Source organism: Prionailurus viverrinus, chromosome D4 (assembly GCF_022837055.1).
Source record: "Prionailurus viverrinus isolate Anna chromosome D4, UM_Priviv_1.0, whole genome shotgun sequence".
In the NCBI taxonomy this organism is placed as follows: Eukaryota; Metazoa; Chordata; class Mammalia; order Carnivora; family Felidae; genus Prionailurus; species Prionailurus viverrinus.
The window spans coordinates 49,876,938-49,949,026 of NC_062573.1; the positions used below are offsets into that span (position 1 = coordinate 49,876,938).

General features: G+C 37.7%; 1 protein-coding gene across 3 annotated transcripts; it reads right to left on the reverse strand.

Annotated features, from left to right (window-relative positions):
- Positions 1 to 18,887: 18,887 nt before the first annotated feature.
- On the reverse strand, positions 18,888 to 37,508 carry TYRP1 (tyrosinase related protein 1). 3 transcript variants are annotated; one of them, XM_047830742.1, is made up of 7 exons: positions 37,093 to 37,508; positions 35,666 to 35,988; positions 32,403 to 32,607; positions 28,379 to 28,546; positions 25,341 to 25,520; positions 20,456 to 20,602; positions 18,888 to 19,357 (listed from the first exon to the last, which is right to left on the reverse strand). In XM_047830742.1, exons 1-7 carry the CDS (start codon positions 37,475 to 37,477, stop codon positions 19,152 to 19,154), a joined length of 1,614 nt encoding a protein of 537 aa, XP_047686698.1. In that variant the 5' UTR covers positions 37,478 to 37,508; the 3' UTR covers positions 18,888 to 19,151. The 3 variants fall into 3 exon arrangements, with proteins under 3 accessions (XP_047686698.1, XP_047686697.1, XP_047686696.1); XM_047830741.1 differs by having other exon boundaries at positions 19,124 to 19,357; positions 25,290 to 25,520; positions 37,093 to 37,477; XM_047830740.1 differs by having other exon boundaries at positions 19,124 to 19,357; positions 25,287 to 25,520; positions 37,093 to 37,477.
- Between the last annotated feature and the right edge of the window lie 34,581 nt (positions 37,509 to 72,089).

The following is a 72,089-nucleotide window of genomic DNA, read 5'->3' on the forward strand; positions in this document are numbered from 1 at the left end:
GAGAGAGGGAGACACAGGATCGGAAACAGGCTCGAGGCTCCCAGCCATCAGCCCAGAGCCTGACTCGGGGCTCGAACTCACGGACCGCGAGATCGTGACCTGGCTGAAGTCGGACGCTTAACCGACTGCGCCACCCAGGCGCCCCTGGATGCCCTCTTTTGATCAAATTCATCAAGCTGATACTTGATAGAGGAAAAAAAAAAACTACAAATATCTTAAATGCCCATCAATTGAGAACTGATTCAATAAATAATCACAGATTTATTTATTTATACAATAGAATAGTAAGCAGGACTAAAGATGACACTGTAGAAGATGACATAGAACAATATTCATAATATTTTTGTGTATAAATGACTTAGAAAACAGTATACATATGATCAGTCTTGGCTTAACATCTATATTTTCATAGAAAATGAGTGAGGACTTAAAGAGTGCTCAGTACAGTGCTTACAGTACAGCAAATATACAGAAAATGCTACCTACTATTATTTTATTTAACACAATGTTAATAGTCATATTTAGGTGATACAATATGGAAGACATCATTTTCCTATCTTGGCTTGTCTGTACTTTCTAACTTTAACATATTTCATTTTGTAACAGTAAGAAAAAAACACCTCTTTCAAAACGGTTTAGATCTTAGATGCTACTATATTATCATCATCATCTACTTTAAAAAAATTTTTTTAAACATTTATTTTTTTGACAGACAGAGCATGAGCGGGGGAGGGGCAGAGAGAGAGGGAGACACAGAATCTGAAGCGGGCTCCAGGCTCCCAGCTGTCAGCACAGAGCCCGATGTGGGGCTCCAACCCAGGAACCATGAGATCATGACCTGAGACGAAGTCGGATGCTTAACCGACCGAGCCACCCAGGGGCCCCATCATCATCTACTTTTCAAAGATCAATACATCACTGTGACATAAAGAATTCTGATAAAACCCCTGCCTATCTGCTTCTTAAAAGCATTTTCCAGCTGACTTCTCATTCTTCAAGCATTCGCTTCCATTTGAATACTTATTTTCCCTATTCTCTTTTGAAACATTTATTTCCTTTTCAAGACACAACTAAAATACTGCCTTTTGCACATATAGCCTTTCCAGGCCATGCTGATCAGATGTGGTTCCCTGCTCTTCTGAAAACTATATGAATAGAATTGGCAAGCTGATTTTTTTTTCTTTTGTGTTTTGTGTATATATGTACTTTTTTAACTTGTATAGTTTTCTTTTTTTTAATATGTAGGCAATACCAATTAAATATTGGGAGATTTCCTCATAAGATAAGCATTCTGGATTTTCTTTTGAAAAATAGTGAGACCTGATAGTCTCACACCTGCAGGATGACTACGACAGTCAGCTGAGATGGGACAGCAGCTGCCCTTTGCAAGTTCAAATGCTTCCTGAAGCACCCTTTCCTTTGAGTGACCTCCTGACCCTAACATAGATTGTGGGACTACAGCACCTGCAAGGTTATTTTGGTACTTACTTGCATATCCTAAGCTACTTTGCATGGTTGTTTTTCATACGTAGATATCCTAAGCTGTAAATTTCTTGGGGCCCAAAACCCATGCCTTGCACATATTTGTAAACTTAGTGCTCTATGCCCAGTGGGCTTGTAATTCATTACTTGTTGAACGAACCAGTGAACAAATAAATGAAACCTTTGCCACATCTTACAAATTCTTTAACTGAAAAAGCTTTTTTGCAGTTACTTTGATTAGTCAACTGGAGAAAGCATATAAGAAAGCCACGTTCGTACACAAATAGGAAAATTGCATCATGGATCGTGATTCCTGAACATGCCTCTTGTATCGTTGAATTTCAACCAAGTGGTTGGTTTTTAAAGGTGATACATGGGATCTGATCTACCATTGAACTAACAAATATTATTTGCTTACAAAGGTTTGGATGAATTCACTTTTGTTCCTTTGCTGGTAGAAATGTGTTTACCTCCTGGAAAACAAGACAGTGACAGAAATGTAGAAAACTCCAGGATAGCACCATCACTTTTGGAAAATGCCATTAGTTCTGTCAAGCTGGGTTCACAGTGGTGAACTTGGGGAAACAATATTAACAGTAGTCAGTTTCAACTTCTATATTTAATTTTGTGAAGGAAGGCAGTGTAGTATCATATTAGGTTCCCTTACAACATCTCTTATAATTATAGTTGCTTTAAGTTGGGGAGGAAAAGGGTGGCGAGCAAGTGACATAATGTTTGGTTGCGGGGAAAAGTTCATAAAGTAACTCCTGGTTATGATATTTTCTGTGAACACTCAGCTTCCAAAAGCCTAGAATTTGAAACCTATTCTTGAAGATCCTTACATATACGAAATCAAGCTTATTAACCTGTGTGGAAGGACAAGGGAGAAAGATCTAGACGTATGGGTAAGAGCTATAAAGTTCAGGTTGCCATTTTAACAAACGGTTCCTTGTTTAGAGTTCTTTTTCTCTGAACTGTCCATAACCTGGCAGCTTTCTGGCCATATGATATGGGACAGGCAGTACATCTTACACTGGACTGTGACATTGATAAAGTCAGTCTTGTCTTGGTCTTATAGTCTGAACTTTAGAGATTATATATATATATGTGTGTGTGTATATATATATATATATGTATATGTGTGTGTGTATATATATACATATATATACACACACATATATACATATAGAGAGATACAGATATTATATATATATAATATATATATTAGAGATACAGATTTTCATCTGAATACCAGCTCTGCTACTTGATGTTTAATGGCCTCTCTGAGCTTCATTTTATCTGTAAGATGTCAATAAATATCTTAAAAATATGAACTTCATAACAAGGCTGGGAATACTTAAAATCATGGCGTTAGTGTACCGCAAACAGTCTCCCCATTGTCCTGCAGGTTTTGGAACCTTTTTGCTTTCTTTACCTTCGTGTTTTCAAAGTGTGCTCAGTGGGGGAAGGGATCTGATAAGATCACTCATCTTTAGATGCAAATATTTGATAAGGCCTCAAGAGTCATCTGCCCTTGGATGTGTTTACCAGGGGTCAAAGGTTTTAAGTCAAAAGAATGAATCTTAACTGTGGAATTTTAGGAATTAACTACTGATTGAGGGAGATATTCATTGCTCACATGTTCACTTCCCCATGCTTTTGTGTTCCAATCATGCAAACGGTAGGCAGTCTGCATGCTTCCAGTAGCCATTACCCAAATAATGGGTATGGGACATAAAAAGATATTATATATAAAAAAATACAAAATTAGGGGCACCTGGGTTGAGCATCCAGCTGTGGCTCAGGTCACGATTTCAAGTTTTGGTTGGTGAGTCTGAGCCCCGCATCGGGCTCACTGCTGTCAGCTTGTCAGCCTAGAGCCTGCTTCGGATCCTCTGTCCCCCTCTCTCTGTCCCTCCCTCGTTTGCACTCTCTCAAAAATAAATTTAAAAAAACATAAAAAAAATTTTAAAAAATAAAATAAAAAATTAAAATATTATTGAAAATAATAGTAGCTATTAGTATTAAATATTAAAATATTTTAAAGTATTAAAATGATTTCCTATGTTTCTATTTTAAAGACACCGGGTTTCTTCTGTTCCTTCTATGGTTGCCTGATACTTAAGAAATAAGTGTCTAATCTCTGTTGAAGAAAGGCAGAACTCCAAAATAAAATACTATTGGTAACAATGACATTGTTATCAAACATTTTTTTCACTCAACTAGGGGAAGCACCAGAACAGACATTAAGGCAGCATCTGTAGGATGGAATTTGCCAGGTAAATAAATATACAGAGTAAGCCAAGGGCTTTGTCTCCTTAAAGGGAAAGAACACCTTGAAGGTGGGAGAGATTACTGAATATACAATAAGCTTTATTTTTAAAGCCCATTGAAAGATACTAAACATTATTTTTTTGAATCCAGAATCAGTGGGATCACCATTTTTTTATTGAAGATTTTTTTAAGTTTTTTTTTTTTATTATTTGAGAGAAACTGAGACAGTGTGAGTGGGGGAGGGGTAGAGAGAGGGAGAGAGGGAGAGCGACAGAATCCCAAGCAGATTCCGCCCTTCCAGTGCAGAGCCCATGCGGAGCTTGAACTCACGAACCCAACCATGAAATCATGACGTGACCAAAACCAAGAGTTGGAAGCTCAACCTACTGAGCCACCCAGGCGCCCCGGAATCAGCCTTCTGAACTGAAAGGTGAGGTTTGGACTATGGGGACTAACAGATAGAGCTTTGGGCAAATAGAGCTTTTGCCACATCCTGTATTTCTAGCACTCCTGCTCCACCATTACCATTAGACTTGTAGCTAATTTTGAAGTCAACCCCCCTAACAAGCAAATGAGGCAGAGATTTCCTTAAGATCCATTTTATAGCCGATAAAAATGAGGCCGACATGACTTGTTACACATCAAAAAAAGTGGCTAAAATAGATTCCAGCCTAGGCAACCTGCCAAGATGAAAAAGCACTTCGATTCTTTAAACTTGTTAAATTAAAGAAACAAGGAGGCTTCATGTAGCTCAGTAGAGCTATGTGATCTAGATACCCACATTGGTCTAAGCCTGTAAACGCCTGAAGGTTGTGAAATCAAAACACTAAGGACAACCAATCATTAACAGCCAAAGAGGCTTTAAGCTGTAACCAATCAAATAATTTCCTTTCTTTGCTTCCGTACTTTCTTCACTCAGGTCTTTACCCTGGTTCCTGCAGGCAGGGTGCCCCTTGCCACTTTCAGTTTGGCACTCCCTGCTTGCAAATAGATTTTCGGTCAAACTCTTAAAAAATGTTTAATATGTATCAGTTTATCAATTAACGAACATCAAGGCCGCATGAATTTTGTAAATCTCCTCATCTATCTAATTTCCTAAAATAATAATCATCGTATCCTCTGTTTCTTCGCTGTGCCAATACTTTCAGTGTCTTATAGGTTGTGCAATGTTTAATGTTTCCCATCAGAATTTAAAGTTAAGCATTACTGTCCAGTGTTTGTACTTGAGACTGTGAATGTCAGGGAGGTAAAGTTGTACCCAGCAAAGGCTCTTTGCTCATAAGCCCCCTGCAGTCTTTCCATTCTGTTTCTCTAGTTGGGAATACCTTGAATTATCGCAAGAGTGGCCATTCACTGTCATAACTACTCTGAAAACCTTTGGGGGCTAACGCTATCAAAGAAAAAAATATACCAGGTCCTTTCTGTTTAGGTAGATTGGCTATGATAACTGCCCAGTAATTTAATATTTTTTAAAACTCTGCGTTTGTAAAGATCAAAAAGGAGACACCAAAACTGACGGTCCATATTTTGCTTTGATGTAAGCGGGTATCAGTGAGGAGAGTTCCACTCTGCACATGCACAGACACGTGCGGGATCTATACAAATACACTGAACACGGCCCTTGTACTTCCGGGTGTTGGGATTTTTTTTTTTTGGTCTCTGTTGAAAATAGAATAGTGCCACCCCGTGGAAGTTAGGAGATGTGCGAGCAGCTCCTTTAAGTTCACTCTGCTCAATTGTGTTCAGTTTAGTATGTATCTACTTGCTTCTACCCTGCGCTAGGTAATCTGCGGAGTACCCGGTCACAAAAAACAAGTAAGACATAGTTTCTGTTCTCAAAGAATATGTAGGATCGCAAGGCTGCTAGCATGGAAACTGCCAAGGATAAGCCTTGGTCAAATTGCGGTGCAGAGTAAGACTGGTCAGGTGCAGAAAAGGTGGAGCAAAGAGAAGAGCATGAACCATAGCCAGAAGCAAGAAAAAACATGCTTTTTTTGAGAAAAGCCAGTGGTTGGTGGTCCTAGAATTTAACCTATGAGAAGAGGGCGAGACAGCTTGCAAAGCTGTCCCAGACTGGTTGCAGAAGGCACCAAAAGGCATGCTAAGGAGATCGCACTTTTACTGACTCTTTTAGGTGGGGCAGGGCATAGTTAAGATTTAGCAGAACAGTTTTGTAGTAAGAGGAAGAAGTGAGAGGGGGAAGGAAACAGTGGTTGATTAAATTTCAGGTCCTATCAATGAGGGAGAGGCAGGGCAGAGGGAAGTTCTAGGAAGGAGGTGTCATATCGGACCCACATTCACAAAGAACCTCAAACATAGATTAATATCATCTCCAAGTAAAATTATGCATTCAGGTTCAGGTAAACACTGCCAGGTTTGAAAGAATATGTTATGAAGCAGTTTTAAACTGTGTTCCAATATTAGACATATTTCTTATAATAGAGTCTCAATTTTCAGTAAGTCCTATAATTTTCCCACAAATAGCACAGTGTTACTTGCCCTGAAAGCATTACTCAACCTATGTATTTAATAAATGCTTTATGGTTTGTAACTGATTTGGCTTGTTAACATTCTGAAAGTCTCACTAAATGAAAATATCCAAGTCCCGGAAAAATTCAGCTAGGCAGTGGTAAAAGGATTAAAGAAAGGGCAATGAAAACTATTTTGGGGGACAAATGAGCAGATATGGTGTGGATTAGCTATAAAGATGATTGGTGGCTGGCTAGCAGATGAAGGAGAAAGGAGGAATCCAAAATGGCTCCCAAGATTCCAAGTGACTTGTAGATGGCAGCACTTTTATGAAGCATTTTTTAGCCCGCAGCTACATATATGAAACTGAAGCTCATGGCAGGGGCTAAGGTTAAATATAGGGATGTGGGCATTAGCCACATTGAGAGGGAAATGAAAAGTAGAAGGGTTGAGACCCCTTGGAGAGTTTGTAGTCTGTAAAGAGCAATGGAATGACGATGCCCCTTCGGACACTTTTTAAGTCTGAAATATATTTTTACAAGGGCAAGTGACTTACCTTTCTTGTGAAACTTGTAATTTATAAAGCCATCTTGATTGCATGGAAGTTTAAAGAAAAGGGGGACAAAAAAAAAACCCAAGAAACAACTAGGATTAAGAGGAAGAATGTGAACATTTCTGCTATAGGGTTAAACCAAAATGTGTATTCTGGAAGTATTAGAAAAGAAACATAGCAGGAAATGAGGAATCCAGGTAGAGAGGAGGGAAAATAATTGGAGAGCAGGAAGCTTCGTGGAAGATTTATGAGGATATAGCAGAAATCCTCAGTCAGTTTTCCAGTCTTGATTCAGTGTCCTCTATCATTGCTGAAAGAGAGGCTAAGGATAAAATTTTCATGGCAGTTTAATGAAGAAAAATGTAGAATTTGGAACTGGCTAAATTTTTCTCTATTGGTAACCAGCAAGCCAATTTCTCAAAATGGGCACACAAAGAAAGTATTTATGGTCAGCTGGAAAATGGCCCTCAAAGATATCCAGGTCCTAATCCCTGGAAACTGTGAATGTTACCTCACATGACAAAATGGGTTTCGCAGTCTTGATGAAATTAAGTGTCTCAAGATGGTGACATTATCCTAGGTTATCTAGGTGGTCCTTAAATGCAATCACAGGTATCCCAAGTGGAAGATTTGACAAATAGAAGAGAAGAAGGCCATATAACCAGAGAGAACCCTGCTGGCTTTGGAGACGGAAGAAGGGGCCATAAACTGAGGAATGCAAGGAATAATATTCTCTAGAAGCTCGGGAAGGCCAGGAAAAGGATTCTCCCCTAAAGCCTTGTGAAGGAGCACAATTCTCCCCACACCTTGATTTCAACCCAGTGAAGCTGATTTTGGACATCTGGCCTCCAGAAGCGTAGGAAAATAAATTTGTGTTACTGTAAACCGTCAAGTTTATGGTAATTTGTTACAGTGGCAAGCAGGAAACTGAAACAGTATTTTAAACTTATAAAATAGCTTCTCTAGAGATCTCCCGAAATATTCTTCAATAAGAAAAAATCCTTTACTTAAGCAAATATAGAAATATTTTTAAAAGTGTTTTGGCACAGTACAAAATAAAGCCTCAAAAAAAGTGGGCATAGTTCCAATTTAATTCTCTGAAGAACTTTTGTAAATGAACTTTAACCTTCAGCTATAAGAATGACATGATCAGTAGAGTTGGCCAAAGGGCTATGGAAGCAAATTGAATAACTGAAGATTTGGTGTCCAGGATAGGGTAATAATTTTTCAGCCATTCAAACAGACAAATTAATAAATATATATTAATTTCTTTAGTAGACAGTGTCACTTCCATCACTTTCATTTATTTCCTCCCTCTCTCCCTTCCTTTCCTTCCTTCTTCCTTCCTTCCTTCCTTCCTTCCTTCCCTCCCTCCCTTCCTCCCTCCCTCTTTCCTTCCTTCCTTCCTTCCTTCCTTCCTTCCTTCCTTCCTTTCTTCTTTCCTTCTCTTCTTCCTCTTTTTCTTCCTCTTCTCCTTCCTCTTCTCTTCCTCCTCCCTTCCATCTCCTTCCCCTCCTCTTTTCCTTCTTTATTTTTTTCCTGAAATTTCTGTCACTGGGGCGCCTGGGTGACTCAGTGGGTTAAACGTCCACCTTCAGTTCAGGGCATGATCTCACGGTCCGTGAGTTTGAGGCCTGCTTCGGGCTCTGGGCTGACAACTCAGAGCCTGGAGCATACTTCAGATTCTGGGTCTCCCTCTCTCTCTGCCCTTCCCCCCACTCACACTCTGTCTCTCTGTCTAATGAATATATGTTAAAAAAAATTTTTTTTTGAAATTTTTGTTACATTTGATCAGAGAGGGAACACTTTACATTTTGCTGTAGATGAAAGGAGTTGTCTGTGATGTCATTAGAACCACCTTTCTAAATTTTCCAGTGATGTCTTCCAGACCCTTATAGTTCGGTAACCCAGGCCATCTAGCTTTCTCCGTAATTGTGTCCCTCCTCAGATGATAGGATAATGTTAGTGATGTAAGACATGAAGTGCCCTGGCTGTTTGGAGGAGACCGTGGTTGTGCGAACTCTGGAAGAGATCATGTCATCTTCTTGTTTCCTGACTGCTTTGTGTGTCATTATCTGCCTGATTCAGATCTTCAGCTATTTTTTTGGGGGGGAGGGAGGCAGCTACAAATCATACCACTGCAATTGGACACATACATCATACATGCAGACTTCCTGTGTCATGTGGTCTCAGAAATGGGCTGAAGATGAAATGTGCGTCAGTAGCCATGGTTTTGCTTTTCCAATCATCTGAGGACTTGATGTTTTTTCAAATAAAGTTTGGAGAAAAATTAAGAGGTAAGCTCTAGTGGATTTCTGAAATGCACTAGATCTGTAAGTTTAGAGATGTCACTCTTACTTCTCTGGTTTGATCCTTGGGAGGCATCCAGAGGACAGATACAGCCGACCGAGAAACTTAATTTGGAGAGAAGAGGAAACAAAAAATGACCTGACTAAAGGAATGGGAGCTTTCATAGAGAGCATGCTTTGATACGTATCAAATACATACTCTTCCGAATCACTGTATGTGGTTGTATTACTTTTTTTGAATGTAAAATATTTTTATTTACTTTTTTTATGTTAATTCCAGCAGAGTTACCACACAAGCGCTATGTTAGTTTCTGGGGTAGAGCTTAGTGATTCAAAAGTTCCCCGTATTACTTGATGCTCATCAAGATAAGGGTACTCTTAATCCCCTTCACCTTGCATTACGTTTTAAACTCTGTGTTAGTCTCATTAAACAAATCTGTGCTGTTGGTGAGAAAGATGTAATTTAAGACTCCTTGCTGATGGGCTTGTTGAATTGAGTCCGATTACTGTAATAGATAGCAATAATGACCTCAGATAAGGTTTAGTGAGTTTCTAAAACATTATGTGTCTGGAAAGGAGAAGATAATTTATGATGCCTAAGAATGAATGATAGGGCCTTACAATGCCAAAAAAGGTATGGAAAATAATGTGTGTTTGCAAAAATGTATCATTGCCACATTTTGTTCCTTCTAGTACAAAATCCATTCTGTCATCTGCAGATGAACATTCACGGTTGCAATTTTAGCTCAGTTTTCAAAAGAAAAATCCTTCAAATGTATAAATAGTATAGACTGGCATAAACATATTTATTTTACTGTGCTCTTTTTCCATTAGCACTAAAGTTTGCAAGTTCTGGGACTATACTGACACCTAGAGGAAGTCAGTCTTAAGCAACACTGGCAGTGGCTTTCACAGTCCCTTGTAGGTAAATTTCCCACCCTTGGGGCTCATGTTTAATGATTTATGTTTTTCCTTCTTTTCTAAGAAAACTTTGAGTTTGGTTTCTGTAGAAGCATCTCATATCATAAAGTACAGTATAAGACAGCGAGAAGAGAGGGGCAAAATGAAGAAACCTGATCTATTTATTAATGGCATAAAAATTTATACCAAAATTAAACCGCATTCTTGTTACTTAGTAACGCACTATTGCAGATTCCACAGTGCTTTGGGAAGTTAGTAATTTGAAGATAATTTAAAAAATTCGAATCAAGTTAGTTTTACTTTTTAAGTATCTGTTATGCAGCATAGTTAGAAGCATAAAGTTTGTAATAGAACAAAATTATAGTATTATACATGTATGCCTAACAGTTTAGGATTTTGTGTCGACACGTGCTTTAAGCATTTATTTATGTATTTTATTTTATTTTATTTTTCAACGTTTTTTATTTATTTTTGGGACAGAGAGAGACAGAGCATGAACGGGGGAGGGGCAGAGAGAGAGGGAGACACAGAATCGGAAACAGGCTCCAGGCTCTGAGCCATCAGCCCAGAGCCCGATGCGGGGCTCGAACTCACAGACCGCGAGATCGTGACCTGGCTGAAGTCGGACGCCTAACCGACTGCGCCACCCAGGCGCCCCAATTTATGTATTTTAAAACTCAATGGGGGAGTCAGTTAAGGAAATGCGTTTCCCCTTAGTTTGGTATGTGTAGTCTGATTCTGTCTTAAATAGATGTTCTTTTGGAGTTTCCACTGTACAGGGTGTATTAAATGTACTGAGAAGAGTTTCAGCTTTTCCGTGGCAAAGGGACATAAATACAACAAGAGTAGGGGAAAGATCTATTTTGAGGTTGCCTCACAAAGCTGTGAAGGCACAAAAGAGGCAGACGGTGCCGCCACAAATGAGGCTTCTGAAAGGAAATGTTGCCAAACCCAGGAGCTCCCATAGCTATTTGCATAAGTGCTAGCAAAGTTCCTCAGCCGATCTGGTCCTGCACCCCAGACGCAGGAAAGCAGATGAGGCAGCAGATGACCGTTTACATTGCCAGGGTGTGTGAACCGGCGAACATCCCCCACATTACTCACTAAGTAATGAGGAGGGGCCTCAGATATGTTCCACAATTCAGATGGGCCTGCCAGTTGGCCCCTGGGCTTCATTCTGTGTGATCCATACACAGCAGAGACACTCAGGAGGCAATGCAAATGAATCAACAGACAGCACGGAGGTCCCAGCAGCAGCAGGCAAGGTACCGCCTATGCAACAGGGCGCGATGACAGATAATTAGCTGTGACATGCCCCTCGATGGCAGTGGGATGAGAGCGTTCATTTGGAAACCAGTGTGCAGCATGGCATCGTGAATCACGAGATTTAAGTTTCGGGTGTAAATTCCTTTTTTTTTTGGCCAGGCCTTTTTTTATGGAAGTTGTTGGAAAAAGTGAAGTTTTCATGATTCTAGGGAGGGAAGTGAAAATTTATTAAGCACATACTACTTTCCAGGCATCAGGAGATGTACTTGCCATGCACTGCGCTTTTAGTGTTCTAAAAACCCCTGTTTTGTAAGAACTGCTCTTCTTTTACCGACAAGACAACTGAGGCTTCTAGAAGCAATTGGACTTGTTCAATGACATATTGCTAATAAAGAGACATGAAACCAACCCAGGACTGTTTGGGTGCAAACTTGGTTGGTTCTCTCATGTTGCCCGTCACATACAGATGTTGACTACCTCTTCTTCTTCTTCTCCTTCTCCTTCTTCAAGAGAATTCCATAGAAAGTCCTCATCTTTCTCTTTTACCCACCTCTTTGGATTTTATTGGCTTTATCCAACTCGAGTGATATGTTTTTCTTTCTTATGTTTTTGATATTTTTATGTCATGCTATTTTTATTTCTTCTTGAAAAAGTTGAAGCAGTTATGTTTTTTTTTAAAAAAATCACTGTAGAGGACTCTATTGGAACTATCGGACCAACTTAATAGGGACTATATATTAGAAAATTGTACTGTACCATGTTAATTTTCCTGAATTTGACAGCTTGTTGCAGTTGACAATTTGTTGCGGTTATTTAAGAGAATGCCATTATTCTTAAGAGATACATGGAAATACAGGACAAGGGGTCCTGATAACTGCTACTTTCAATTTGTTCAGAAAAAAGAAAAAATATATATACAACATATAGGTATATATGGAAATAAAGTGACAAGGAAAACATGCAGAATATTGACAATCGGTAAATTTAGGTGCAGTGTATGTGGCCGTTTATTGTATTCTTGTAACTGTTCCATAAATGGGAATTTTTTCAGAGTAAGTTAAAAATGAGTTGTAATATTTTTTGTAGCCTTCTATTAGACCATTTTTTTTTTAAACATTAGGTGTACATTTACAGAGTTAACCGTGATTTTCATTATTTGTAGTCTCAGTGGCTGAATGGAGCTGATTCCCATAGCTGCCTAGCCCTTTCACCCTTGTCACAAATGATCAGTGTCTTTGGTGCTGGCATACTAATCGATTGTATGCGAAATCATTTGGGTGACATGCCACTCACTCTTCATTTTGTGGCCTGGAAGGGCCTAATGATAAGTGATCATGATGAAGGAGGATAATGTATACAGAATTCTAGTCAATAAGAAGACACATTCTGGTCATTAGGATTTGGTTGAGACTTTCAGCCGTGTGCAAACTACTAACCTCGCAAGCCATTTTTTTCCAACAAAATGAAAAAAATTGCATTTATTCTGCTTTCAAAGATCACATGAACATTTTTTAAACCAGAAGAGGAATGGCAGATGTCTCACTGTTCATTTCAGTTGGAGGCATTTTGATGTTCATAATCAACATTTTCAAATACGTTCAAAGCTGCCATCTTGTGGTAATGTTGTATTCAATTTTTAGCAGCTATATTGATAAATGTCTGGCTAAATCTGAAGACCAAAAGGAAAGCACATTGCAGAAATATATTTTAGGACATGTCAGAAACCTGTATTTTGAAGCCTACACACCGAGACCACAAGAGTGTATTTTCATGTGTAATTTATTTAATCCAATTGATTAATAAGGGACTTACTCATTTTGTGAACAGTTTCTATTTGAAGACTATGACAGATTTGATTCATTGTCCTTTCTTACCCTCTCCCCAAAGTTAAAGTTCTAACATTTCCTATTTTGTACAGGAAAAAAACTTTAAGAATAAACTTTTGCTGAATGATGTCAATTTTGACTCAGTCATTCTTTCCTGAGATTTCCAGAAGAATCACTCTCTTCTTTTTGCCCTTCAGTGAGCACCTGGGTGGCTCAGTCAGTCAAGCGACCAACTCTTGATTTCATTATCCTAGGGTGGTGGGGTCGAGCCCTGTGTCGGGCTCCGTGCAGAGTGTAGAAACTGCTTAAATTTTATTCTCTCTCTCCCTCTGCCCTTCTGTCCCACTCACATGCTCTCTCTCTCTCTCTTAAAAAACAAAAATGAACAAATTAAAAACCTCCTTTCAAAAAGTCAAGATTCACGAAGAACCACAAAGGTGCTCTGCTGCCCCAATCCATGCCCCACGCAACTCACACTTTCTGGATATAATAATTTGCATCTTAAGTTGCTGCTTCTGTTTTTGCCTCCATATTTCTAAATAGTATGTTAAAGTTTCTATTTCTAATTTTTAAAAAATATTAGAGGAACATGTTTTGACATTCCACTGTGGATAATGAGGACATGGCTTTTATCCTAGCCCTGTTTGGTTAACTTTTCCAGCAGTGTTCTTGTCCTATCATTCAGCTCGACTTCACTTATTCAGCTAATCTTCCAATTCATTTGTTTAAATTAAATAGCTTCCACCGGAGGTTTTTGTTTGTTTGTTTGTTTTCATTTTGTTTTATTTTGTTTTTATAAGGAAAACACACTGTGTGTTTCTTTCATACTGCTATAATTTTTGTCTTGATTTTTTGCTCGTTTATTTGTTGTGGCAATACTCCAAGTTGCCACAATCCCAAATATATTCTCTCTTATCCCTTACTATTAGAATTCTGACTTTATTCAGGATAGTAACCAGCTAACAAACAACAACAAAAACAAACAAACAACACCCCCCCCCCCAAAAAAAAAAAAAGAGGAGTTCCTAGATGGCTCAGTTGGTTGAGTGTCCAACTCTTGATTTTGGCTCAGGTTATAATCTCAAGGTTCATGAGTTGGAACCCTGCACTGACAATGCAGAGCCTGCTTGGGGTTTTCTCTCCCTCTCTCTCTCTCTCCTCTCCTTCACACATCCATTCTCTCTCTCTCAAAATACATAAATAAACTTTAAAAACAAAAAAACCCGTTAATTTTCTATACTCCCTTTCCATGTAATAAACTTCTAATGAGATATAGGCAGAATTCTTGGGTGGATATCCACTTTTGAACAAATGGAAAATTTCCGTGTGGAGTAGATACAAAACCTGGTGATGTAACATCCATATTGCAGCCCCAACAGTATAAATAAAATGATGGAGACCACATACTAAATGTAATGGGAAAAAGATAGAAAGAGCTTGAGTCCTTGAAAGTACCATTGTGCTTAACTACCTTGAACTCTGTACCTTTTAAATTTATTTTGTGAGGAAATAATGTATTCCTAACAAAGTACATTGGTTTTGTCCTTCTTTCCCATTAGGTACTAAGCTCTACGAAGTCAGGGACACTGTGAAACTTGTTTATCCTTGTAGTTCTAGATCACATTTTCTTGACCTCAGTGCTATTGACATTGGGATTGGTTAATTTTTCAACGTGTTGGCAATGTATGATGTTTTGCAGCACCCCTGGGTTGACCCAATAGATACCAGTAGCAATCCCAGCCCCAAAGAACTCCTGGGGGTAAATAGCCTTCCAATTGAGAACCACTACTGTAGATCATGGGTTTAGTGCTCAGTTTACAGTGGTCAATGCATATTGACTGTATTAACAAAATTAGTAATTAATTGGATATGAAGATTGAGATAGTTGGTAGAATTTAAGTGTGACTTCAAAGTTTCTCTCTTAGGCCTGTAATCGTATCATTGTATCACATGGAAGGTGAATAAGCAACAGTGTGTCAATGTTTCCCTTAAACAGTTGCTCTAAAGTTAAATAAATACTCCAGATGTGATTCTTAACACTACAGATTTCTGTTTCTGTATTAATGAAGTACAATATATCAATATCTGCACACTACTTTCCCCCACTTCATAGCATAGCATTTTGTCCCTATTTTGGTCTCATTGCCCTATTGGTTTCTATTGAATTTGAAATACACTAAAAGCTCCTGGTTATTTTGCAAGGAATCCTGACAGTTCCTGTCTTCCTTCATCCTTTAATTTTGCACTTGTGCTTTAGAAGTACCGGATTTTAGGGGTGCCTGGGTGGCGCAGTCGGTTAAGCGTCCGACTTCAGCCAGGTCACGATCTCGCGGTCCGGGAGTTCGAGCCCCGCGTCAGGCTCTGGGCTGATGGCTCAGAGCCTGGAGCCTGTTTCCGATTCTGTGTCTCCCTCTCTCTCTGCCCCTCCCCCATTCATGCTCTGTCTCTCTCTGTCCCAAAAATAAATAAATGTTGAAAAAAAAAAAAAGAAGTACCGGATTTTGCACTTTTCCTTTTAAAATTGTATCTCTTTTATATCAGGTCCTGTTCTTGGTTTGTTAATATATTTATTTTTTGTTGTTGTTCTTTTTCTATTTCATATTAGCTCTCTCAGCCCAACATGATGTTCCATCGGTTGGTTGGTTAATAAAAATTTTGATTAGGCTAAGGACAAAATACATAAAATAGCTGTGTACTCATGGGCTGAACTTAGCACAACTGTCTTATAACCTAATCTTGAAACAGATATTTTAAAAGTCCAAATCTTTTCCCTTGCATCCAATTTTAAAGATTACACGTAGCTGTCAGTAGGCACTGTGTCTGAAATTTGCTTCTGGGAATGAAGACAGTATGTAACTTCAGAGGGGCACAAAAACAATAGCTTTACATTTTTGATTGTATAGGAATGTTCAATTGGGCATTCTTACTCTGTTGAGACTATAATGCTTAGCTCAGTTGGTGGCACTGGCATATAATGGGGGTCTATGCACCAAGACAGAATCTGTTTAAGTGGTGTGAAATATGCTTTCCAGTAAGTGCATAATAACTTCATTGACTACGTTTTATAAGGGAAATGAAGGACTGAGAGCAGTAGAAAATATCCAAGATTGCAAATGACTATTTGAAGTGAATAATATGATATATTACAGGAAGAGTAATGGTCACCTGATCAAGATACACACACACACACACACACACATACACACATATATATACACATATATATATATATATATATACATATACATATATACATATATATACTAACCTAAAATATATATACATTTACATAAATATGTATATAAAATCTGCATATATTTATTGTATACATATATATGTATGTGTGTATATATATGTATACACACACACACACACATATATATATGTATACACACACACACACACAAACTAAACAGAAGTCCTTGAGTACAAGAAAAATAAAGCAACATGTTTAGGTAGAAATAATGAAAGATACATTTATAATATAATGGGTTCTCTTATAATTAGTTTTTTTCCTCCTCTGTCCCACGAACTATTTGATATTAACTAGTATCTTAGCTTCTATTTTAACCATTCCAAATTATTCTTAATAGACATTATTTACAAACATCATCATTATTATCTTTGTAAAAACATACTTTATTGTCTTTCCTGCTCCCTCTTACCTGTAGAATGAACTCCAGATTTCTTAGGATTGCATAGAGGACACTCTGATTTTATTCCTGATTTATCTTTCTACTCCTCTCCATGAAAAGGTGATGTAGCATCCATATTGCTCTATGCTCTAACCACACTGACCTACTTTATGTTTTTGAATGTTCCATGTCACTTAAACTTCTGCTACTTTGTCCCTGCTGTCATTTCTGCATGGAGTGCCCTTCTCTACTCTTGTGTTTGGTAAATCCATTAGCATTCTTTGAAGGCCAAGTCAAAAATGACCATCTCAGTTTTCTATTCCTTCCCTTCCCTTCCCCAATTCCACAGTTTTGGAGTATGTCTGAAATCTAGGTGTGCTTAGTAAATGTTTACAAGGGGCAACTGGGTGGCTCAATTGGTTGAGCGTCCTACTCTTGATTTCAGCTCAGATCATGTTCCCGGGGTCATAGGGTCAAACCCAGCATTAGGCTCCATGCTGAGCGTGCAGCCTGCTCAAGAATCTCTCTCTCTGTGTTTCTCTCTCCCTCTGCCCCACTTGTACACTATCTCAAATAAAAATAAATAAATAAATATCAGTAAAGAAATAAACATTTATGCAATGAGTACTTAGTAAATCTCCAAAAATATGATGTGGCAGACTTAGTTTTATTAATGTTTAAATAAATCTTACATTATATTATAATATATCTGAAAAGCAATGAGTATATAATATTTTAATAAAAGGTAGTCAAAAATCAATTCAGGAATGGTATTTGAAAGTTAAAAAGATACTATTATTATATGCATTCTCTTTTACTAACACATTTTGCCTGTTTTTCTTGTGTTCATAGCCTTAAGATTGCTTAATATGGGGAAACCCATAACCAATTGTGTACATAACTTTAATCTTGTTTTTTGAGTTGGGAATATCAGACTCCCCACTTTCTATAGTGTATAATTACTATTGTTCATATTTCTTTTCACCGATTTTGCCAAAAATGTTTGTTCCCAGTGACCAGCCTTTCAAGTTCTTCGTTGAGAATATTATTTCAGTAACCCAAGATCAAAAACAGTAAAAATATTTTAGGTTAGAAGATAGGCAGAAGAAAAATTAATGACAGCCTCACACCACTGCGTCCTGAAAGCCTCACACAACTGATGACATAATATTATTATTATTATTTTATTTTGAACACATATGAAAGACCAATAAGTGATACGAGAAGGCTACCTGAAACACGATGAATCGAATGGTGTTTGTAGAGCACGGTATTGCGTATTCTCCACTTTATGCCTTGCTTTGGGTCTCTAAGATATTTGGAAGAGGAATGGGGACATGAAATGTATGAATGGGTTGTTGGCTTCCAGCCCACTGACAGGTAGAACATGGTGGCAAATAGAGTATCAACTGTTTTTTAAACACAGTGAAGTCTTTACCTCTACAGAGTGTGACAAAGATCAGGATTTTTTTGCGACGTTGAACCTCAGACTAAACCTTAAACTAAACGAAACTTTGGTGCCTAAGGGGAATTCTAGTCTGAAAAACTTAATTGGGATCCCATTTGTAGCTCCACCTAATGGATTTTAATTAATAAATGTGGCTTCCTATATATCTGTTGTTCGATGTCAGTGAACGGAAATGTGTTTGCATTTTCACATTGTAGAGATGCCTACTGATGTATTTTAATCAGAGATTTACTGTTATGATTTTTCTTTATACATAAACAAAGCACAACAGCTTATTTACATTGTCATATAGTTGGTTTTTAAAACACGCCCAAATCTTCACATTCTCTGCTTAAATATCATAGAGTTGGTCCAAACTACCATTTATTTTATTTTCCTTTACTCTTTTTTTAAATCTCTACCTTCAACACCAATTTCCAGAAATCCCACCAAATCTTAAGTGTTTGGAGTCTTCTCCAGGCTAACTAGGCTGTTTCTCAGCGTTTCTTATCATGTGTTCAGGAGGCCACATTCTCAGATTCAGGGTTAGGGTTAGTATATGTGTCTGGTATTTTGCAGTTCAGAGACCTCTCCAGAGGGTTAGGGTTAGGGTTGGGAATTAGGGTTAGAGGACAGGGGTATATGCCTCCAACCTACCATTTTATTTTGTTTTGTTTTGTTTTATTTTATTTTATTTTATTTTAATTTTTTTAATGTTTCAAGTTTTTATTTAAATTCTAGTTTGTTAACATACAACCTACCATTTAAAATAGAGTTGGAAAAAAGAACGTATTAAAAAGACTGCGACTCTTCTGTGCTCTAGCAAATAATATGTAGAGCTCTAATTCCAACATGGGCGTGCATAAGAAAGAAAGTAATGGAGGAAAAGAACATACAGTAATTTCATCTGTTATGTTTCAACCAGGTGTTCTTGTGATGCTAATGTATCAGAAAATTGGTCGTTTGTCATTAGACCATAGACTGATTAGGATTGTGCATTTTTTCATATTCTTCAGCATAGTGTTGATATTGATCAGTGAGAAGAGGCTGATGTGCTTCATCCATGTTGCTTCTGGCACGAATCATACAAGAAGCACCCGCAAAAATGACCGCGACCAGTGATAAAGCAGCAACTACTCCTATAGTAACAAGTTCAGAAATACTAAAATTCCGACCTGTGAAAAACAAAAGGAGAACAAAAAATAAACAGTATAATAGTTGCCACCAAAAATCAGCTACCCTAAACTTAGGCATTGTGGCAGGAATTTTACCAAAATCTTCATATATAATTTTTTAAGTTTATTTATTTATTTATTTTGAGAGAGAGAGAGAGAGAGAGAGAGAGAGAGAGAGAGAGAATCCCAAGCAGGCTCTGTGCTGTCAGCACAGAGCCTACAGGGCCTGCTGTCAGCACAGAGCCTGCAGGGCTCAATCTCTCGGTTCCTGAGATCATGACCTGAGCTGAAATCAAGAGTTAGACGCTTAAACAACTAAGCCACCCAGGTGCCCCCATATAGAACTTTTTTATTGTCCACATTGCTGATGATAGCACCTGTCATGTTGAAGGCACTTACCAAATTTCTCCTACTAAGCGGACCCTATTGGCATAGCTATTATTATTTCTGTTCTAAAGGTGAGGAAATGATGCCATAGAGTTTGAGCCACTTGTCCAAGGTCACTTGGCCAGTAGGCACCAGAGTTGGTTTAGGGGCCCAAGTCTTTCAAAACCCACATGCTGTGCTCTTCACAATACCCTGCTGCCTTTGTTGGGAAGGGATTGAAAAGAAAATAAGAATGTTTGCATTTCAAGATCTCAGAAAAAGCAGCACAGAGTATCTCACTCCATTTTTTCTTTTTAGAATAAAGATGCGAAGGCACCATTATGTAGTAGAAAAATTGGGGCGTATTACATGAACTTAAGCTCAAAACTCATTATCTCTGCCTACTAGAAATATGACCTGTGACAATTACCCTTTCTCAGCTAGTCATAGCTAGCCTCATCTTCCTTATTTGTAAAATGAGGTTTACAACACTTAGCTCAGAGGGTTGTATGGATTCAATGAGATAATATGCTATAGAATCAGCTTAATTCCAGATCAGAGTGGGCTCTCAACAAATGTTACGTTCAATCTCTTTATCCCAAAATAAAAATCCAAATAAAACCTCCTAAATCTAAGTGGAAAATATAGCCCTCAGAATACTGTGATTACCTTAAAAGGTAGCAAATGTAGTTTTGGTAATTTCCACAGAAAAGATACATTTGCAATACTCACTTGGCCATTGAACTTCGTAAGTATATCCCAGATTGTCTGGAGCAGTAACAAACATTTCTATGTTGGTAACTGGAGGCCAGAATGGCACCATATTGTATTGCCTATTATGTCCAATTGGGGCATTTTCCAATGGAAATGTGGATACATCTAAAATATGCCAAAGACATCTTGTTAATAACATAATAAAGTTAGTATTAATAGATTATTATGTCCTGAAGGTGACCTAAAATATTCTAGGATAACATAAAAATGTTTTTTTTTTAATTTTTTACTGGATAAAAACATAAAAATAGTTTTACTGTATATAGCAGAATAGGGAAAATTGCATAAAACAGAGTTCAAATGTTTTGAACACAGCACTAACATAACATCCAATAGATCAAGAACGTTTAAAAGCAGGGAAGTTTTAGTATTTTATCATCTATGTTGATCATTAGTTGTTTTACTTTTAAATTACAGAAACTTATTTGAAAAAAATTCACTAAACTTCTCTTTCAAGGCTAAAAAAAGATGGACGTATAGTTTGCTGAAGCTTCATCTATAAATTTGAGAGGTGCCATATCTAATGGAGGTTTGTCCTTGAATATGAATATGTCTGTTTAGTATTCTTCATTTTTTTCTGTTTACTTCCCGCGATATAAATATGAACTTATCCCCTATATTTTACTCTGTTAGAAAAAACACTTAAATTTTTAAATCAAGTTTCTGGGATATTATTTCCTTCCTGCCACTTCTCCTCTTTCAACTTAAATACAAGTTACAGTCATTTATATTATTAGTGAGTTTCTGTCATCAGGGATAAAAAGAGTGATAGGTTCTTTGTGGCAGAAGATTGTTTTTTTTTTAATTTTTTAAAAAAAATGTTTATTCATTTTTGACAGAGACAGAGCACGAGCAGGGAGGGTGAGAGAGAGGGAGACACATCATCCGAAGCAGGCTCCAGGCTCTGAGCTGTCAGCACAGAGCCGGATGCGGGGCTGGAACTCATGGACTGTGAGATCATGACCTGAGCCGAAGTCGGATGCTCAACCGACAACCCAAGATTGTTCTTTTCTATTATTGTTGTTCTACATTTATGTTGATACAACTAAATGAGGTGGGATATCACAAAACCAGAGTTGGAATCGGGCTTGGGCTGGACACGAGTGGACAACTATGTAGAAGAGCTAGAATATGTGAGAAAGTTAGCGGAGTATTACATTATCTTTTTGAAAGAAATATATCACCTGGACAGTCCCTGTGATCCTGGGAAGCACAGAAAAGTATTTTAGCGTCTACTTTGTAAAACAACTGATCATAGCATGGCATGTAGTGTTTATATTTTTGCGACTTTAGATTTACTATGTATTCATGCTAATTTAATATTTATTGCTTCAAATCTGTTGAGCTCTTACTAACGTAAGACACTGGTCTCGGCATGGAGGCTACAGCACTGCACAGAACAGACAGAACGCCTGGCCCAAGGAACCCACGTTTTGGTGTATTCTCGTTAATTATTTATTAAAGTTAATAATAATGTAGATAAACTTTTTTTTTTTTAACTTTCTATTTCACCTTTCCACTACAGCCTGACTCGAACAGCCTGAACCCCATTCAGCATCAGCATGGTGATAAAGTTACATCGATTCAACTGAATGGAGGAATAATTGTGAAAATAGCAAACAAGAACAGTAGAATCGTCATGAAACTTCCCTATGCAAGACCCTTCCCATCTCAGAGTTATAGCCAACAGCCTTCAGGATCTTCCCCCTGTTACCTCTCTGACCTTGTTATTTCCCACCATTTTCTCCCCACTCTCTGCTCTGCTCTGGCCACAGTGGGTTCCTTTGTTCATCCCAGGATGATTTTCCTCCATGTATTTATGTAGTACTCACCATCCCCTTTCCTGATTTTCTTAGCTTGCAAACACTTTCTCCCATCTAACATACTTTATATTTATTTACTTATTTTTACTGCCATTTCAACTAACAACTAGGGGAGTTCCAGGAGGGAAAATATTTTTGTGTGTTTTGTACGCTACTGTATTTCTGGTACCTAAAATACTATGTAGGAAATAGTAGGCACTCAAATAGTATTATTTTCCAGCTTTACTGAGGTACAATTGACAAAAAATTGTATGTATTTAAGGTATATGACATGATGATTTACAAATGGCCACCTGGTCCGTGAAAAGGTATTCAATATCACTAATTCGGAAATGCCAATTAGAACCATCCTGAGAGATTACCTCACACCTGTAAGGATGGCTGTGGTCAAAAAGAAAAGAGATTACAAGCGTTGGGAAAAGCGTGGAGAGAAGAGAGCTGTTGTGCCCTGTTGGTGGGAATTGGTGCAGCTAGTATGGAAACAGTATGGATGTTCCTCAAAAAATTAAAAATAGAACTACCATATGATCCAGCAATCCCACTTCTGGGTATATCTCTAAAAGACATGAAATCAGTATCTCGAAGAGATATTTGCACCCATGTTCATTGCAGCATTATTCATAAGAGCAAAGATATGGAATCAGATACTGTTTGTGAAAGGCTTTGAGTGTGTGCGTAATTAGTTCATTTCTCTCAGGGCAGGATAAGTAGGGTCTGGTCTGCGAAACGTATACACTGCTTCTTCCGAAAAGCTCACTATATTTAGTGCTATATATAAAACTTCATTCACATGACTCGCATTTGGGAAAAATAGAAAATTCAATTAAATGTGCCCATGGATACAAAATGTTAGTGAATAAAACTTAACATCATATTGAATAAAGTTTGCGTGCTCTATATTATACCACCTCATGTCTAATGAGACATCACATTATATGCGATGACTCTCATTTCCTTCAGCTGTAAAATGAAATTCTTATTCCATTCGGACCGTAATAATTTTATAATCCTATGATTTTTGAAGATACTTCCTTATTATAAAACCTTTCAACACATTTTGAAAACTAATTCCATCCTCCACTCATAGACTTATTTGCAACAAAGACTTCTGCTGTATGCATCATTTTAGACACTTTTCTAATCTTTTTTATTTTCTTCCTATGTAGTTGTTCTATGACATTGTTTTTCCAAGGGACGTTTGCAGGGACATGGAATATTTAAGCAGAAAGTTAATCGTTAGTGTTCACTGTTCCTGCAATTTGTAAGTGTTTACATTAACTTGTCTTATAATTTTATGGCCACATTTTGTCAAAAATATGCTTTAGGCTCCCTACTTTTTGCTCATGGTACTTTTCCCTCTACTGCTATCCAAGTAACTGAGAGCTATTATGCAATTTATATAGTACAAGCAAAGGAAGTGGGGAGAAAATAACAAAGGTATTTATCTGATTCATCGATGACCATTAACAACTTGTTATAGATGTCAAATAATGATCTTTTCAAACAGGATATGTAAGGCAAAGGAATACTTGTTTGCATAGTTGAAAGAAAGCTCCAGATTACCCAAGATTCTCCACCTCCTTTTACTTCTTAAGTAAGTCCTAAGTAAGAACAACTTACTAACAGCCATGGCCTTGTGAATGGCTGAATAACTACAGCTTGTGCATTGTTGCCTAGTTCTGAGAAGTGCGTGTTTAACAAGTTTTTGTTCATTCCTAAACCTATGACCTCCACTTGACTTGCTATTGTCATAAGAAGTAATATAGCTAAACATATGCAAAACGATAATTATGATTTCTAAAGGAGAGGGATGTTGTTTTATATTAAATGTATGAATGTCTAAGAAAGGTTTGCTAAAGGAGAAACCTGAGATATTGGTAAAGAATTAGAAGTGAGCGATAGGATTGTAAACATAAGGTAGTCAATATGAAAACCTAGACGCATACTGGACTCAGATTGCATCTCAAGGGTTGTTAATTTCTTGTTTCTCGTTAAAGAAACAGACATTGTAAATTGTAGATAATTCATTATGACTGTAGGTATGCTTGTGAATACATCTGAAATAAGGTGGCACTCCAATTAGTGAATTCATAGCAGATGGATGAGTGAATAGTTATATGTGAGTTATTTGTTTCTTGAATGATTTTCTGATGGAACATATGATTTTGACCAACGTATCTGTGAATGGTCGTAATCAGGTGGGAATAGAGGCTTCTCCTGTACATACACACCAAGAAATAAGAGACTGGCTGAATTGGGTAGATAAGTCAATAGATAGTTTATACCCAATATTATGTTTATTTGCGGGATAAAGTAAAGGCACAGAAGCCAAAATTTACAAACTTTTGAAGTATGAACATGTATGATGCTTTAACAAATAGAAGTACTTCATTGTTTGCAAAGTGACTTGAGCCTCTCAGCCAAGTAGAAGTGAAGAGAAAGTGGCCTTCTAAATAATATTTTTAAAAACCCATTAAAATGAAGTTGAAAAAGATTTTCTATGCTGTGCTCTCTATAAAAACCAACATTAACTTTTCAAGTTGAAGAGAATTTCCATTTGTAAGAGGCCAGCAGTAATAAAAATCAAAACTGTGGATTATGAGCATAATTTTTTCTGTCTTTTAGGTATCGAAGAAGAGATCAGTGAAATTTTTTTTTATTCACGAGAATGTTCCAAAAAAAGAAAAAAAGACAAAAAAAGACATGCAAATGTTCATTGGAAGCTACAAGGAAGAAAAATTTGGGAAACATGACAGTCATCTTTTCAAACTAAAAAATGAGAAGGGATTACGTGCTTACTCTGATAATAATATAATACTGTCTCGTAACTATTTTTATAACTTTTTATCTGCATTTTCAAAGTCGTTTGGGACATGTGGAAACAGCTAGATACCACAGCTCTTTTCTCCTTATTTTGAAGTGTAGTTCACATGTGTTAAGTGCGTAGTGTGTAGTGATAACCATACCACCTGAATGGTCTCCTTGCTGAGCCCGCAAAAAAGCATAGGAGAATGTCTCACCAGCATTATATCTCCTCAGCCATTCATCAAAGACTGCGTCAGTGAAAGTGTGCAGGAGGACAAAAATAGGATCGTTTGGAGATAAATGGGTTTGTCCCCCTGTTCCATTCAGGAATAGATGAGCCAAATTGTGAAGGCTTCGAATAGCAGGGTCATACTTTCCTGTGGGATCGCTGTAACCTAGATATAAAAAGAGGGGTGAGAAGAATGAAAACCATTGCCAATATCTTGCTTTTCAAATCAACAGCAGCGATTATATCGGGAAACAGTTTCTCCGCAGTTTGTCAGGCCAATTTTTGCCCTGATATAATAGCATTGCTTCTCCGTACCTATGGTTGGTGACATTTCTTGCTATACCCAGAGCTAGGTTAGCTTTAAGCCAGTGGCACGACATTCTAAATGTAGCCTCAAGGTTAAAAATAATGACCTGCAAAGATGCCAGCCAAAATATATAGAGCACTCTATTTTGACAAGGCAAACATTGGTTCAGTGGAAATAAAGACAGTGGAAATCTCCTTCTCCTAAAAACTAACACAGTTGGGAGGACATCACTCTGATTGTCCTGGACCTTAAATTGCCAGATATTACTTCAGTTTCCTACCTCATTCCTTTTCACTGTCACCATGTTTATTTCGGAAAAGTTATCTTATGTTTGTGGAAAAGTCACAATTTCCCAGAGCATGCTTATCATGTCTGTACTAGTTTTAAACATCTGGAAAGCCTATTGTCAAAACATTTATATAATATTTAATAATTTCCTATGTATCCTCTCTCTATTTCCCATATTCTATATGATGTATATGATATCCCTATATAATATGTATATTTCCTACATTTCATGTATTATGTATTTCTTATACTGTATGTCTCCCATATTATATATTGTATATATTTTCCATATATATTTCCAAATGATATTTATTAGGTATATATATTAGGCAGAAGGTAAGGATAGATCACAAAAACGGAGGGTCTGTGATGTAGGATGGAGTTATAAGTGTACCTGGTTGGCTTTAAGAATCAGAGGTGGAAGAACAGGGAAATATTACATATTATTAAATAAAATTAGAATTTAAAACACACTAACCCAAGGGTGCCTGGGTCAATCAGCTGAGTGTCTGACTCTTGATCCCAGCTCAGGTCTTGATCTCAGGATCGTGAGTTTAAGCCCTGCACTGGGCTCCACACTGGGTGTAGAGCTGTGTTTTTTTGTTTTTTTTTTTTAAAGATGATAAAATATATTAACCCATTTGTACAATTACACTCATTTATTTAGTCATTTTGTATACATTTATTCCATTACTATTTTTTTTTTTTTATTTACGAAATGTTTAAAGACTGCAACGTACACGGCATGTTGGTGGGCACTGGTCCTTTCAGACCTTCTGTCAGGAAATCAGTATAATTTGTCCTTTGATTGGTCATCATTAAGATGCAACCTACATATTCTTGTAGAAATTAGTGCTTATGGCCAATAGCCAGATTATGGAAAGAGCCCAAACATCCATCGACTAATGAATGTATAAAGAAGATGTGGTATATATATATGTGTATGTGTGCACACATATACACACACACACACTGGAATATTACACAGTGATCAAAAAGAATGAACTCTTGCCATTTGCAACAATGCAGATGGAACTAGAGTGTATTATGCTAAGTGAAATAAATAAGTCAGAGAAAGACAAATATCATATGACTTCACTCATATGTGGAATTTAATAAGAAACACAACAGAAGAACATAGGGGAAGGGAAGGAAAAATAAGATAAAAACAGAGAGGGAGGCAAATCATAAGAGACTCTTAAATTCAGAGAACAAACTGAGGGTTGCTGGAGGGGAGGTGTGGGGGGGGGGGCTGTGCCAAATTGGTGATGGGCATTAAGGAGGGCACTTGTTGGGGTGAGCACTGGGTATTATATGGAAGTGATGAATCACTGGGTCCTACTGAAGCCAATACTGCACTATGTGTTAACTAACTTGAATTTTAAAAAGAAAATTAAAAAAAAGGATATAATGTTTATGGTCTTAGTTTATATACACCAGTTTAGTCAAAACATAGTGATTATTTATTGAATAATCTCCAAATCAGTGCATTCATATTTAGTTATTAATATTAACATAAAGACAGAATAGAATCGCATCCAGTTTTGATGATAAAAGGGGAGAGAAAGGAAAATAATGATTAGATTTCTATGTCAAGTATCTCAGATCATAGAGACAGAGAGATGTATTCCTATTTTTTTTTCCTCAGGGGGAGGAGCCTAACATGTTTAATGCTATATTTAATGTACATTGTGACAATAAGAAGTTTATAATACGTTAAATGTGATTCTGTTGTTTCAAAACTTTAAATATGTATCGGTGATGATTTAGAGATATTAAAATGTATTGTATAAAGACAATGGACTTAAAAATTTTTGATTTGAAATTGTGTTCTGTTACAAACTATCTTGGGAAATTCATTTCACTTCTTTGGTCTTTAGTTTCCTCACCTTTAAAATACTTTGAATGAAATAAGGAGAATCACATGGAATATCATTAGATAGTAGTTTGAATTTTTATAGTCCTTTAAAAACAGTCATAGGATAATATAAACCTAAATGAAATATATGCCCCAGCCAGGCATTATTGGATGTCAACTAATTGTTTAGAAACTTTATTGTTATTTTTTAAGAAAAAAATTTAGGCTCTCAAAGTCTTGAAAATTATTTGCCTCTACCAGAATTTGATAGAGTTATAATGATTAGCCACCTCACAGATTTGAGTTAATACTTTTCAGGTATTTTAGAGATTGAAGACTAATTTCCCAAGGATTCTACTATGATAATTTAAAAGAGTTTCATGGCCTGACACTTTTCTTTAAGAAGTTCTTTTTTGAGCAGGGAATTGTGACTACATCATCATAGGAGGCAACATTCACATAAATTCATAAGATCAATATGGCTTCCAAAGATTTTTCAAGATCTGAATGTGAATAGTTCAGTTTACTGTGACAACTACATAAAATCAAAACACTGACTTCTTTTACTTACCTTCTACTGTATTTCGGAAACTGTTTGTAGAATTGGAATAAAAAGGAGGGGTGTCAAATAAACCAACTTCCAAGCACTGGGCGACATCCTGTGGTTCAGGAAGACGTTGTACCATTGGCCTCGCCACATTTCCAGCTGGATTTCTCCTAATTGGCCCCCCCTCAGTGCCTGGAAAAAAAATACAGGGTATAGGAACACTTACAGAATATTTACAGATCTCTTTGCTCTTCCATTTTTATGTAGAGCATGATCACTGAAAGATAGGTTCTCCCTGGTAGAAGAGAACATTTTAAAAAGGCAGACTTAGGGGCATTACAGTGAGAAGATTTAAGTTATCACATTGATATCATTGTGATACATCTGTGAGCAGAGTTAGATGTGTGATACATAAAATCATTGGAAGAAAAAAATGATCACAATAACAGACAGAGGTCCTGTTATTTGTTTAATCAACGTATACCTCATTACTGAAAATATATTAACATCAAAAGTCCATGGAAAATTGAATTTTGCCAAAATAGTCTCATAAACCTAAATCCCACACTAAATCTATATTTCACACATGTGTGAAATTTTATATTCAATTACTGTTTGTTTCAAGCCTTCAGAGAAATAAAGAAAAACAATCTACAATTTCTTTGGGAACTGGTCTATATTTCAATCGATACATATTTTTCAGCAATTAATGTGAGAAATAATTAAACTTGTTAAAAGGCACGTGTTAAAAGGCACTAAGACAAACAGGCAAGCAAAGGGCTGTGATACTAGGGATAATTGAATGGGTGCCTTGAGGGAGGGAGGGAGAGAAGGAAGAAGGAAGGGAGGGAAGGAGAGAAAGAGAGAGAGTGGAAAGGAGAAGGGGAGAGACAGAAAGACAGAGATTGAGAAAGAATATCAATCCTTTCCAGGTGTGTGGTTTCAGAAAGATGTCATTAAAGAAAAGAGATTTGCAGGAGCGCCTTGGTGGCTCAATTGGTTAAGCAACTGACTTCGGTTTAGGTCATCATCTCATGGTTCATGGGTTCAAGCTCTGCATTGGGCTCTGTGCTGACAGCTCAGAGCCTGGAACCTGCTTCTGATTCTGTGTCTCCCTCTCTCTTTGTGCCCCGCCCCCCACCACTTGTGCTCTGTCTCTGTCTCTCAAAAACAAATAAATGTTAGAGAGAGAGAGAGAGAGGAGAGAGAGAAAGAGAGATATTGCAAAGAACCCTGATTCTCTGAGAAGAATTTTCAGGCTAAATAGGGGAAACGTTACAAGTCAAACATTTTTGACAGAGGTAATAAGAACGATGATATGCTTTCTCCTATCTATGAGATAAGCTCCCTCAGAACAAGAACTTTTTCTATTCTCGCTCACCAGTATATCCCTTAATCTTGGTACAGGGCCTGGCAAATAGTAGATGCCAAATAGTTGTCTGGTGTATGTTGATATATGGAAAGATCGTTTGGGCTGTAAAGAGGGCTGGTTGGGGAATAGCTTGCTTGGAGTACAGGACAATGCAAGAGGATAAGGGACGGTGGGAACAATGTAAAGCTAGACCAGATTCATATTGTGGAGAAATTATGTTTAATTCAATAGGAAATGAAGAGAAGTCTTAGGTAGGTGGGAAAAGAGGAGATCGGTTAGGAGTATTTTGCATTTTCTGTTCCAATGATCTCGAGAGAAGCATGTGTGTGTCCTAAGAGGATATGCAGAATAATCCACTGGGGTGGGAGAGGTGATATTACAATCTCAATTTGTATTCATTTTACCTCATTCATAAAGCTTACTATGTTGTAATGTTTGTAATTAACGTAACGATTAGTACCTGATGAATTAGCATAGCAACTTTATATAATATAAAAATAAAACATATGCCACTCTTGAGGTTGGGAAGGAGATAGCACACTGTTTTAGGTATGCATTATTATTAAAACTTTCAGACTCCACCGGCTAAAACTATCAATCCAAGCTTGTGTTTTAAGGATTATTGTTCAGGAGCTATCAATACATTCCAAGAAAAACACGATAGATTACATGGGTTTTGAAAACATCACACCCTAATCTGCCCTCATGGAGTTTCACAGTGGAAAATTCTGATAGTAAAGAAACTAGTTTAAACGAGTTAAATTTAACCTGGGTCTTTTTAGATTTGTTTGCACATGGACAGCCTCTGCCAATGCACCTGACTTAACCTCATATGGATTGGAGTCCTGTGGAGTTTCCATGCAGGAATGAATGAAAAGTTCTGAGTGTATGAAGGAGAAAATAGATTTAAGAAATACTGTGTAGAAGGAACAAGATGCTTCATATGATGAATCCAAGATGATATTTTAGTGGCTAGGAGAGTCTTGGGTGTCAATAACTCATTCTTGCAATGTACCAAGTTTGGCGCTTTAATGGGACGCTGGAGAGGCATTGTGCAACAAACACATGAAAATACAGGATTGGGATATGTAAGGAAGGTTTGTTCTAAAAATGTACGTGCATGGCTGTCCAGTAAAAGATGATCAATGAAACCACAGGAATGGATAATTTCATCCAAGAACAGAATTAGGAGAATTAAATAAGATATATGAAAGCATTTGGTACCATATCAGGCATGTAGTATGTGTTCAATAAACTGTTAGTTTCCTTTCATCTTTCACTGGCCTAATAAAGAAAATTCTTGGTGTTTATATCACGAACTAAGAAAAGAAGTATTCCTCAAATGTGTTACCCTAAAATACACAATCTTCAATTTTTCATGAAACTACGTGTCTTGGTTATGAGACCTCTTGACAAGAACAAGTGATGAAAATAGAATCTTCTCTCCTCTGCCATAATTTTATTTACCCACTTAAACTGTGCTATATTTTGGCATCCAGTCACCAGTATCGTTAGAAAAGGTCTGGAAAAAAATTCCTAGGACAAAATACAATAGCCTGCTCAGAAAGGGATTAATGTTTTCGTATCTAAAGATATATTGATTCTCAACGTCATTTCAAGGTGGGATCACTCACTCAGCTTGCTAAACAAATACAAAATGTATTCTAATTTTTAAACTTCAACCGAAAAAAAAATCCATACACTATCACTTCTCTTTTTCCTATATGCAGCTAAAAAATCTTGTAATGCTGAAAAAAATCTACTGAATTGTTCTATTTAGAATATTCTTTTTGAAGGATATTCTTTTTTTTAAGGTTGATATAGGAATTTCATATTTTCAGCTGAAAAGTATATATGGAAATAAATATATTTTGAAGACGTTAACAAAATAAATTCCCATGAGTCCAGTTTTTACATTGAAGAACAAGTTTAAAATAACCAAACATGCCTGAAGAAGAAAAGTGGATGGGGTAGGTGACTAATAATTAAGACCTTGTGTTGGTGCCACAGAGAGAGGTAATAATGTGATCCCAGGAAGAGAACAACACACTCAGGAACAGATCCACATATCACAGAACCTTGATCTAAGGCAGCAGTGGCCTATACATCACTGGAGAAAGGACGCCGGGGCAGCTGGCTTAGCATTCCCTTTTTGTGTTCGCTTTGACAGAGGTGCAAAGCAGTTAGCTGGAAGAATCTTGCATAAGGTATCTTCCTTTTCTTAAAGATACCCTGCATATCACCTTTTGCTTTTGACCCTCTGACTAGAACTTTACTCTCAGGTCACTTCAAACTCTTTTGGCGTATTTCAGATTTCCTAGGGAAACAATTTGCTCTGAAATTTCAACTCAAGACACATGACTACTCAGGAGTGCTGTATGTGCTAAGAGGATTAATCTTATATAACCATATGTTTCCAAAATAAGAAAGTGAGCAAGGCACTGGCCAAATTTCTCAAGAAAACCAGTGTAAAAATGTATAGACACTTTCTGTTCCCCCCGGGAACCTTATAGAGTGCCTTGAGTAGCGTAGGTGTTCAATGAACGTCTGTACATCGATTCTCTCTAATAAAATATTTTATTCTGAAGTCCTTAGTAGAATGAGGGCTTTCAGACAGCACATTTAATCTCTTTAGGTAATAGGGAATTCTGAATCCTAGATGGGTTTGGAACTTACTATTACAAAGTGTTCCCAGGGTATCATAATCCTCCAAGGATTCGCAGACCACTCGCCATTGAGAAAAGACAGAGTTCAGGCTTATAAGAGTGGGGTCAAAGTTGCTTCTCGATCCCATGAGGTCATCGGAGCAAATGTCACAGATGTTCTTCCCGGTTGCAAAATTCCAGTAAGGAAGGGAGAATGAAGGATCCTGCAACATTTCCTAGATCAAAGAAACTCTGTTAGCGTTCTCTGCTTTTGTTTAAAATTCTCCCTCTTTGCTTGGTTTTCTCCCTGGCTGTCTGTTTCTATCAACTCTCTTTTGGTAATTAGAACCAGTCAGTGTATCAGTGGTGTCTGAGTAGCCAGAGGAATTAAATATCTTACTTAACGAAGCTTATCACATACTATGAAGAGTCATTGAGGCACTAAAGAGAATGAAACTCAACTCATCATACAGAAGTTTCTACAAATGCTATTTTTGGGGAAAGAAGTCTCCCCCCCACTTTTTTTTTTCAGGTAGGTAATTCAAGTTCTATTGGTGATACCAAAAAAAAAAAAAAAATATATATATATATATATATATATATATATATATATATATATATATCTCAATAATAGCTTTCGCTCCTTGACATTTTACCTCCTGTTTTCATACCTCTAATTCAAGCATCATGGAGTCTTGGTCTGGAGCCAGATCCAGTCTTTAAATATACTATGTAGAGCAGTGCTTTTTGTTTTCTTTCTTTCTTTCTTTCCGTTTAACATGAATGACTTCCGGCATTTAGATTCTGGTTTTTAAAATTTATTTGTGGGTTAGCAAGGGTAGTGGAAGAAGCCCATGTGAATTCCAGGTTTTCCAAATATGAGCTATATGGATTCGACTTTTCACAGGCTACACAGACAATCTCTTTCACATCACCGTATCTGCCTGGATACTGAAGGCGTTTTACTTAAAGACCCCTGCTTCAGAATCTAAACTGTTAAGACTTGGGTTTCTGCTTAAAAACTAATACCAACGGGAAATGTGAAATGAAGCAGAGTATTTCTTTGTGCACGCCGTTCTTTAGACCAGGGACATAGTTTCCTTCCAGAGCTGATCTCAACAATTTTAAAAGTACTGGATTCAGGGGATGCCTAGGTGGCTCAGTGGTTTAAGTGTCCTACTCTTGATCTTGGCTCAGGTCGTGATTTCACGGTTCGTAAGATCAAGCCCCACTTCAGCTCTGCGCTGACAACGTGGGGATCTCTTTCTCTCTCAAAAAACAAAATAATACAAAACAAACAAACAAAAACCTTAAAAGAAAAAGTAATGGACTCCAGATCACATGCTTATTTTATTGAGTTCCTTAAAACATACTTTTATTGTATTTGTTCTCATTCCTTTAGACCTTTGGGGAGTTATGTTTAGGGAGTGAGATTTAAGGGTAGAGATTGCCATCATTGTGCCTCACCTCCTAAGCATTTAGTACATTTCTGCTTTTTCGCTTTAAACCCTTTAGGAAGCATTTCCTGGTCCCCAGGGCATTTTAGAGGACCAAAAGCTTTCCAAAGCATCCTCCTTTATTGATCTCCAGGGGTTTAGAGTCCTTGTTTAGAAGCCATTGTTCTGGTTCACAAAAATTAGTGACAGCTTCCAAGGGATCATTAAGAGTCGGTTTGTGGTTCAGAATTGACATTTGGGAGTTGGAGAATATTCATGTGGCATTTCAACTGTGCATTACATTTAGACTGTAATTCGTTGGATCCCTTGTGCTGTTGGGTTTTAAAAATATAAGGCATAGAGGTTGAAGTTTACACAGGCAAAATCGAAGCTTTTAGATACTTTCCACCTGCCCTTTCATTTTGGTGTGCCCATGAGAAAATGACTTGGAGGCATGGAGATCTGGAGTTGATTACAAATGACAGATTTATCTACTCCTAATCTACTAAATGTCTTACTTGTAATAAGAGCTATAAAATATGAAGTTCAGAGTATCAGATGAATTAACTTAATCACTCTCAAACTGAATATGGATGGACCACTTTTATACCAATGCTTTATTCTGTATTTTAGTGCATTAATTCTCTCTCGCCTCACCATTTATTTTCTTGTGATAGTGCTGGACACAAGCATACTGCAAATCAATAAATGAATCTAAACACCTTTTTTACCCTCAGATATTTTTAGGTTAACTTTTATATTTTAATTTGAGGGAAGGAATCCATTTACCTAGAAAACACGTTCATTTTGTGGATTTCCTAGTTGAGATCTAGTAATTTAAAATTTCATTTTATTTTTTAATGTTTATTTTGTGTGAGAGAGAGAGAGAGAGAGAGAGAGTGAGCAAGTGTGTGTGTGGGGGGAGGTGAGAGAGAGAGAATCTCAAGCAATCTCTGTGCTGACAGCACAGAGCCTGATGTGGGGCTTGAACTCATGAACGCTGAGATCATGGCCTAAGCCAAAACCAAGAGGCAAACACTTAACCAACTGAGCCATCCAGGCACCCCTCAAATTTCATTTTAAAATTACAATACTCTTCTCAAGAAAAGCAATTGGTAAAATAAATGATAAAAAAGTATCTATGTTAACATACTTTAATGTGGTTTGAGGTTCTCCGCTTAAAAGATAAGCAGGCAATACTTATGTTTGGGCTGAGGTCTACCATATGCCCCAAAAGTTGATGCCTTTTAAGTAAAAATGAGACCTGAATGGTGTGATACTTTTAGTAGGTTTCTGAGGTAGGAGGCATGGAAACAAAACAGAGTTCAATCAACATATGACAATATAAAGGATATTGTTTTTCATAATTTATACGTTGTGCCATAGACTCAGAATCATTTGCTGGCATAGCAAAGTGTATATTTGGGACTTGGTAGACTGAGAACTGTATGCACACTTTTTTTTTTTTTTTTATACAACCCAGGAGGAGGGGATATCGATTTACATTTGGGAAGGCCGGCCCATCAACTGAGATTATTTTGTTGCAAGCTATATGAAGATCATTTTTTCAATTATGCTGCAGCATATGTCCATCACATTACATCACACCTAGAGATGTCTCAACTGGCTCCCTCACCATTGATATTACTTTCTTTTCCCTTCACAAAAGATGAAGACTAACTAATGAGTAAGTAATTTACTAACAGGGAGAAATTTAGAATGTCAAAGACAGATCAATATCATGAAATCGCTTTGCCATCACATGTTTCGATTGCTCAGAACGTAGTGGATGAAAACGGCTTCCAAACGATCCACCTTGTCTGTCGGGGACCTGAAAAGTGCGACGTGTCACACATACCTGCATGTCTCTCTCCAATTGCAGAAGGTGGTACCTGTGCCATGTGAGAAAAGCCGGTCCCTCGTGAGAGAAATCCACTTCGCCAAAGCTTTCCTGTCCCGGCCCAAGGAAAGTCTTTTTGACCGAATAGTAGTGTGTCCAAACAAAGTAGTTGTAAATGGAAATGTTCTCAAATTGTGGCGTGTTGCCATCTGGCCCCAATATTTCCTCTGATCTCCTGGTGGCGATGACAAACTGAGGGTGCATTGTCCGCTTGGCCAGATGCAGGGCCTGGACAAAGTGGTTCTTTTCTTCTGCACTCAAGTCCAGAAGATTTCTCCTGACTTCAAGGATACAACATTCAAACGTGAAAATGCGCCACGTGAGTGTCATCGTAACACTGCGTCCCATGTACCCATTAATGTAATTTGCATATATGCTTAAATAAGTTTATACTCCTTTAAAATTCCCCTCACCCGAATCTCTTCTTTAGGCCTGTTTTCTGCCTTCCCCCGCCCCCTGCCCGCCAACTTACTCTAGGGTTTTCATTAGTTTTCGTTATTATGACTGTGGACTTTATGATTCTGTGATCTCGTATTTATTCCTGCTCATCATTGGTATATTTTTCTGGAACTTTCTATCTTTTCAAAATCATAAGCCTCGTAAAAAACATGGCATAGTGGTTAATACCAGGGACTTACTCTGTGACTCTGTACACGTGTTTCTAAGTCTCACCTTCTCATCTGAAAGGGTGTACATAAAAATAATACCTGCTTCATAGAGTCGTAAAGGTTAAAGAATACACACATAAAAAGCAATTATATCAGAGCGTGGCTCATAAAATAGACTCAATAAACATTCTGTTAGACCCTTGGCCCAATGCTTGGCACATAGAAAACAACGATGCGTCGCTGGATTTACTATTTAAAGCTTTATTATTTATTGCCACTTAGTAGAGTGAAGGCCAGGCTCGTCACCTGAAATGGCTGAACTTGATCATCACAAGGGGAAGTTTCTTTGTGGGTTAGCAAGTGTAGTAGAAGTAGATCATGGTTTAGAGCTAGACTGACCTCACTGGCAAATTCCAGGTTTTTCAAGTACCAGCTGTAAGGATTTGACCTTTCTGAACCTCACTTACTACAATTAACATAACTACCTTGAGAAGTCACTGAAGGGTCTAGTCATGAACACCTACCATGGTTCCCTGCATGGAGCAGTTGCTCCATAAATGTTTTGGAAGGAGATCTTGTCAGTCAGAGGATCTGAGCCTTAACCTCAACTCTTTAAATACACTTATTAGCCCCTCTGAGCCTCAGTTTCCTCAACTGTGAAGAGGGAAGAGTGAGTTGTATGATTTTCAGATGTGCTTCCAGCTCAACTGATTTAGGTTCCTATTAAATGCATAGAGTCTCATGAAGAACTGTATATACACACAGATCCCCACTTACCTATGAGAACTCTCTGGTCACAAGCAGCTCCTTTCCATCCAGGACGGCAAGTCCCACAGTTGTGTCCTGAGAAATTGCCATTGCATCGGCATGTCCTGTTGAAGAACCTCGTGGGCCAAGCCTCCCGATCATCTCTGCCATCATGTGGGTAATGGGGGCTGTGGGGTCGTGAGTCTGCAGTCACTGCCTCACACCTGCCCCGCCCTGACGAGGAGCCACAGCGGTCAGTCCCAGGCCCAGACAGTGGGGACAGGTCTGGGCAACACACACCATTTCTCAGAGCCTCAACGGTGGCACACTGTCTTGGGAATTGAGCCCAGGTCTGTTGAGAACACAGCAGGGGCAAGACGATGTATCCCAGAGAGAGGAATTTATGGGCTTTCATTCTGCTCGAAGCAAGAGTGAAGAACAGATCTCTGGTTTGCAGCCCTTTGTGTAGAGACTGAAACACATAAAAATCAGGCTGAAAAGGAGAAAGCAAAATGGCATTAGTGCAAGTTTTCTTTTTGTGCTGTTATAAACAGGCAGGAGCCCTCCCCAGCCGCCCGCAAAATGCTTTTCATATCTGTGAAATGACATTTCTCGCAAATAGTAAAAATAGTAATTTACCTGGAAAAACTTGACATGGATAATAACTACATAATTAAATCCCCTGCCCTAGCATTTAGTTTTCTTTATTTTAAATTTCTATTTATGAAAAAAAAAATACTTATCATAGATGTCTCTTATCCAAAGCATTCGTTAGCAGGTCATGGCCATTAATTACATTTAGCCATGAAGCTGAAAGAATTGGAAGCAGATTTCCTGCTAGTTAATTTCCGTGACTTAAAATCTCCCATCCTAATGGAGTTTTGGCGGGCATCCACCTGCTCCCCATAGAGCTTCCCTCCAGTACCTTAAACTCCTGAGCGGGTTCTCTGATGAACCCCTCTCAGAGCTGAGTGTTTTATATTTGCTTGTCCCCTGATGTCAGAGCTGTTAATTGCATGTGAGTTTCTGCTTGATAACTAATCCCAAATCTGCTCACCCAAACTGGGAGGGGCTGGTCCTCTTCCCCACCCTTTACTAATCCCCTTTCACTTCAGTGCGTTTTTCTGCCCTTTAAGTACTTTGTTAGCACATGATTCCCTTCCCACTGATTTCCTTGTGATGCTTAAAGTTTTAAGAAAAGGTCAGAGGCACTAATTTGGAACACAAGTCAGAGAAACTAGAGAGCTTTTGTTTGCGTTGTAGAGATTTAGGTGCTTTTTTTTTTTTTTTTTTCCCTTTGACTTATATCTTTAGAAGATGAATGAGATTACTTACATTTCCTTAGTGATACAAGGGCTAGACTAGTACTTGTATCTGATGGTAGCTTTGAGTTGTGTTTGGTCTTGAAAACAGATGTTGCCATTCTTATAATTTCTATAGGGGATAACTGAAGTAGAAAAGCCATCAGATACAACTTCCCCGAGTTACATGGCATTGGCCTTCATGGCGCCCGCTGGTGTTGAGAGTTGGGTACTCCAGTTCCTTTACCTCCACTGGGGTAGTGTCATCTACGTGGCCAAGCATCACAGGCTCACTAATACTTCTGTTGTTTAGAAGATGACCGCTGAATGGCTTCTTCTTTCCTTGTGCCAATGGCACACTAATTTTAAATTTTAATATGTTGCCATAGTGTTAATGGCTTCGTACAATCATTAATCGATATCTCAAGGTTTCATATCCGTTCAGGGAAAATTTAATTGTGAAAAATAACTCATATAAAATGATATTTAGATAGTCTTTTTGGTCGTTTTGCTTCTTTTAGTCCGACCTCTTACTGGATCAAAGTAGATTATCATTTTTCTCTCTGGAATAAAGGTAGTAGTAATGTAACATTGGTGGGTTTCTTCATTTTGACAAAGGTACTAAAGGCATGGATGTTAACATCTGTGTAACTTTTCTGTATATCTAAAATTATTACAAAATAAAATATGTATTTTAAAAAACTATTTAAAACACAGTTTTAAATTATCCATCCATATTCATATATCATAAGTTATTCATCCATATTCATATATATATTCATGTATGCAGATATAAGTATACCACAGTGTGTTATATTACGTTGAAAGAAAAAAAAAATGAGGCTTTGCCCATTACACCTCTTTGTTATATAATTTTTACAGTTACCTCAGGGTACCCTGAGTGCAGTGTGATACATAACTGACTGATGGGCACAATGTGGGGGCATCTGTATCAAATCACCTAATATTAATTAAATGTAAGAATAAATGTAAAATGATGTTCTGATATTTTCTTTCCGGACCCCTTAGGAGATTGTGAGAATCCCACCCTGGAGATCACTGCTAAGGGTGATCTCATCCTACCACGTGGAATTCATCTATGGGCTAGAGAATCTCAAGTCAGTAGCTCTAATAACACTCTCTCCCCAGAGGTCCTGACTTCTGTATCTAACTGCCTACTCGCTAAGTCCATTTAGACGCCTAGGAGATTCATCAGACATTTATAAAATGTGTTCCTCTGTCTTTCACATCTCAGTAAACGGAATCACTGTTCAGCCCATTGCTTAGGAAAAAACCAACATGCCAAAGTCATTGTTTTTTCTTCTTTGTTTCACAGAGACTGCGCTCATCAATTGGACCGACAGGGTCTAATTGGAAGCCGTCCTTAGCTCACACCTGCCCTGTGGCCATGACCTCATTTATCTCTTCACCTTCCATGCTTCACCACACAGGAATGTATTCTCCAGGGAAGATTTTATTCTCCACTTAGCAGTGTGAAAGAACTTTTACTACTGATACCCGATCACCATTGCTCTCAACAAAACCCTTCAATGTCTTCCAAATACACATAGAGTAAAATCCAAATGCTTACAGGAGCCTATATGATCAGGCCCCTCCTATCTCTTACAACGTGCTAGCATCCTCCTCGTTACTCCTTTGTTCAATGGCCAACTTATTACCCATTGGCCTTGTCCCCAAGTCTTTGTGCAACTTTCTATTTCACTTCATTCAGGTTTCTATTCCAATGTTATTTCTTCAGAGTGGCCTTGCCTGATGATCCCACCTGTCAGCTCCTAACCCCATCATTTATTACTTCCTTTTTAAGATTTAGTCTTTAAAGTACCAAACACTGACTATAATTTTTGTTCCATATTAATTTTTCACTTATTGTTTCACTCATCATAAGGCAAGTTTTTGTCTTTCTTTTTCAATACTGACCCGAGAAATCATTAGAGAATCACATAGCCATTAATTTTTTTTTTTTTTTTTTTTCTTCTGGGGCGCCTGGGCGGCTCAGTCAGTTAAGCATCTGACTTCAGCTCAGGTCATGATCTCGCTGTCCGTGAGTTCCAGCCCCCTGTCGAGCTCTGTGCTGACAGCTCAGAGCCTGGAGCCTGTTTCCGATTCTGTGTCTCCCTCTCTCTCTGCCCCTCCCCCACTCATGCTCTGTCTCTCTGTCTCTGTCTATCTCTAAAATATATAAGCATTAAAAAAATTATTTTAGAGAGAGAGTGTACAAGTAGGGGATAGGGTGAGGAGGGAGAGAGAATCGGAGTCAGATGTGGGGCTCGATCCCAGGACTCTGGGATCATGACCTGAGCCGAAATCAGGAGTCGGACACTCAGTCGACTAAGCCAGCCAGGCCAGGCATCCCTAGCCATTTTTTGTTTGTTTGTTTTCAGTGAAGTTGGGCTAGACATCTGACTTACTCCTAGTCTAAAGATTCATCAGTATTCCCACTAAAAGAAAAAAAAAAAAAAACCTACCTGCAGTATTTTTATTAGTTACTATTAATGAACATTTATAATTTCCTAAATGTTATACATACACTATATACCCTTCTTCAAAAATTATTAAAATATTACTTTTATGTCTGTGTTGCAGATGAAGACACAGAAGTTTATGGAGATTAAAAATTCTTTAAAATTCATGTAATTTTCAGTTTCAGGTTTTGAACTCAACTTAGTTTGTTTCCAAGACTAACTGTGCTTTGCAAGTACTGCTCCCATTCTAAAAAAGGAAAACCGGAGAATGGAAAAAGTGCTGTATTTTGAGTCATAAAATATACCAGCTTCGCCTTGGTAAACAAGTGCCTTCATTTCTCTGAGTCTCAGTCCCTCATCTGTAAGTCATATGTAATAAAGAGATATTGTTGGGGCGAAAAACTCAAATAAAAATAGCCAGCAGAATGCAGACTGTCAATCAATAGTAGTATGGGGCACCTGGGTGGCTCAGTCTGTTGAGCATCCGACTTCGGCTCAGGTCATGATCTCGCGGTCCGTGAGTTCGAGCCCCACGTCGGGCTCTGTGCTGACAGCTCAGAGCCTGGAGCCTGTTTCCGATTCTGTGTCTCCCTCTCGCTGCCCCTCCCCCCGTTCATGCCCTGTCTCTCTCTGTCTCAAAAATAAATAAACGTTAAAAATTAAAAAAAAAAAAAAATAGTAGTGTAGTAAGTAAATGAATAAAAGAAATCTTAAAGTAGATGAAAAATACTGAAATTAAAACCATATTCATAACTAACTTCATAGCCTAGAATGCATTGTATGCCGTGTCTTTATTATTACTAAATATCCAATCAGTTCTACGAGGAGTCCTGTGGAGCAAGAATTTTAAACACTGAAGAGAGGCGAAAAGCTGAAATGGCAGTGTCTACGATTTGTAAAAACCTGGAAGTAGATGACAAGTAGTATATTGTACCACATACGCTGACATCATTTCTTAGCTTTCTCGTGTGTTCTAATGTGGGAGGCTGGTGCAAAGCGTAAAAAGAAAAACGTACTTACGCCTTTCCTCTTTCACTGAACACTGTGGACTGGTTAGCATGCCATAATCCGGCAAAGTTATTCACAGCATAGTTCAGAAATGAATTTTAAAACACATATGCAATAGACACACGTTGGCAGCATAAGAAGACTTGTCAGGAATCACCGTTGGGGTGTGAGATACATTCAAAATGGATGTGAAAATCACCTCTTGGGGAAAAGGAACCGATCCCTACTTCCTATTTTGCCCTTTCAAGACTTATCAACATCATTTATAAAAGAAGTTACCCGAAATCTAAATGATAAGGACCAGGAATTAAGGTCAAATTGAGGAGAAAAAAAAGTTTCAGGAGCATCTTAATTTTGTCAGAAGACTTATTAATGAATATTAATGTCTTTGGTGATCATTTGTGGCAAATGACACTGAACGTATTCATTGTCCAATTGGTTCACATGTTATTAAATTATGTGCTTACTTGTACTAAGCTTAGATTAATGGCTAGAATTCCAAAGGCATTAAGGCAACTCAAAGTCGTCTGTTGAGCCAGTCATGTGCTTTTACCTCATGGAGAAGCTTAAATTCAGTGAAAGCAACGGGGAAGAATGTTAGGCCTGTGTTTTTGTGTCACTAAGCAGAGTTTCAGTGAAACATAACGTTTCTGTTTTAGGGCAGAATATTTGAAGTTGAGGTCTCAGGTTGAAGTTGAAGTCTCTGACGAGACTTGCCATTCATTTCTTATTTGAGTTTTCAGATCTTTACACGACATCGCAAATACTGGTATGGGACAGTTAGCAATAATTTGATTTCTGTCTAGTGAAATTCTTTCTGGCTAAGTTAATTTTAAAGCAATTAGGGGCGCCTGGGTGACTCAGTCGGTTAAACGTCCGCCTTCGGCTCAGGTCACGATCTCACAGTTGGTGAGTTCGAGCCCCGCATCTGGCTCTGTGCTGACAGCTCAGAGCCTGGAGCCTGCTTCAGATTCTGTGTCTCCCTCTCTTTCTGCCCCTCTCCCATTATCTCTCTCTCTCTCTCTCTCTCTCTCTCTCTCAAAAATAAATAAACAGTAAAAAAAAAAAGTTTTAAAGCAATTAAAGAATTTCTTTTTACTGATGATTTACATTCTTCTTGTTTCAGCCAATGATATTATAAGATTTCCCTGCAGAAAAATTTCTAAATACTCATGTTAGGCATCAAAGTCAAAACAAGCAGATGTACTTATGTCTGGAATCAAATTACGTAGCGCGTTTGTTCTGTAGTTACGATTAGAATGCTCGTTTCCAAAGATTATGTCTGCACGACAATATTGGTAAAATATACAGTCTCTGTGGTCTTGACATTTCTAAACCTATTTCTTCTGTGGTCAAAATAGTCACCTTCCTCTTATTCAACGTCTACTGTGTGCAAGGGGCTGAACCAAGGCTGAGGCTTTGAAAATGATGGGCAGTGTAGTCATGATACGTCAAGTGCTTATAAAGTAGTTAATTAACTGTACATCTGTGTAATGTTGTGTAAGAACACACACACACATATATATGTGTAGAGAGAGAGCATGCACGTGCGCAAGAGCAAGCGAGCGAGAGCACACATTGGCTCATTTATTCCTTTTTAACCATATTTTGAAATTATGTGGGAAAGAGCAAAATATCAAGCTTATATAATCTATATCAACATTGCTGACACTTGTTTCTGCTTTAACTTCTATTATATTATTCATAATATAAGGTAAAGGGATAGTGATAAATTTTACTAGTGAAAGAAATATTTAAGAAGGCACATAGTGAAAAAGATGTCAATGTATACATAATGAACACTGAACCATTTTTTTCTTGCTCACTACTTCAGAAATCTAATGTATATGTATGTTATAATTTTGAGATATATATATGTATGTATACACACACAGCGTACTATTTATAATAGTTTCACATATAGATGTCTGTTACATAATATCTATGTATAATATAACATGCAGGATATACATATATGTATACATATATAATTAGTGGAAGTGACTGCTCTGGAAATGAGTCTCATATGTAATTTGAGGCACATGTAAAATGGACATTGAGGCTTTTTCCGAGTTATATCTTACATAACAGAGCACCGTAACATCTGTGATACACAAATCTGGCACCGTGGACGAGGGTGAGGCTGGAGGTGACATTTCTTCTTTCTCTTCTTTCAGTGGAATTACTTGTGCAACATATTTTTTCTAATTCCAGTTATAGTTACAGACAAATTTCAGACACTCAGTAGTCTATCACAATTTCCTCCTCATGCGACGTGTGAAATGGATGGTCCTAATCACAGTGGTTCCCCTTTAAGTGAGAGAACTTCTATTCCTTCCAGGTGTGAGTCTTCCGTCTTCAACACAATGGCTTCAAAGATCACCATGGATATTGGCATCCATATAGTGAAAAGGGAAGGAATATGGACTATCATATGGGAGATTTTTTTTATGGGCAAGACCTGAAAGGAGCCTCACCACTTCCTGCAAAATCCTGTTGGTTAGAAATTAGTCATTAGTCAGTGGCCCAGTAGCACAAAGAAGGTTGGGGAATGTAGTCAAGCTATATGCCAATGAAAAAGAGGAAATACTCATAGCTAGTGGTCTCCATTACACTGAACAGCCATGAAGTATTTTTAAGGCTCCAAAATAGCCAGCGTAACAATTATAAATACATATTTATTAAGCTGCTGATTCATATTTTTGAAATGTTTGATCATTTTTTTCTTTGACCTATGCTCATGCTACTCATTAGAAGTTGTCTGACAGAATTTCTAAATAGGTGGATTTATCTCATGGGTAAAATTCTTCATATACCAGCCAATGTCTCAACCATAAAAGAAAAGTAGGGACTGGCCCTCTTCATCAATGAGCTTACATCTAGCTGAGAGAATTACGGTCCCCAAAATACATTTGCTGAAATACCTGATAATTACTCATGAGAAGTGGAAATTTGGCAAACAGTAAGATCATTATGGATTGATGCATGGTGGGCATTCTTTTTCTGGGCAGAGTCTGAAGAAAACAGTACTGATGCCTGGGGATTGTAGTGCTGCTGTCGTGCCAAGATAATATTCTCTGCTTATATTGCTGTTACTTAAATAGAATGGATATCACGTACTTGTAACATCGTCTGGTAGCACGCTACATTAATGGCTCTGTGATAACCGTCCCCACTGAAGAAGCAGCCCAGGGAGAAGTGAGGAACTCAGTGACCCATTGGACAAATGGATGTTGACTAAAAAATGGAAATTCAAATGCTGGTCTAGTCTGTAAAATTGGGGTGGTGGGTTGGATTACATGGGCTAGAGAAACCAGGGACATTATCTACTGTGAGAAATCAATTATCATCTCTTATTTACCCCTACCAAACCAGGAAGCCCGGAGATGGATGAGACTTCTCAGTGGTGACAAAAATCACTTTCCTACTTCAGAATACTCCTGGTCCCCATTCACAAATAATGCAGTGACAAGCATTAAAAGATATGCAAAAGGTTGTGGTTGTTCTCTTGGGAACATTGACCAGACTAGGGCATTGATTTTTAGAAGTATCTTCAATAAAATGCAATAAAGTCAGTGCTACCAGAAATTAAATTCTGCTACCCAAAGGAGACATCCAAAGTTTTGGATTCAACTCCTCCTCCCTATTGCCCATTTGAAGGACAATTGATTATTTATTTATTTATTTATTTATTTATTTACGGGACTTTTGTAGAAACATCCCTTCTGCTAAAGGACATCAGAGAATTCTGAGGCCGGAAAAAACTATGAGCTTTGGGAACTGTCAGACAAACATTCAAACAGAGAGGGAGCAGCTCAGAATTTACTGATAAAGTGAAAGTAGTTTACTCATGAGTAGGTAACAAGGAAGAATTTGGAGTGGGGAGTTCACTGCCTTTAGGGACGGGCTGTTTACTGCCTGTTGGCCAAAAGACAACCCTCCTTTGAAAAAAAGTCTTTGAAATCCTGTAAGAGGTTAAATTATTTTTTTTTAAGTCATACCCTTAAAAATTAAACTTCAACTTTGAAATATGCGGATGCAGAAGTGAGCTGTGGAAAGGTTTATCACAATCAGTGTCCAATTTACTAAGGACATAGGATGAAATCCATATACAGTAATGAAGTGAGGAGGATCAAACTAGCTTCTCTGCATTTGAAATAAAATTTTTCATTGAATTAACATTATAATTTTCCTATTTATAGAATGGGAAAATGAAACATGTAAAAAGTTAAAATTAGGGGATTCAGAGAGATACATGAAAAGCATTGTCAACATCGAGGGATTTGTGTGCATGTGTGATTATTGCTTCTTATAAGTCGTTTCGATATGTTTTGAAGGGTTATCACTCCTCCTTTTCTCCCTTTCTACACACTACACACACACACACACACACACACACACACACACACACACACACTTTTCTTACCCTGAAACTTATATGGTCTGAGGGGACTTTAATGACGTAAATCAAATTTAGATAAGAAGACAGGTTTCTGTTATTTTGTTTTTTACTATAAAAAGTTTGAAAGAGACAGCTAATATTTGCTTAATACTCACATTAAAGAAATTCCTTCAATTTTTAGATAATTTTGATGATGAGGTTTTGAAATGGTGGGGGTTCAGAGCTGACAGCCAAGAAAGAATTCTTGAGGCATCTTTGGTGCAGAATTTTATTAAAGCACGGGGACAGGACCCAGGGGGGTAGAAAGAGCTGCACTGGGGTTGTGAAGAGCGACTGGTTATATACTATGGAGTTGTGGGAGGGGGGTAAAGTCAAAAGGGTGGCCTCCAGAAGGACTTCGATATACTAAAGAGGACTCCTAAGATACCTGAGGCCTTGCTATTGTCAAGCTAAGGCTTTTTTCCTCCAGTAAGGCATTAACATTGGGATAGTAGGGGGTCCCTGGACAAATGTTACACTCTATATTTGCCTCAAGTATCTGTCAATGGGATTCAGGTTATAAAGAAATTTAATTTTACCTGTTATTTGTCTTTGTTCCCCATATCACTATGGAGGGGAAGGTGATGTTGGGGCTCCAGGAAACTGAGTCTATAGGTTTCTAGACATTAGACTAATTGATATGATTGCTTTTTTTTCCTCATAATTTACTAAGATATTGGTAAACTGATGAAGACTCTATCAGGCCAGGAGTACGTGAGGAATATCGTACATATCCCATCTTGGGGTGGGGGGTGTGCTAGCTTGTACTTTGCCCGCAGCTTCCCTTATGTCATGTCAGACAATGGTGGAGACTCCCCTGCCCTTTCTACTTCTCCAGAATGAAAAATACCCTCTTTCCCCTCCATACTCCCTCTGATAATCCACCACAGAGGCTGGACCTCAGAAGTTAACACCACAAGGGGAGGGAATGAAAAAGTTGGCCACGCTGGAGTACTGGGGTCAGACTAGAGGGCTGCAGGGGAAGGGTGTTTAAGGTTCTGCATGGTGACCTTGGAGGACTGAGTCCACCTCCACCTTGGAGGTGAGGGTCCTCCGTGTATAGTGATGGGGCTGAGACACACGTTGTACCCTGGAGAAGGCATTGGCAATTCTTGCCACCCCGCGGACTTTGTGTGGTTGAGAAACATCACGTAAATTTGGATTAAGCAGGCGGTTAAAATGACTTGTGTCTAAAACCGAGTGAGTTTTATCAGTTAAAGCCTCTGTGTGGGGAGTGCTCTACCACGCTGTCCTTACCAATTAGAGTCACGGCAGAGTTATGATTGCTATCGCCAACTCAAAAGAATTTCTGCACTTGGTTGTTCTCCTGGAATGTTCGGTGTGAAGGGGTGGGTAGGCAATCGTAATCCTCAGGCAGAAATGCGCACAATCGAGAAAAGTAGAAGAAAAAACCCAAACGTGTTGGTTTTCTTATGGGTCCCAGAGAGAAAGTGAGGCGGATTGTGGTAGATTGCTTACTGTAAATATCATGCCTGTTTATTCACATGTATGGTTTCCAATATCTAGAAATTCTTGAGATTTACAAGAATGTTTTGTTGATGCCAACGATGACTTCTCACATTTTTAAAAATTTTAAACATTTCTAAGTTGATTCTAAGAAAAGTGCTTATAGAGACTGTATAGGGAAAGGCCTTTAATCTTTATCTGGAAATTACCCATTAACACTGCTTATTTCATATTCTAGATCTTACAAGGGATCATTAATTTCCATTTTTATATTTGCCTTTTGTTATTCCATCATTTAATTCTTTTTTTTTAAGTTTATTTATTTTGACAGAGAAAGAGAGAGAGAGAGAGAGAGAGAGAGAGAGAGAGAGCACGAGCAGGGGAGGGGCAGAGAGAGAAGGGAGAGAAAGGATCCCAAGCAGGCTCTGCACTGGCAGCTGGTCTTGATCCCACCAACTGAGAGATGAGCTGAACCGAAATCAAGAGTTGGTCACTCAACTGACTGAGCCACCTAGGTGCCCCCATAATTTAACTCTTGGTCTGGGATGTTAGTAAAGATATGTCTAGCTTAAGCATTCATTATTAGCCCTTTCGTTTCTGTGGACATCAGTCGGGATGAGAAACTCACACTCAAACAGTACTTTGCAATCCTGGGGACAAATTTATAACCCATTTTACATTTGATCCTCACGTAACTCTATAAACTACATATTCTTACCCATAGAAGTTCATAAAACTAAAATGATTTGCTTCAGTTTGGATGCCAGTAAATAAGCAATCTGGGATTGAACATGTTTTCTTAGTCCCATTTCCAGCAATATTTCCATAACATTACAGCTGATTGTATTTGTGTTATTATATAGTTTGAAATAAACAGGACAATTGTGACAGGATACGGGGATGAAGGAGGCACAGAGGGAATTATAAAAAGCAGTCTAAGGGACTAAGAAACTGGTTGATAGGATGTGTTTTTTATTTATGAGCTTATAAGACTATAAAAGCTTATAAAACTATAGCCATTTAATATCAAACTCCTTGCCTACCGGTGGGATGGTGATCCAAATGCTATTTGAGTCTCCTGTCAGTGGTCATTATTAAATGTTTTCCTGTATTTTGAAATGAGCTCTACCAGTAGATTATTATCTTATGCAAAATGAGAAGTAGGTCAATAAAAATAGAGCTCTGTATTCTTTCTGAAGTGCTCAATGATTTTCCTCCAACTTGCATGAAAGGTTTAAACGAGAAAAACAGGAACTTGATGAGAAGGAAAATTAAGCCCAGATACTAATCAGTAGGAAAGTTCATATGGAAGCAAACAAAAGTTTTCTTTTGAATAAATGAAGCATAGTAGTCTAGTTACAAAATAATTTATATTCTCTATTCATGGAAGTATATATTAAATATTCTGATCATTATCTTAATCCCTGCATTTGAAAAAAAGGGTCCTTAAAACATTAGACACAGCTGTCATTGCAGTTTACTATTATTTTTGAAACATAATGTGGTAAACTAAATACTTTCATCTGGCTAATAGATTAACAAATTTAGCCTAAAATTGGTCAAAACTAGTAAGTTTTTTTTTTTTTTTTTTTTTTTTTTTTCCCCTGCTAGAAATTTTCCACATTGGGACACCTGGGTGGCTCAGTCGGCTAAGCCTTGGGGATTCTTGATTTGGGCTCAGGTCATGATGTCACGGTTAGGAGCCACCAAGCTTGGGATTCTCTCTCTCTCTCTCTGCTCCTCCCTGCGCTCTCTCTCTCTCTCTCTCAAAATAAATAAATACACATTAAAACATTAAAAAAAGCAAAAAAAGAAATTTTCTACATAAAAATTAGTTTTTCAAAATAAAAGCAGGACACACACACAGCAACCTGAACAAAAAGCAAAAGGAAAGGCATTAAATATCCACCTTCCTGCCCCCACCTCTGTTCCTCTATCACCTCTATCACCTTGGGAAGGTTAACTTCTAAAAATTAAAAAGAAAACTCTACTTAACTGATTATACACTGTGATTTTTTCTGAAGCATTTTTAGCCTTTAAAGCGGTCTATTATTTTTTCAGTTACTTGTTTATTTTTAATTCTTTTTTTTTTTCTAATTAAAAAAATAATGGGGCGCCTGGGTGGCTCAGTTGGTTAAGCGTCCGACTTCGGCTCAGGTCATGATCTCATGGTCCCTGAGTTCGAGCCCCGCATGGGGCTCCGTGCTGACAGCTCAGAGCCTGGAGCCTGCTTCAGATTCTGTGTCTCCCTCTCTCTCTGACCCTCCCCTGTTCATGCTTTGTCTCTCTCTCTGTCTCAAAAATAAACAAACATTAAATTTTTTTTTAAATAAAAAAATAATATTTATTTTTGAGAGAGAGAGAGTGTGCGGGGGAGGGGTGGGGGGTGGAGGAGAGAGATCTGAATGAAGCAGGCTCCACACTGACAGCAGTGAGCCCATGAGGGGCTCAAATTCACCAGCTTTGAGATCATGACCTGCGATGAAGTTGGACCCTCAACCGACTGAGCCTCCCAGGAGCCCCTTATTATTTTTTTTTAATGTTTATTTATTTTTGAGAGAGTGGCATGAGTGGAGGAGGGGCAGAGAGAGAGGGGAACAGAAGATCCTAAGCGGGCTCTGTGCTGTCAGCCGAGAGCCTGATGTGGGGGTTCGAACTCAGGAACTTGGAGATCATGACCTCAGCCAAAGGCGGACCCTCAACTGACTGAGCCACCCAGGTGCCCCTATTCTTCATTCTTAAAATAATGATGCCTTCTCAATTTGTACCTTATTTTCTAGAACTGTTTTTATTTGTAATAGAATGCAAACATTACCAGTGATATCCACAGAGTGGAGCCAATTTTAGGAATTATAAGGAAATAGATTTTCATTCAATAAGTGCAACAAAGAAGAAAATCTTTAATAATGAGCCGTGATCCTGCTTGTCACTGAAGCACTCAAATAAAGGTTAGATGAAGCGCGGGTGACATCTTGGACAAGGAGCTTAGATCACTGGGTGTTCATCTAACTTACAGATTCTATTATTGCTTTTAACGCTGTTACCGGTGAGAGAGTCTACATTGCCTGAATAGAAGTCGTGGTTCCTGGATTCCCCCCTGAAGATTTACAAGGCCATTCGCACTCGAATAAGGCTAGCCAGAAGGAACGAAGCAAGTGCAAAGCAACTTATTAAAGCCAAAGCACTCTCTGCGTGGGAGAGGGTGGAAGTTCTGCAGGGTGGACGTAGCCCGTAGCCCTCGTTGTTCGGGGATTGGATAGTATTGTGTCTCTTTGGGCTGGGAGGAGCTGGGACATCCAGCGGGGTCATCTCTAAAGCAGGCTGCTTCTAATCCTTTGGAGAAACTCCTCCCACAGTTTTGGGAGGGGAGTTTTTGATCCTACAAGTTTTGCACAGGAATCCTCCTGACAGCTTCTCTCCTTCAGGGGGTGCTGTTCCCCTAAAGTGAATGACTTATAATCAGTTTAGGGGTTACCCTGGGGCAGACGTGGAAGGAAGCAGGATCTGTACCTGTGGCTCCTGATCTGTCATCCCTAAGGTCTTGGAAGCCACAAGATCAGAATATTGAGCATCTAGACGTTCGATTTGTAGTTTATTTATCACTGTCGTTGTCTCCAGCTCCTGTCTCTATCATTCCCCTTCAGGGACTTGGGACTCTGCCTCAGGGCATTCTTTCCACTGCTCTTGTCCAGCTTCTACCAATACCGGGATAAATATTGTGGTGAAGGCTTGTAGGGCTCACCCACACTTGTTACCTTTTTCCCCAGGCATGGGGATTAGATTAAGGGGTTCCCTTACAGCTAAGTAGGCCTGTGTGAGGAGTTTTGTCTCTAGATTGTGTATGGAAGTGAAGCATATCGCTTCCAGGCCGAGGCATTGAATTACTGGCACAATCCCTACGTCTTTCTTGTTTGTGCTGACGGAAGGAGGCTCCATGCTGAAATGGCAGGGCTATAAGATCCAGGCAGTGAGGACCACGCAGCCTACATGGAATCCAACATGGTACGACAGGCAGAAGGCGTAAACTCTTTTTGTGTGAAGAGAGTGAGATCTGGACACTGCGCAATACGTGCTTCACCTTATCGTGGCTAATTCTATGCCTTTACAGGGAAAGGTATATTTAAGTTTCCTTCTGCCCTGGGATCCCCACCAACAAACACAACAGAGTCCCAATAAAGCATCTCAAAAACCAGGCAAGGTAAATTTGTTCAGTCTAATTTTCCAGGTAAGTAAGGATCAGAGAGGTCATAAATATCTGTCAAAAGGTTGTCAGTTGAGAAATTGGAATTTGAACTTAGGGTAAGTTTGCTGGGTGAAACACAGGGCTCTTAGATAAATTTGAATTTCAAATAAACAATATATAAATATTTTTAGTGTAAATATGTTGCATGGGGCATACTTATGCTAAAAAATGTGGTGTGTTGATATGAAAATTTACCCAGAAATCCCATAACTTTATTTTTTTTAAATCTGGCAACCCTAACTTAGAGTCTTCAATGCACACACTGTGTCTACAATGCCATATTACGAAGAACAGAGTGATTTTTTTTTAAAGCAAAAGGCAAAAAAGGTATTGCTGTTTACCCTTCCACATTATTGTCCAACAAAGAAGGTGGATAATTTGATATGAATAAAACTGCTGTTCTCATTTCTCCTCAACGGAAGTGCAAAGCAGCGAGTATAGCACTTGACCTAGACCAGCATGTGGTCACAGCAGTGGGCAAAGCGCGGGACCCCTCTCCCTGCCCCCATTCACCTCCATGGAGCACTGTCACCAATTCATCACATTCATTGTCGTGGATGCTCCATTGTTGTCAAATTGCGAAAAAAATGTAATATCAGCCTTCTACGTGTCCCACTAAAGCCTTAAAGGAGGAAGCCAAGTTTCCTTTTTGGTTCTCTGAGGTGCAGCCGATTCAAGCTTAATTTGTAAGTTACTTAGGCCGATCGATTCCCCAGCTTTCCAGATGTCGGGAGAGACAAAAGAATTAGGTCATGGTATTATTTCTTTGTCTCGGAATACAGAAGTACTTAAACTTGGCCAGCAATGTTTGTGGTGTGTCCGTACTTGTTGCTGGAGTTTTCATATGACTTTCCAGTCAGAGTGTGCTTTCAGGCATCAAAATAGTTTTCATTCCTTTCTTCTTTTTTCATTGTAACTCATATGATCCTGGAATAAGCCCAGCGTTTGGAAACTGAGATCCAGTCTCCGAGTAGTTAAGTATGTCAGCGGCCGGCCAAATAATCATGTCTTTGTTGCAGGAAAGTACTAGAAGCAGCTTTCTCTGTCTTCTGTTCTCCGTTGAGGTAACGTTTAGAAACTGTCTATGGGCTTGTCACTGGGTAATGGAACGGCACACAAAGAAATGAGGTGTGCCTGCTCTTCCCCAGGAGCTCAAATCGTTCCGAAGTGGCACAAAATATTAATTGATAAATGGATGTGAATGACCAAAGAAAAAGAAATATGGAGTATGGAGTGATTAATTTTGGTTAATGATCTAGGATCATCATTTTATTCAACAAATTATTGACATATATGTGCCAGGCACTGTGAAAACAAAGGGAATGCCGATTTTTACACTGCAAAAGTGGCCCTTGTCTCAAGAAGCTTGTATTCTAGTAAAAGAACCCGTGCAAATACACACACACACACACACACACACAACACACACACGCGCATGCACTCACACACGCACGTGCGCACACAGATCAAGTAAAAAATAAGTCCCAAGCCCTGACAGTTAAACAAAGAGATGCATTAATTAAAAACATTGCAAGTTAAGGGGCGCTTGGGTGGCTCAGTCAGTTGAGCGTCCGACTTCCTCTGAGGTCATGATCTCCCAGTTCATGCATGAGTTTGAGTCCTGCGTCAGGCTCTGTGCTGACAGATCAGAGCCCGGAGCCCGTTTGGGATTCTGTGTGTGTGTGTGTGTGTGTGTGTGTGTGTGTGTCTGCCCCTCCCTAGCTCTCTCTCTCTCTCTCTCAAAAATAAATAAACATTAACAAAATTAAAAAAAAATAAAAACATTGCAAGTTGTGTTCTGCATTATGAAGGAGACAGACGCAAGGATGGGAGAGAAGCTAACTGGAGGCTTGGGAAGCTTATTTCATTTTTAATGAGGAGATCAGGAAGGTCTTTGTGAAGAGCTGGCATTTAATATAAAACTGTTAAAATGCTGCTCACACCGAATTTAAAATTATAGCCTTCGTACATCCTCGGGAACATAGGTAATTAATTTCATTTTTCTGTTTTCACTACAGAAAGCAGGAACCCTTGAATTTACTTGACCCAACTTCCCTAGCTCATAGCATGGTATTTGTGAGGTGACACACGGGGCTAACAGCTGCTACGCACCTGTAGATTTGTTGTTGCCGAGGCATTGAAACACTTCTCCATCGATGGGCAAATACATCCCAGAGCCCAGTCCCATTAACGTCCTCTCTCAGGACCCTTCATACCTTCTCGGCATCCAACAAGCACTGGGTCAAAGCCAGAGGCTACAGGACTCTGTTCTTCACATCTGTCCGACCGATCAGTGAATCTCTCTTACTGCTAGTAACTATTTTGAACATTACTTTTAGTTTCACCTAATCATTGTTAAAAAGAATTGATCTAGAATGGGATGCTCTGGTTGATCCATTTACAGAAGGCCCCTGGAATATTCAAAGAGCCACAGATACTGATTGTATGGTCATATAATCAGAGACTGAAGGCAGAAATTGCAAATTCACAGTGAATCTTCTCTAAAACTCAGAAACATCAGGATTTTCCATTCACTACTTTACGTGTGAATAGATTTATTCCTTCTGCTCCTTGGTCCTAAAAGCGGTCTGTATTTTTTTATACTTTCTTCACTAATTTGCCAATATATATATTTTACTTAATATTTTACATTTTTCTTAACTAAATGACATTTATAATAAAAATGAATTGGATAGGAATAAAATCCAGAAGGCAGTATTTCTGATTGGTCCATGACTTGCTGCCACAATTTTCACATGATTTTTAGAATAAAACCATATTTTCAAACAAATGCTTTGTAAAAGATACAATAATGTTACCAAAGTAATAGTTTTTATTTGATCTTTATTTCTCTATTTCTTCAAATTTGAGTAAGCCAGGCTTTGGAAATCTTTGCCTGAAGAGTAAGAATAGCCTGAAACAGACTGTGTTTCAGAAAGTCAGAGCCGATTAAAGCGATTGCATTTGATTTACTGGCAATAGAGGACAGGGAAGGTATCTTTAAGAGACCTATGGAGAAGCTATATTAGGTAAGGGTATGAGGTAGGTGGGGGGTGGGATGCTCCCTGGCAGAGAAACAATGAGGGTGGCAGGGTAGCAATGTATGTCCAGGGAGGTAGGACTTGGACCACAGGATCCTAATTCTTCCCATACCCAATGTGTAGCAATGAACGGAAAGCCACACAAATTTGAGTTGTCATTCTGAGCTAAGAAAATGAGGATGCCAGCAGTGACATGTATTTAGTGTGTGTGTGTATGTGTGTGTATAAACATATCGATACATAAATGTATATGTGTATATATATTATATATAGAAAGAAATGATTTAAACAACAAACTAACAAGACTAAAGAGTAAAGACATCAGAATAGAAGATCAAGATGGAGAAATTAAGAATGCATATGCTTATATGTGTATATCAGAAATTTTTTTTAATGTTTATTTATTTTTGAGAGAGAGAGAGAGAGAGGCAGAGTGCGAGTGGGGGAGGGGCAGAGAGAGGGAGATACAGAATCCCAAGCAGGCTCCAGGCTCTGAGTGGTGAGCCCAGAGCCGGACACGGGGCTCAAACTCACAGACAGTGAGATTGTGACCTGAGTGGAAGTTGGACACTTAACCGACTGAGCCACCCAGGCGCCCCTGTGTCTCAGAGATTTCTAAAAAGTTGACAGCATTATAGGGTGATTGATTATTTTAAAGGGAAAAGAGAGATCACGTGGGGCCCCTGGGTGGCTCAGTCGGTTGAGCGTCCGAATTCGGCTCAGGGCATGATCTCGAGGTCCATGAGTTCGAGCCCCGCGTCGGGCTCTGTGCTGACAGCTCAGAGCCTGGAGTCTGCTTGGGACTCTGTGTCTCCCTCTCTCTCTGCCCCAACCCACTCGCATTCTGTCTCTGTCTCTCAAAATGAATGAACATTAATTTTTTTTTTTAAAGAGAGATCATGCTATCCCCTGTTGAGAATCTTAAATGATTCCTCCTAACACATGGAATCAAATCCTAATTATGTCTTTTTACCGACCATGTGGCCACTGCCTCTTCCTGCCCATGTCTCTGACTCACCTGGTTACATACTAATTCCAGCCACTTCTGCAGTCTCCTCCTTCGCCTCCCTTTTTCCATTAGGAGTTTATTTACATTGTTGCCCTCCCTGGGGCTTTCATTCTTGGCAGTTTGCTTTGTTCAGGCAATCTGATCCCAGGGCTTTGGCAGTTGCCCTGAATTAATCAGGGATCGATTCTTACCGAAAATGCCAGATTCTCAGGATGTCTGGGTGGCTCAGTTCATTAAGCGTCCAACTCTTGATTTCGTCTCAGGTCATGAGCTCCTGGTTGGTGAATGGGAGCCTCTCATGGGGCTCTGCACCCACGCTGTGGAGCCTGCTTGGGATTCTTTCTCTCTCTCCCTCTCTTTGCCCCTCCCCTGCTCTCTCTCTCTCTCTCTCTCAAAATAAATAAATAAAACAATAAATAAATAAATAAAATGCCAGATTCTCTCCATCATGCCAACTTACTTAATTTCCTTCAGAACATTCTCTATACTGAAATTATTTTTCTCGTATGTCTCTTTACTTGTTTCATCTTTCTGCTTTGCATGTCCACAAACAATGGACGTTGCAAGAGAATGTTCCTTGCCTGTCATTTTCACTGCTGCATTTCCAGTACCTACAACAGAACAGTTTCTGAACTGTATTGGACATTTATAATAAATTGATATTGAGGAAATAAGTGAGGGATTGAGTGAATTCTGAATTTGCAAGCGATAGAAGGGAAAAAGGGGTATGATTAGTTACAGACTTTTTATTGTCCAATAAAGAAATGTTCCTCCGATGAAGAATCAGTTTTCCTGTCAATAGTAATGAAGACATTTCTCTGATGGGGCTTCACAAAGGGACAAAAACATAATACGTGACAATGTTCTTAAAAATATGCTGGAGGCATTCTTAAAAAACTGTGTTTTTTTTTAGTTATCCAACCAGTGCTTGAGCTAATCAGATACAGGCAATGAAGCAGGATTATTTTCCTCCCTTATCCTAGGTACAGTGTTTAGAGTTCATCCGTAGAAATAGTCTCTTGGTAACAACTGCTCCATGGTCATGTACAGCATCACAAAGGATGAGACCAGTTTGATCTGGGATGGCATTATAGCTATCACTTGCCCTCACCTAACCCCTGCATTCTTTCTTCTCCATGATTATTACATGATTATATATACATACATACATATTTTTTTTAACTATTCAATTTCCAAGACTATGCTTGTTTCTTTTGATATCTATCCAACATTCTCCCTCAGGTCAATGTACTGTTTAAATTGTGGTACCCAGGGTTGTATCCAGGATTTCACCCCACCATAGAATCACTTGGGACTTCTGTCACCATTTTTTGTATCCTATTCATATCGATTGACTGATTGATTGAAATTATTAGGTTTCTTCTAGTTAAAAATGCTTTTATTTGTTTTTAAAGATTATTTAATTTGAGAGAGGAAGATAAAGAGGGAGAGGGAGAGAGACTGAGCAGGGGTGGGGGAGAGAGAGAGAGAGAGAGAGAGAGAGAGAGAGAATCCCAAGCAGGCTCCATGCTGTCAGTGCAGAGCCGGACGTGAGGCTTGACTCATGAACCGTGAGATCATGACCTGAGCCAAAATCAAGAGTCAGACGCTTAACCGACTGAGCCACCCAGGTGCCCCTGTATCCTAGTCTTTAATTAAAGTAAATCCTAAGATTGTGTTGTTCTTGTAGCAGCCTTATCATCCAAACCTCAATTCTTTACATCTGTAGTTGGTAAGAGCAATCTCTTTGCTCAAATTTCTTTTACCTTCCAATTCTGCTTTTGGTGTTTGATTGTTCCTGTTATATTTCTCTTGCTTAATGTGGCCAGTTTTTATGGCCCGATAAGATCCCTTTGAAGTTATTATTTTCTAGATTTATATTCAGTTCTATGTCACTTGTACACTTGGTTCCCATGCCTACTTTCTCTTTTTTCAAAACTTTGACACAATTTTCATAGTTAAAGAATTATTCTTCCGTGTGGGCTTTGCTTGGTTGTAATGACTCATTGAATAATCATTCAGCTGCTGGAAAACTACTTAACATTTATCCAGCACTCATTATTTTAGGTTTTGCATGATGGAACGAGACTATCAAAAGGGCTTACGCAAAATCAGCCACACTATGCCTGTAACATTCTAGTAGTCCCACAATGAAGATGTAGAGAGTAAAATACAGAGTTGGTAAATGCTTATGGAAATCGTGTACATAAGGAATTTTATGACGGTTGAATAAAGTTTAACTAAAAAATAATGATACAGATGATATATCTGTAGCTTCTGTTTCCAAAAAAGATACTTTATAGGATACAATGCCCTCCCAGATAGTAGTACTCGATTAAAAGCATCCCCCCCCGCAATGTGATGGAAGGCTAGGAATCATTACAATAATAAGTCACAGAGCACACACCATATGATAGGTAATATGAAAGCATTTGCAAACGTATCTTTTCAATCTTTCCCACAATCTTATGAGCTTGAGTTTATTAATGTCATTATTTTCCATCTGAAGATACTCAAGGATTAGATGATTTAAATAAATTAGCTATGAATAAATGCAAGTAAATAAAAAACAAACAAACCTGAATTTACCTTCAGGTCGTTAATGTGACCTGCAATGCCAACATCTTTTATCATCTACAAATTATGGCATGTTAGATGGGGATCAGATCTCAGAATCATGGAATCCATGGAAGCCATTTAATATGGAGAAGCTGAGGTGTCAAGGACATGAAAGGACTGCATTGGCCAAGTCAAATCGGAGAAATTCCAAAGTAGGAAAATTAAAACCATTCTACGTTTTCAAAATTGAGGGAAATGCCAAGGGGATATATGCAAAAGGAAATATCTGAGTGAACTGCACAAATGAAGTTCTCATGGATGTTTTGATAACTTGGCATTGTTCATTGAGCCCAATGACGTCAGTTATGTACGCATGCATATATGCGCGTAACCCATGACCTGCAGGAGAAAGAATAAAATATTGTGTTTCCCTCACAAGACTGAAAGTCCTTCGCCAGTTTAAACTGTGAAAATGTTCTGTTCTCACAAGTCCAACAGCATCGTATTTTCTCTTTTCTAATTAAGTTTGTCATGCCTCAGTCAGGCACCCAGTCACAGCCTTTTTCATGTGTAGTTATCTGAGATTTAAAGGCATTAATAAGAAAGTAGCACCTTGAAATAAGTGCAAATAGTTGGAGAAACAGATTATTGATTTTAAAGACATTTTGCCAACTACTTAACCAACTCCTCGCCTTCATATTAGTTCATTAATTATACATTCACAGCAATTAACTTCTGGGGAATAATTAATGTGAAGGAACAACCGAAAGAAGTACAGATCACATTAGTTATGATAAAACTATTACTTTTTAAGAAAAATAGACCCATTCCATGTAACTTCAGACTGGAAATGTGACACTATTGAGTACAGGGCTGTAAATAAATAAGTGAGTAAGTAAATGAAACAAAAACCAAATATTACGTTGGTATGGAAAGGCAGATAGAAAATCTGTGCTGGGCGTTACTAGGTCTTATTTGGTGTCTGTTTGGTTCTGCATTAACGAGATACCTTTTCAAAAAAGGAAGAGAGCGGGGCGCCTGGGTGGCTCAGTCGGTTAAGCGTCCGACTTCGGCTCAGGTCACGATCTCGCGGTCCGTGAGTTCGAGCCCCGCGTCGGGCTCTGGGCTGATGGCTCAGAGCCTGGAGCCTGCTTCCGATTCTGTGTTTCCCTCTCTCTCTGCCCCTCCCCCGTTCATGCTGTGTCTCTCTCTGTCTCAAAAATAAATAAACGTCAAAAAAAAATAATAACAAAAAAGAAAGAGAGAAACCTTCTGACTCAATGTAAACAAATATGTTATATAATCACATAACTGTATTTATGGTTGTTGCTTACCTGAGGCTACACTCCGCACCATACAAGATAATATTGCACCTATTTTTAAATAACAGCAATTCTTTCAGCATGGAAGTTTCGTTGGAATCCAAACGTGCTTCTTAGTATTTGATGAGAGATTTGGGCACCCTGATAAACTTAACCTTTACGATTATTAAAAACCTGTAGGAAAAGTTAGGATATTCCTAGTCCCAGTTGTGTTCTGTCCTAGAAACAGATTGTGTAGATTTTCACTAATCCACCAAATATTTTCAGACACCTTTCGACTATTGATAACATTTCTCATCTATAAATAGCAAGATGTACTTAAGTTCAAACAGTGATTTAAGACCAATGACAATCATCAGCATTCTAAATTGTACTAGACATAGAGAAACGCTGAATTCTTTCAAATGTATTGCATGAAGCTCTAAAATCTACTCATCCCCAAACCTTGCAAAGATAGCATATAAAAACAAAATTATAGACTGATCTCAGGTAGGAATGTAGGTACAAAATTCAAAATAAAATACCAGTAAATAAATTCCAGTAGGTTGTGAAAAGATAAGAAATTTTAATCCAGAATTTATTTGGAAATACAAATGGAAAGTTAATTGTAAGAAAATTAACAATAGATTCTTTAATACGTAAAAGTAAGAGACATCATGGAGTTCTTAGTAAATGCTTAAAAGACATTTAAGAAAATGTAGTTCTTGTTACTGATATGAATGAAATCTTGATGTCTGAATAACAAAATAATATTTCCTTAACTTTATTTAAGGTGCATATTTAAGTCAACAGCTAATATTGCAGTGAAAAGGGGAAGGAAGGCTGTGGTCATTTTTATTAGAATCAAGATGTGTCCAGCATGATTCCTATCACTATTATTATGAACATTGTTTTAGAAGTTCTATGTAATACAGTGAGACATGAAGTAGGAAAAATATATATACTTACTGGAAATAAAGAGATAAGTTTATGATGCTGGTACTCTGCTGGTGGGAACTTATAGGGAAAGAAATCAAGTTAGATATTTCTCTTATACATTGTATCAATACGATAAGTAGATTAAATGGTTTAAAGTAGTTAGTGTAAAAATATAAATCTCTGTAAAAAAGAGGTAAATAATTGACATAAGCAGGAAACTATTTTCTAGCACACAGCCTTTTTATGAAAAGGAAAATACTTATGAAAATTACAAACTAAACTACAAAATTCACTTATAAATCTATTAAAGGTATCATAAATGTTTTGCACAGGAAGTTTAAAGAAGAGAAACACATGGGACATCTGGGTGGCTCAGTCGGTTAAGCATCCGACTTAGGTCCAGGACGTGATCCCACGCTTCATGGGTTCGAGCCCTGCGTTCGGCTCTGTGCTGACAGCTCAGAACCTGGAGCCTGCTTTGGATTCTGTGTCTCCCTCTGTCTCTGCCCCTCCCCCATTCTGTCTCTGTGTCTCCTCTCTCTGCCCCTCCCCCACTCTGACTCTCTGTCTCCCCAAAATAAATAAACATTAAAAAAATTAATAGAAACACATATTACCAATGAATTTAAGAAAATGTATGCAATATTATAATCAATAAAATTGATTAACAATTTTAGATATTTTTTTACTGTTAAATTGGCAACGACTTTTAAAAACGTCCTTTATATCCGTGAGTGTGTAATGCTGTCCACATTTATACACAGCAAGTGGGCACGTGGATACTTATGAAATTCTTCTTTAAAGAAATTTTGTGTTACGTATCGAAAATATAAACTGCACATGCTTATTTGTGACATGACATTTCAAGGACTGTATCATTAGGTGATAATCAAGCATATGATGACATATTTAAATAAGGCTTCCATTGCACTTTTTTATTCTAGGATAAACAATAACTAGGTGTTCAAAAGTGGTGAATTCAAGAATTAATTATGGTGAAACCATACGAGCCGCTGCAAGATCCCTGAAAACAAGATTCTCATCTGCCTGTTCTCTGCTGTATTACCTGCGTCTAGAATGGTGTCCTGAGCATAGTATGCCCTGAATAACCATTTGTTGAATGAATGGATTAGAATAATATAAAAGTATTTAACATTTGTGCTTGTGAAGATTTTTGGGGAAAATAACTATGACCATGGTGTTCGTTCATTGACTGAATGAACCAGCTTTGATTCTGATGATTGTATTTCAGAATCAACTTCTTTAGGCCAGAATACCTTTCGAATAAATACCTTATAATGAATTTATTATTTGTCATTATAATAAATTTAATTTGCCAACTCAAATTAAATATTAAACTAATATTGGTTTTATTTACATCATTCCTTCAAATGTTATGTCAACTTAATTTTGTGGGATCTTGAATTATTCTTGAAATTTGATCTTGAAATATTGGATGATTAACAAATAGGCTTCTTTAAGAGGAATGGTTTCATTCCTTTCATAAGCAGGAATCTCCTTGGGTCTTCCACAATGCTTGCTATAACAATATTTTTCTGTTGTAGTAATTATCATCAAATCTGTCAATCACTCTGGCTTCTGTGTATCCAACTATCTGCTTTTTAACTTTTTCAAAGCCCGAGACCTTCATTGCAAAAGGGACTACATGTTATTTGTCTTTTTATCCCACGTGCCTGTAGCACACAATGGGCTTGGCTTTTGTCGTTTTCATTACCACAAAGCAGTCAGCGTTTTTCTAACCTATCAACAAATTCTATCAGTAACTATTACATCCTTAATATAATATTAATTATTCCATCAATAACTTATATAACTCCACAAGGGAGGAAATACTGATGTATATGCAAGATTAGCAAACAATACAGGTGTGAATAAGTGTTAAATGGTGTGGAATAGACCACGAGTATCACTGAAGATAAGAGGAATTGGTGATCAAGGAGGCTGGGGTTCATCAGGGCTGGCATCAGAACGGAGGTAAACAGAAGTAGAAGTTGACGTCTACTTGCTGGGCTCCAAGTATTATTACAGCCTGGGATATTGATCTGTTAAAGAAATCAAGTGTTTCATTCACTTTCTAAAATGAAATATTAATTAGAGTTTGCAAATATCCTTTTAGTGGGTAGATGCTAAAATGTTCATTACATCACTAGTGTTGAATTTTAATCAGTACTTCAGAAATAATATGTGAATTTTCTGATGAAATGTTAATGAAGCATTACTTTCTTGCAGTGTCCTCAGATTCCTCTGATATCGTAGTTGATACTGGAGTTCTAGCACGCATGGCAAAAATTAGAGAGTAAACCACTCTCTTGTGGGTCCCTTCCACCTGTAGTAAATTACCTCTTCTGGGGAACCGTGAACTGACATTATTGAGTGTGCTACGTCTGGTACACCTCCTTAGGATCTCCCAGTGCCTCACTCTTCAAACATTTTTTTTTAAATATGCTTGAATAAATGAGAAACTGATGGAAAGCACTTTTCCTTTAGAAATACATATTTAATTTTTGATTGATAATTTATGTTAATATAGGAAATTATTTTCAATGGCACCATATTCTTTAATCAGGCACTGTCAGTCTTTTCAATGGAAATAATCCAGATGCCATTAGTGACTTACAAGTAAACCTATCACAAATGATGGAACTTTGAAGTCTAGTAATGTTACATACGGTTTAAATGTTTGAAATATGTAAAGCTGTGTGTATACAATATGAATGAACTATTTTCTTTGGACTGCTAGGGATAGGGCTTATGGTAGATTTTTTTTTTTTTTGTCTCTTGTTATTTTATAATGGGTCAGAGGTTATTTAGTCCTCATATGCATATTTCTGAAAGGGCAGCATGCATTGAAAAAATGTCACTGCATTAATGTGTGCCATTCTTGGCTTCTGTGGCCATGCCCACTTGTCACAATTATTGCCAAAGCAGTGGCATTGTGTGTCCTGTGATTCTCTGCCCATGCAATTTAGACCAACCCATTTTCATGTTCTTAAGGTAATTATGTCCCTCCAAATGTCAGCTAAATGACTTTGACATTCAAGATTTGTAACAGCTCTTGAACACCATATTATCTGTGCTATTTGTAATTCATATTCATGCAAATCCCCAGCCCCAGACACATTACACCATCCCATCTGCTAAGAAGGTTCCTACTCCTTCCGCCTTTGAATTGTAGCTGGCTAGAGACACTCTCTACCTTTTGAAAATGCTTTTAAGGTATTTATTGTCTTCATAAGGTTCTACTACAGGTAAGATACGCTGACCATTGCAAATGAGGACACTCCAATATATTTATGTAACGTGAAAATTCTTTTTTAAAAATGTAGCAATTCGTTGTCTTGTGGAAACACATACTATTTCCTTTCTTTGGCCAGTAGCAATAACTTTCCTAGATTAGTTTTTGGCTTAGTTTATCTTTGGTTTATTAGTAAAATAAATAAATGTGTACTTGTAGAAAATCTCAATAGAAGGAAAATATGTGGAAATATGTCAAAACAGGGGGATCACGTCTGCATTCTTATGGAACATATATAAAGTAAGTGTCTTTGGAAGATACACACACACACGCACGACAACTTTCTCAATGTAAACTGGAGAGTTAGTGAAATTATGTGGATAATCTAGGCAAGCTATTGTGGTTGTCGTAAGATCTCTGTGCTACATATTGTTTAAAGTCCACTTAAAATTTTGTTTTTAAAGAGCAGTCATTGTATGGTGTTAAAAAGTGACCCAGCAGCACAGAGTCATGTTCAGAGATGGCTAAACCCATGAGAATAAATCTTTTTCCTATAGCACAAATATAAACCTCTCAACTCTTTTATTAGCCATTTGAATTTATGTTTGATTAGCTGACGTCTGCAGCCATTCCCAAGGAAAATAATTATCCCCTGTCATACAATGAATATATTCCTGATTCTACTCGCCGGAGAAACATACTGCACAGAGTTGCTCATGTGAGCAGCAGGTTAATCACAAATCAATGCTAGTAATTTTGTGTCCGTCCCTGTGAATTACAATGTAAGGCTCATATTGGAATCATGCCATTTACTTCTGATTGGGAAATATAAGAGCCTCTCCCTATTCCTTGGTTTTACTTTTAATGTTAATTGTCCTCTTGTAGATGAATGTTCCCTTGCCCTAGATCCATGCAAAGAAACCATAGTTTATGCCTAGAAGTAATTATAATAGAAAACAGATAGAATCTTAGTAATGGCTTGAGAACATCAGTCTCTTACTCACAAATTCATTTGAAAGGATTGAATTATCTAATCCAGTTTGACTGTCACCACTCCTAAACTATTTGGAAGTATTTTCTATTATATATTTGAACTATTGTTGTTTAACCATATTTATTTTTTAGAAAGGTGAAAAATCAACAGTTATACCCCATATATTATTGCATTGCAATGATTAAAATCGATCATCTGGCTCACCTTTAATGAAAAGCTCATCATTGTTCAAGCTTTTGCTATTTGACCACTAACACAGCAATTCTGTTATACCTTTGAATTATACTTTACAAGGAATTCATATTATTAAAAGGGATTATAAATACTTACCGCAGTGCATTTCTCACAGAGAATTCCGCTATAGAATGAAAGAAGAAGTGTGCTGTAAATCCTGCCATGTTAAGCATACAATTAGCTGGTGTTGGCTAGGAAAATAGTATGTATTTTTAAAAACGTGCCATTTCTCTGCACTGTACTAAGTTATATATTCATAATCAGTGTTATAACATTTATTCCTCACAATCACCTTGTATGTTTATTGTTGTTTATATACTACATTGTCAAGCAACAAGTTAGATACCAAGGATACAACAATAGGATATTAAGATCTGGTCTCTATTCTCATGTAGTGAATAGTCAAGAATTGAAAGCATAGGAACTCACCTATGTAACTACCTAGAGGCATCTCTAGAACATTTCCAGCAGACTTTGAAGGCTCCTGCATGCCTCCGTCCAGTTAATATGCCTCTCCAGATAAAGATTATTCTAAACCCTTTCACTGAGCAAACGTCTTTGAGATTCATCCATGTTGCTTTGTGCAGCAGAAGTTGCATTCTTGGTTATTTCTATATTTGATAAATAATTATATACAAATACATTCCACAATTTATTAGTCAATGGGCATGTGTATTGTTTCCAGTTTGAGGCTATTACAAATATAGTACTATGAATGAACATTTTGCGTATTATATTTGATGCACATTACTATACACTTCTCTTGGGTATATACTACAAAGTGCAATTGATCAGTTACAGATTATGTGCATATACAGCGTTAATAATTATTGCTAAACTGTTTTCCTAGGAGAATGTACAAATTTATTTCTTTTTATTTATTCATTTATTATTTGAGTCGAGCCAACATACAATGTTGCATTAGCTTCAGGTGTACAACCTAGTGATTCAACTGGTTTATACATTACACTGTGTTCACCACAAGTATAGCTACACTCTGTTCTGATATATCGCCATTACAATGTCATGAATTATATTCCTTATGTTATGCTTTTTATTCTGGTGACTCATTCATTCCATCACTGGAAGCCTATGTCTGTCACTCCCCTTCACCCATTTTGGCTGTGCCCCACCTGCTTCCCCTCTGACAACCATCAGTTTGTTCTCTGTTTTTATAGACCTGATTGTGTTTTTTGTTTCTTCTTCTTCTTCTCCTCCTCCTCCTGCTCCTCCTTCTTCTCTCTCTCTCTCTTTTTTTTTTAGATTCTGCTTATGAGTAAAATAATACAGCATTTGTCTTTCTCAGTCTGTTTTATTTCATTTAGCATAATATACTCTAGGTCCCTTCATGTTGTCTCAAATGGCATGATCTCATTCTTTTTTATGGCTGTGTAATATTTCATTGTATATATCTTCCTAATTAGAGAATGTACAAATTTAGACTGATACAAGCGTTATATGGAACTTATCACTTGCTATATACCTTCCACTTATTTAGGTCTTCGATTTTTCTGTGTTTGTGATTATTCATTTAATAACCTTATGTATCTTTCATTATTTATCTTTTTTTCATTATTTGTCTTGATAAATATTTTATATGTAATGATGGGCTTTTCAATGACATTTTAAAATTCCTTCTTCATGTTTTGTCTTCAGTATATAGAAATGCAATTTATTTTTTATATAGATTGACATTGAATTCAGCCCCCCTCTATGAAATTTGCTTATTAATTCTAAATGGGTTTTTGTGTGTGTGTATGTGTGTGGACTCTGCATATTTTCTGTGAATGCAGTCAAGTCATCCATGTACAAAGTCAATTTTAGTTCTTTTATCAGACTCCTTACCTTTTATTTATTTTTCCAGCCTTGGTGCATTGATAAGCTCCTCCAATACAGTGTTGACTACAAATGATGACACTAGGCATTTTGTCTTGTTCTTGCATGCAGGTGGAAACATTCACCTGTTTAACTAATAATTAAAATGTTACTTGTAAATTTTTTAATAGGTATCCTTCATCATATTAGGGGAATCCTTTTTAATTACTTACTGACTGAGATTGTTAAGACCATAAAAGGAAATTGAATCTATTTAAATCTCTTAAGATTATCATATGGTTTTTCGCATTTATTCTGTTAATGTGAACTACACTGATTCGTGTTCTAAAGCTGAATCAACTTTGCTTTTATGAGAGAAACTAATCATGTATTTACTTATTATATACCAGTGAATTCCTTCTGCCAATATTTGTTTGGCATTTTTGCATAAATGTCCACAAGAGAGGGTTACCTATTATTTTCTTTTATTGTAATATCCTTGTTGGGTCTTTTTTTCAGTATTATAGTGGCCTCATAAAATGGGCTTCATAGTGACCCCTCTCTTTCTGCTGTCTTAAGAAAGTTGCTGGGGGGGCGCCTGGGTGGCTCAGTCAGTTAAATGTCTGACTTCGGCTCAGGTCATGATCTTGTGGTTCACAAGTTCGAGCCCTGCGTCGGGCTCTGTGCTGACAGCTCGGAGCCTGGAACCTGCTTCTGATTCTGTGTCTCCCTCTCTCTCTGACCCTCCCCCCCATTCATGCTCTGTCTCTCTCTGTCTCAAAAATAAATAAACGTTAAAAAAAATATTTTAAAGAAAGTTGCTGGGATATATTAAAATTCACTGGTGAAGCAACTTGAGGGTTAGATTTTTCTTGTGGAAGATCTTTAATTATAAATTGAGTTTTTAAAAAACCTATCGTACTACTCAGATTTTCTATTTTTTTGTCACTTTTTAAAGTTGTATTTTTCATTTTCTCCAATTAATCTAAATCCAAATATTTTCACCTATCCTTGTGGTCATAAGACATGCTCTGCAGAAGACATACTCTGTATGCTTTTGGTCTTATAAAATTCGTTTAGGCCTGATTTATGACCCTGGATACATTTTGATTTCCAGTAAATTTCCACATGAACTTGAAGAGAATTTTTAATCTGCACTTTGTTGTGGAATATCTGATAAATGTCAGATATTGATTGGCAAATATTAAGTCTTCTGTATCTTTTCTGATTTTTTAAAACCACTTTTCAAACTATGCAAGAAACTATACAATAATTTTTTAATGTTATATTTGAGAGAGAGAGAGAGAGAGAGAGAGAGAGAAAGAGAGAGAGAGAGAGACAGAGTGTGAGCGGGAGAGGGACAGAGAGAGAAGGAGACAAAGAATCTGAAACAGGCTGCAGGCTCTGAGCTGACAGCACAGAGCCCGATGCGGGGCTCAAACTCACAAATAGGGAGATCATGACCTGAGCTGAAGTCGGACACTTAATAGACCGAGCCACCTAGGGACCCCTACAATAATTTAATTTTTTTTTCCTTCTCACATATTTTGGTCTTATTGTCTTATATTCAATTCTATGCCTATTTTAGACTTCATTTTTACATTTCATTACCTATGATATGAAATCCGAGATTTTCATTTTCTTCCAGCATTTTGCATATGTAATTCCGTTATGCTTGGCTTCTAGTTTCTGTGAATGAGTCAGTTGTAAGTTTATTGCTCATCTTTTGAAGGTATTGCATTGAGAAATATGGTGTGGATTTGATTCTTTTACCTTTTCTTTCTCTCAAAATATTTGGAAGTTTCTCTTTATTTTGGATTCTTGAAATTTCACTATCTTTATTTAGGTTTCATATTATATATCCTGTTTGGCAATTTTTAAAAATTTTTTAGAACTTTTTTTGTATTTTTTAAAAAAGTTTTAAGTAGGCTCCATGACCAACAGGGGCTTGAACTCATGACCTGAAGATGAAGAATCATACTCTTTACCAACTGAGCCAGTGAGCAAGGCTTGCCCTCTGCTTGGCAATTTTTAAATATCTATTTTTTTCCCCATCTTTTCAGATGTTACTTTCTCTACTTTGCTTAATTTTGGGAATTTCTGAGTTAATATCTTTTTTTTAGATATTTCTTCTTCTTCTTTATTTTATTTTCCTCTTTTGTACAGATTTTGACACTTCTGTTTCTACCACCTGTGTCTTGACTTGACATTATAATATCTTTATCCTTTCCTGATACTTTCTGGGAAATTTCTCTATCTCATCTTCCAGCTCATTCCATTATTAAACACTCTTTTTCAATGCTTTATAAAATGAATGTATTTGGATACCCCGAATTTCCAACTGTCTTCTTTTGAACGCTTATGCATCAGTCATGTTATCATTCTCTCTTACTTTTGAGAACATTTAGTGTCGTTGTAATTCTTCCATTTGGAAGGAGAATTTGGCTTTATTTTGTATATGTTTTCCCAGGATGATTATATTCTTTTGTAATATTGTACTCTGTAGATGTCAGAAGTCTTTTCATATTCCCCTGAGAGCTCATAATTCTCTATCGGTATCAGTGACATAGTATTGTCCTCCCAAAGGGCTAAATTGAGGTCTTAGCTTTGCCAGAGGCTGGAGGGTGAAAAGTGGGAGAGAATGGACCTTCCGAGTGGAGTGTCTGACAGTATAATCAGAGGTGGTTGTTTTCCAACAAGCTAGGTCTTCAGAGACGCTAGCCCTAGATAATGCCCATTTTTAAGAGTTTACTAAGACCCGGGTTTGTATGAGTAGAAGTGGAGGAGGGAGTCTTGAGGGCCATTAGACATACTTGTACCTCTTATTTACTCACCACCCAGCAGGAATTGTCACCCAAGATTACGCCCCCATCTGTCATTACAGCATGGTTACCACAGGTGTTTTCAGCCTTTTCTGTTGCAAGGGACAGGTGATGATCCTCGCAGAGAAAATGTGCATAAAAGAAAAAAGTGAGACCAAAAGTATTTTTTCAAGGTAAGCTTCCGAGTGTTGCCCACCACTCTTCCACTCTGGGTAGGCCTCTCCTGGGATGAAATCCAAATAAATTTTGCCTCCTTGGAGATTCTTACTGGGTTTGCACTAACTTTTCCCATTTGTAAACTTTTCATCACATTTTGAAGACTTCACTGGAATGGGGGGATTAGACAGGAAGCCAGCGGCTCTTGTCAGTCTGCCATTTTTTCCTCAGTAGCATTTGCGTGTTTATACTCTTCATTCTTGCTCTACTGAACATGATAGCTCTGATCAAACCATAAAACACATGTAATTCCTTCAACAGTCATAGTCCCTGAGGGACTAGAAGCAACATTCAGTGAGATAAAAAAAAATTGTTATCATGAAGGAACTACAGAAGTAGGGTACGGAATGTTTACTGCAATCTTTCAAATTCGTTGAGCAGCAGTGGTATTTGTTAGTTCTCTTAATAGAAATATTAACTATCTTTTAGACTCACTTCACATGCATTTTTCAATTTAAGTCTCCCAATAATCCTATGAAGAGTTTAATCTATTATTGTCTCTTTTTTACATGCAAATAGACTGAGACTTAGTGTTTTCAGTTTTGATAACATCTAAAGGGAGGAGCCAGAACCCAGGACTCTTTACTTCTGTATTACTGGTAGAGCATATTTAACTTAAATGACTGTTTTTGTTACGCAGGAATCACAGGATTTCAGAGTTGGAGTGAATCTCAGTGATCATTTAATTAACTCCCTCACTTTCCAAAGGAAGAAACTGAGGCCGAGGGAAGGTGGGTGAAGTGAATATGTTAACAAGCTAGTTTATGCCCTAGTAAAAATGATAAAATTAAATTTATTGAAAGTAGAAAAGCATACTTTAGTATTTTAAAGAAAAGGGAGATAATAAAGCAAATTTTATTCATTCCTTAAGGCCCTTTATACTGGTGAATTAGTTTACTATTAAAGTAAGTGAATTTGAAATGACATGTATTTCTTTTACCTTAGAAATTTTTTTCGTGAAATTCAAGGCATTTTAATAGTCATTTCCATTTAAAATGAACATAAATTCATTCTTTCGTATTATTACTTACAACATCGAGACCACTGCATTCTTTGTGGGAGCATAATGGCACATGCTACTACCCAAATTCTATGGCACAGTTCTTAATTTTCCATAAATTTCAAGTATTTTTTTAAAATAATTTCACTCTTTGAATATCTTGTTCATCGATTTTCTTCATTATATAGAAATGGAAAAGTGGAAAACAAATAGTGGCCTGTAAAGATAACTTTTGCTCTTGATAATTTAACTATTATATATATTATATATATAACATATATGGGATTGGAGACAGAGGACCAAGCTTAAGTTTGAGCTCTGTGAATGATTTTCTGTTTGTACTTTATCTCTTTATGTCCTCTTCCTTCCTTTTCTCCACTATGTTTTATGTCTTAAGACTGAACCAAAGGGTTCCCATATCCTCTGGCATCCAGTTGGGTTCAAGCAATGGAAAGTGGATCCAAGGTTTTCATTTCCCGTGCTCCTTTCCTGCTGGTCACAGTGGATAAGAGATTTCTCTTTACCAAGTGTCAGATGACACTCTTCATGTATCTTTTCTCTGTGGGTTCTGATAATTCTTTGTCCCCATGTCCCTTGCAGCCTAGAGATAGTACTTAGATACTAGTTAGATACTTAGATACTACTTAGACCTGCACTTTGTTGATTTCCCTACACCTTCAACTCACCTTTATAAATAGTACCTTCATTCAACTCTCCTCAGTTACTTTGTTGGAGTATGCCATCTCGTTCCTGCCAGAAGTCAGACTGATAGACTACCTTGAAAATCACATTTGATTTTTGAATGTCAGGCTCCTTTTTATACAATAGACACATTAATGCCCATCACTGAACATTTTTGAGATGGTTCAACTTTGTTCTCAAGATGAAGTTCAAACTT

Excerpts from the sequence above, each read along its gene's own strand:
- TYRP1 (XM_047830740.1), bottom strand. The coding sequence starts at position 37,477 with ATGAAAGCCCATAAATTCCTCTCTCTGGGATACATCGTCTTGCCCCTG. Across the intron at positions 32,608-35,665 it reads AATTGGAGAGAGACATGCAG|GAAATGTTGCAGGATCCTTC; the intron begins GTATGTGTGACA and ends TCTTTGATCTAG. Across the intron at positions 25,521-28,378 it reads TTTCCGAAATACAGTAGAAG|GTTACAGCGATCCCACAGGA; the intron begins GTAAGTAAAAGA and ends TTTTATATCTAG.